We start from the raw sequence: 72,089 nt of genomic DNA, 5'->3' as shown, positions 1-72,089 counted from the left end.
CTTCATGATCAGAACACTTAAGAAAATTGGTATAGAAGGGAAATTTCTTAAACAGACAGAGGCCATCTACAGCAAACCCACAGCCAATATTGTATTGAATGGAATTAAATTGAAATCATTTCCAGTCAGATCAGGAACCAGACAAGGCTCCCCATTGTCTCCACTGCTCTTTAACCTTGTAATGGAAGTTTTCGCCATCACGATTAGGGAAGAAAAGGTGATCAAGGGTATCCATATAGCGTCAGAAGAGATCAAACTTTCGCTCTTCACAGACGATATGATTGTATATCTGGAAAACACTAGGTATTCTACTACAAAATGCTGAGAAGTGATCAAGTAATACAGGAGCGTCTCAGGTTACAAAATCAACATTCATAAATTGGTAGCCTTTATATATACCAACAACAGTCAAGCTAAAAAAACAGTTAACGACTCTATTCCATTCACAGTAGTGCCGAAGAAGATGAAATATTTGGGAGTGTATCTAACAAAGGATGTGAAAGATCTCTATGAAGAGAACTATGAAACTGTAAGAAAAGAAATAGCTAAAAATGTTAACAAATGGAAAAACATATCATGCTCATGGCTCAGAAGAATCAACATTGTTAAAATATCCATACTACCCAAAGCAATATACAATTTTAATGCAATCCCTATTAAAGCTCCACTGTCATACTTTAACGATCTTGAAAAAACAATACTTCGTTTTATATGGAATCAGAAAAAACCTTGAATAGCCAAGTCATTACTCAGAAATAAAAACAAAGCAGGAGGAATCACGCTACCAGACCTGAGACTATACTATAAATTGATAGTGATCAAAACAGCATGGTACTGGCACAAAAGCAGAGAAGTAGATGTCTGGAACAGAATAGAGAACCAAAAGATGAACGCAGCTACTTACTGTTATTTGATCTTTGACAAGCCAATTAAAAACATTCAGTGGGGAAAAGATTCCCTATTTAACAAATGCTGCTGGGTGAACTGGCTGGCAACCTGTAGAAGACTGAAACTGGACCCACACCTTTCACCATTAACTAAGATAGACTCTCACTGGATTAAAGATTTAAACTTAAGACATGAAACTATAAAAATACTACAAGAGAGTGCAGGGAAAACCCTTGAAGAAATTGGTCTGGGCAAGTATTTTATGAGGAGGATTCCCCAGGCAATTGAAGCAGCTTCAAAAATACACTACTGGCACTTGATCAAACTAAAAAGCTTCTGCACAGCCAAGAACACAGTAAGTAAAGCAAGCAAACAGCCCTCAGAATGGGAGAAGATACTTGAAGGTTATGTCTCTGACAAAGGTTTAATAATCAGAATCCACAGAGAACTCAAACATATAAGCAAGAAAAGAACAAGTGATCCCATCGCAGGCTGGGCAAGGGACTTGAAGAGAAACTTCTCTGAAGAACACAGGCATGCAGCCTACAGACATATGAAAAAATGCTCATCATCTTTAATCATCAGAGAAATGCAAATCAAAACTACTTTGAGATCTCATCTAACTCCAGTAAGACTAGCCTATATCCCAAAATCCCAAGACCAGAGATGTTGGTGTGGATGTGGAGAAAAGGGAATACTTCTACACTGCTGGTGGGAATGCAAATTAATACATTCCTTTTGGAAAGAGATATGGAGAACACTTAGAGATCTAAAAATAGATCTGCCATCAATCCCATAATTCCTCTACTAGGCATATACCCAGAAGACCAAAAATCACATCATAATAAAGATATTTGTACCAGAATGTTTATTGCAGCCCTATTCATAATTGCTAAATCATGGAAAAAGCCCACGTGCCCATCGATCCACGAATGGATTAATAAATTGTGGTATATGTACACCATGCAGCCTTAAAGAAAGCTGGGGACGTTACCTCTTTATGCAGCCTTAAAGAAAGATGGCTTTCATTTTTATATGGATGGAGCTGGAACATATTCTTCTTAGTAAAGTATGCCAAGAATGGAAGAAAAAGTATCCAATGTACTCAGCCCTACTGTGAAACTAATTTATGGCTTTCACATGAAAGCTATAACCCAGTTACAACCTAAGAATAGGGAGAAGGGGGAAAGGGAGGGGAGGGAGGAGGGAGGTGGGTAGAGGGAAGGGGATTGGTGGGATTACACCTGCAGTGCATCTTACAAGTGTATATGTGAAACTTAGTAAATGTGGAATGTAAATGTCTTAGCGTAATATCTAAGAAAATGCCAGGAAGGCTATGTTAACCAGTGTGATGAAAATGTGTCAAACGGTCTATGAAACTAGTGTATGGTTCCCCATGATCACATTAATGTACACAGCTATGATTTAATTAAAAAAAAAAAAGAAAGTCTATCAATTTTGAATGCATCATTCTAAGAAGCAAGAACTCTCAGTCATTGGTTAGTTTGAAATTAATATGCAAATTAATTTGCTTCCTACATTCAAGAAATAATTAACTGGAAAATAATAGAATTGCTATTCTATTTTTATAATAATTCCTATTTATAATAGCAAAAATGATAAAATATTTTCATTCAAATATTTTATTCAATTAATTTCACTTGAATTTCATTCATGTAATATTCCCAATGAAGATGTGCAGGACATACATAAAGAAAACTTTAAGCTAATGAGGTTCCTAAAAGAAGATAAAGAAGTGAATTTTCTCTAAACTTGCAATTAATTATCTCTACATTTAGACAGAAATATCATAATCTCAATAAAAATACTAACAGTAAACTTTTTGTTACATGTCAGAATTACATCAAACTTCATCCAAATATGCAGATTGGCAGAGCATCCTGAAAAATAAGAGAAATGAGGAAGCATTAGTCTTATCAGATAGTAAATATATCATGAAACTTAATAAACCACTTTGGAAGTCATTGAAACATAATAGAATATTAAGACACAGGCCTACAGAAGGGAAATTTAATATTTGTTAAAGGTAATAATTCAACCAAGTAGGAAAAAAAAAGACTATTCAAAAGTCATGTTGGGGCAACTGGAAAACTGTTGCAGTGATCTACTGATACATAACAAACTCACCATAAAACTAGGGGCTTAGAACGCCAACATTTTTACAAACATCTGAATGGTAAAAACCCCACCATTTTATTACACCTTGTGATGTTATGGGTCAGGAATTGGAATGAGATCTGTCTTTTCTTTCTTTTTATTTTTTTAATTAAACCATAGCTGTGTACATTAATGCAATCATGGGGCACCATACACTGGTTTTATATACCATTTGAAATATTTTCATCAAACTGGTTAACATAGCCTTCCTGGTATTTTTTTAGTTATTGTGTTAAGACATTTATATTCTACATTTAGTAAGTTGCACATGTACCCTTTTAAGATGCACTGTACGTGTTGTCCCATCAATTACCCTATAAATTAGTTTCATAATAGGGCTAAGTACATTGGATCCTTTTTCTTCCATTCTTGAGATACTTTGCTAAGAAGAATATGTTCAAAAAAAAAAAAAAAAGAAGAAGAAGAAGAAAAAGAATAAGAATATGTTCCAGCTCCATCCATGTAAACATTAAAGAGGTAAAGTCTCCATCTTTCTTTAAGGCTGCATAATATTCCATGGTGTACATGTACCACAATTTATTAATTCATTCGTGGGTCAATGGGCACTTGGGCTTTTTCCATGATTTAGCAATTATGAATTGGGCTGCAATAAACATTCTGGTACAAATATCTTTGTTATAATGTGATTTTTGGTCTTCTGAATATTTACGTAGTAGAGGAATTGTCGGATCGAATGGCAGGTCTTTGGGTCTCTAAGTGTTCTCCAAACATCTTTCCAAAAGGTATGTATTACTTTGCATTCCCACCAGCAATGTAGAAGTGTTCCCTTTTCTCCACATCCACGCCAACATCTCTGGTCTTGGGATTTTGTGATGTGGGCTAATCTTACTGGAGTTAGATGGTATCTCAAAGTAGTTTTGATTTGCATTTCTCTGATGATGAAAGATGATGAGCATTTTTTCGTATGTCTGTAGGCCGCACGCCTGTGTTCTTCAGAGAAGTTTCTCTTCAAGTCCCTTGCCCAGCCTGCGATGGGATCACTTGTTCTTTTCTTGCTTATACGTTTGAGTTCTCTGTGAGTTCTTAAACCTTTGTTGGAGACATAACCTGCAAATATCTTCTCTCATTCTGAGGGCTGTTTGCTTGCTTTACTTACTGTGTTCTTGGCTGTGCAGAAGCTTTTAGTTTGGAGATCTGTCTTTTCAATGTGGCGTTGCTGCCAGCTCGTGTGCCTGGCACAGGGCAGAGAGAGCTGGGGGATTGGGATCTTCTTGGGCCCTGTGACTCTCCAGGTAGCCCTGGGCCTTCCCTGCAACCTCTCCAGCAGAGTGGCCAGTCCTCCAGCACGGTGACTTGGGGCTTTAAGAAACCAAGGCGGACATTGTACTGCTATCAGATGCCAAGCCCTGAAGTGACAAGTCTCACTTCTGCTGTGCTCAAGTTCCAATTAACCTATGTGGAAAGGCAGACGGGGTGCCAAGGGGATTCAGTCAAGACTCCAGGTGATTAACTCCTTATGGACTAAACTAGCCCAGAGCACGGGTCAGTCCAGTTCATCTGAGGATGAACAAAGCTTAGAAAGACCACATGAGATCTACCAAGGTAGCAAGTGTAGTTAGAAAAAAGGTCAAACACTTGATCAGAACCTTCTGTGTTAACCATCTGGGAGAAAAGATGGAGTTAGCAGGAAAATGAGAGGTTGCCATTGAGGTATGAAGAAAATCAAGAGTGTATAATGTCTTAGAAGCTAAATGAGGAAGACGTGGTGGAGGGAGGAGTGAGTGTGACTGTGCCGCATGCTTCTGTAAAGTCCTTATGTGTGGAGTCAGGGGGGCAGAATCCTGGCTGTGGTGCATTATTTAAGAAAGATGAGAGGAGAGGAATTGGAGGAATCCCACATAGAAAACTCCTTTGAGGAATTCTGCTGCTAAAAGTACCAAAGAAATGAGACAGTAGCTGCAGGAAGGATTGGAACAAAAGGGCTGTTTATATGTAATGGGAGAAATAATAGAATGTTTAGGGGCTTAGGGGAATAGTCCAGTAAAAAAAACACGACACCACAGGAGAAGGAATTCACTGGAGCAGTGTCTTTGCCTGTGCGTGAAAGGTCCTGGGATCAATACCTCTGTGGAGGTGTTGGCCTTAGGGAGGTGCTGGATCGTTCCTTGCTAGCGGAGGCCAGAAGGCAGTGTATATGGGCAGGTGCGGCTATGGGGACGTGCTATAGGGAAGCGCTCTTCTGAGCGCTTCAGTCTTCTTAAGGAAGTAGGAAGGAAGGTCAGTATCTGAGGACAAGGCGAGAGAAGGTTTCCTACAGGTGTGAAGAGAAAGAAGGCAGAGAATAGTTGTTCAGGAAAGTAGGAGGGAGAGTGGGCCAGGGAAACGCAGTGAGATTTCCAGGCAGCATTCAGGCCATTTGCGGTCTATGGTCATGGATCTAAAGAGGGACTGGTCAGAGGGCAGCATGCTTTCCTTCAGCCAGACACTGTCAGGCGAGCTGGAGAGTTAGATTCAACAAGGCTGTGTTTTGCTGACTCAGTACAAACCAGGAGAGAGGCAAAAGAATTGTGAGGATGTGAACAGGAATGATAGTGATTGTCACAGATTTTAAGCTGGGAAAGAAAACGAACAAGAAAAAATACTAGAACTGGAAGTCCTGACGAGGTCAAAGGACTACTGAAGTTGAACCTCACAGGGGAAAGGCAAGAGGTGGGGGGTGGGCGCGGGGGGGGGGGTTGAAATGGAGATAAGGAAGGAATGGCAGCAATTGTTCATAAACAGCAAGACTCCAACACAATCAGAGGAGTGAGTGGCTGAGGCAGGGTGGAGGACAAAATCCTCAGGGAAAAGAAATTCCAGGGAACTGAGCGACCAGGCTGTGGGAAGAATCAATTTGCCCAGTATAATGAAACTATGAAGAAGTAAGGCAGGAGGATTGCTAGAGAGAATGACTCTGAGCCAGGAGATGAAGGGCTCTGGTGGCTTTATTTGCTCGGTAGTCTAACCGTGTGAGTACCAAGGCCAAGATCATTGACACATTGGCAAAGACCCAGCCAAACACATTCTGACAAGATATCGTCTCTTCCAGCTATCTTCAGAGGCCTCCCTGCTGATGCTGCAGTGAGAAATAAAGGTTAATTTATGTGTGACTAACCCCTGGCAGTCCTCCCAGAGTGAGAACTGGCTTCCTGCAGGGCGAGACCATTTGGCCAACACTCTGAGAGCACACTGAGGTGGAGAAATGAGACCAAAGGCCGGGGGTCTATGTACTCACACCTGAAATTGCCTTGCACCTGACTCTGCACAGCAGGAAGGATCTCCTAAATGGGAGCCCTGCAAGGGCAGACAGGGCGGCCCAGCCAGGCGGGGACGCCAGAGCTCACCTCGCCAGAGGAGACTCTGGGGCATCCCTGAGCCTACGTGGACTGCAAACTGGGGGTCACTTTCTACTGTCCCAGAAAGCAACAGGCAAAGGAAGAAGCGAGTACTTGCTCCTCTCCCTTCCTCTGTAAGCTCCTCTAAATAAATAAATAGGTTCCGGGGCCAGTGTGTATAGCGTCAGGCAATTCATTCTGTAGGTGCCTCATCAGCAAATGTCATCAAATTCCCTCTTTTCTTCTTCCTACCTTGTATTTCAGAAACAAAAAGAGAAAAAGAAAAAAGGAAAGATTTTTTTTTCCCCTCACCACGCATTCAGGATAATGTATTATAATGACCTTCTTTATAGGGATCTGAAGGACTCCCCTGGGAAGCCCAAAGGAAACTCAAAGTATTAAGGCATTTTGCAGTGACCAGGAATGGGCCGCTGAGGCAGGAAGGCAAGTGTGATGTTCCTCACGCACCCATCATAGTCCCCATGTCATGGGAAGAAGCCAAGCATTCTTTTCTGCTGATTCACCCGAGTCTCATGCACAGCACTCCAGAGAACCACTGCACTTAGGTGGAGTGCAATACTGTCATGTGTCCTTCTGTGATAAAGAACACGTCAATGCATTGTTCAGGGAACTCAAATTTTAATATACAGAACAACAACAATACAAAACATTCTGAATACCTATTTTACCTCCTTGATAGATACAGAGACCCAAATCTGATGGCCTTCTTGTGCCTACTTCGTTGCCACTAGTCACATATTAGCAATCTTGGCTCAGATACTGATGATATTTAGAGCTGAATATGATTCAAATCATAGTTTTTCACTACAAAACTAAGCTATTGTGAGATTACTAACAAAAAAAGAGGTATTATAGTGCAGGACCATACTGCAGGTTTTAATTTCAGGCAGATAGAAATTTGTATTGACTTGCCATCTCTTTGACTTTAAGTAAGTTTTGTAATATCCCAAACCTTAGTTACTTTTCTATAGAATGGAGACAATACTACTAACAATGTCGAAGGTGATTTTTACTATGAAAATTTAATGTTTTGTGCAAAGTATCCAGCACAGAGGCTGGAATGAACTGGTGCCCAATTCATGGTAACTATTGCTGTCAATATAGAAGCAAGAAACACCCAGCTGACTCCAGGCCATGTGCAACTTCTCTGCACTAAAGTAGTAGACCTTTCCACTCACTGCTGCTAGCCATAAAAAAAAAAAAAAAACATTCAGGCAGCTGCTTCCAGGTGGATTTCTGATTGGATGAGTCACTGTTAAAAACTTTGGCTGCCCTGACCGAAACTCTGATAGTTTTGCAAGCTGTTCCAGACGTGGGTCACAGTATTTTTTTTTTTTTAATCATAGCTGTGTACATTGATATAATCATGGGGATTCATTCACTAGCTTCACAGACTGTTTACCAAGTTTCACATATACCCTTGTAAGATGCACCGCTGGTGTAATCCCACCAATCCCCTTCCCTCTACCCACCTTCCCCCTCGTTGCCCTCCCTTTCCCCCTTCCCCCTGTTCTTAGGTTGTAACTGGGTTATAGCTTTCATGTGAAAACCCTAAATTAGTTTCATAGTAGGGCTGAGTACATTGGATACCTTTTCTTCCATTCTTGAGATACTTTACTAAGAAGAATATGTTCCAGCTCCATCCATGTAAACATGAAAGAGGTAAAGTCTCCATCTTTCTTTAAGGCTGCATAATATTCCATGGTGTACATATACCACAACTTATTAATCCATTCCTGGATTGATGGGCACTTGGGCTTCTTCCATGACTTAGCAATTATGAATTGGGCTGCAATAAACATTCTGGTACAAATATCATTGTTATGATGTGATTTTTGGTCTTCTGGGTATATGCCCAATAGAGGAATTACAGGATTGAATGGCGGATCTATTTTTAGATCTCTAAGTGTTCTCCATATCTCTTTCCAAAAGGAATGTATTAATTTGCATTCCCACCAGCAGTGCAAAAGTGTTCCCTTTTCTCCACATCCGTGCCAACATCTTTGGTCTTGGGATTTTGGGATATAGGCTAGTCTCACTGGAGTTAGATGATATCTCAAAGTAGTTTTGATTTGCATTTCTCTGATGATTATACATGATGAGCATTTTTTCATATGTCTGAAGGCAGCGTGCCTGTCTTCCTCAGAGAAGTTTCTCTTCAAATCCCTTGCCCAGCCTGCGATGGGATCCCTTGTTTTATTCTTGCTAATGTGTTTGAGTTCTCTGTGGATTCTGGTTATTAAACCTTTGTCAGAGACATAACCTGCAAATATCTTCTCCCATTCTGAGGGCTGTTTGCTTGCTTTACTTACTGTGTTCTTGGCTGTGCAGAAGCTTTTTAGTTTGATCAGGTTCTAGTAGTGTATTTTTGAAGCTGCTTCAATTGCCTGGGGGGTCGTCCTCATAAAATACTCACTCAGACCGATTACTTCAAGGGTTTTCCCTGCACTCTGCCCTAGTATTTTTACAGTTTTATGTCTTAAGTTTAAATCTTTGATCCAGTGAGAGTCTATCTTAGTTAATGGTGAAAGGTGTGGGTCCAGTTTCAGTCTTCTACAGGTTGCCAGCCAGTTCACCCAGCACCATTTGTTAAATAGGGAATCTTTTCCCCGCTGAAAGTTTTTAATTGGCTTGTCAAAGATTAAATAATGGTAAGTAGCTGGATTCATTTCTTGGTTCTCTATTCTGTTCCAGACATCTACTTCTCTGTTTTTGTGCCAATACCATGCTGTTTTGATCACTATCAATTTGGAGTATAGTCAGAGGTCTGGTAGCGTAATTCCCCCGCTTTGTTTTTATTTCTGAGTAATGTCTTGGCTATTCGAGGTTTTTTTCTGATTCCATATAAAACGAAGTATTGTTTTTTCAAGATCTTTAAAGGATGACAGTGGAGCTTTAATAGGGATTGCGGTGAAATTATATATTGCTTTGGGTAGTATGGATATTTTAACAGTGTTGATTCTTCCCAGCCCTGAGCATGGTATGTTTTTCCATTTGTTAATATTTTCAGCTATTTCTTTTCTTAGAGTTTCATAGTTCTCTTTATAGAGATCTTTCACGTCCTTTGTTAGATAAATTCCCAAATATTTCATCTTCTTTGGCACTATTGTGAATGGGGTAGATTCCTTAACTGTTTTTTCAACTTGACTATTGTTTATATATATAAAGGCTACCGATTTATGAATGTTGATTTTGTAACCTGAGACGCTGCTGTATTCCTTGATCACTTCTAAGAGTTTTGTAGTAGAATCCCTGGTGTTTTCCAGATATACTATCATATCATCTGGGAAGAGCAAAAGTTTGATCTCTTCTGACGCTATATGGATACCCTTGATCACCTTTTCTTCCCTAATTGCAGTGGCTAAAACTTCCATTAAAATGTTAAAAAGCAATGGAGACAATGGGCAGCCTTGTCTGGTTCCTGATCTGAGTGAAAATGATTTCAATTTAACTCCATTCAATATGATATTGGCTGTGGGTTTGCTGTAGATGGTCTCTATCAGTTTAAGAAATGTCCCTTCTATACCAATTTTCTTAAGTGTTCTGATCATGAAGGAATGCTGGATATTATCAAAAGCTTTTTCTGCATCAATTGAGAGAATCATATGGTCTTTGTTTTTTAATTTGTTTATATGCTGGATTACATTTATACATTTACGTATATTGAACCAGCCTTGAGACCCTGGGATAAAACTGACTTGGTCATGATGTATAATTTGTTTGATGTGTTGCTGGATTCTGTTTGTTAGGATCTTCTTGAATTTTTTGCATCTAGATTCATTAGCGATATTGGTCTATAATTTTCTTTTCTTGTTGGGTCTTTTCCTGATTTGGGGATCAGGGTGATGTTTGCTTCACAGAACGTGGTAGGTAGTCTTACTTCTTTTTCTACCTTTTGGAACAGGTTGAGTAATATAGGTACTAATTCCTCTTTAAAAGTTTGGTAGAATTCTGACGTGAAACCATCTGGTCCCGGGCTTTTCTTTTTAGGGAGGTTTTGTATGTTGATGCTATTTCCGAACTTGATATGGGCCTGTTCAACATTTCCACTTGATTCTGGCTAAGTCTTGGAAGGTGACGTGCTTCCAAGTATCGGTCAATTTCCTTCAGATTTTCATATTTCTGAGAATACAGTTTCTTGTAATATTCATTAATGATTTTTTGGATTTCTGAGGAGTCTGTTGTTATTTCTTCTTTGTCGTTTCTGATTGATGAGATTAGAGATTTTACTCTTTTTTTCTTGATTAGGTTGGCCAAAGGTTTATCTATTTTATTGACCTTTTCGAAAAACCAGCTTTTTGATTTATTGATCTGTTGTATTATTCTCTTGTTTTCAATTTCATTTAATTCTGCTCTAATTTTGGTTATTTCTTTTCTTCTACTGCGTTTGGGGTTGGAATGTTCTTCCTTTTCCTGTTGTTTGAGATGTCCCATTAAGTTGTTAACTTCCTCTCTTTCCATTCTCTTGAAGAAGGCTTGCAGTACTATAAATTTCCCTCTTAGAACTGCCTTTGCGGTCCCAGAGGTTCTGATAGTTCGTGTCTTCATTGTTGTTTTGTTCCAAAAAATTGGCGATTTCTTTCTTAATCTCACCTCTGACCCAGCTATCATTCAGCATAAGGTTATTTAACTTCCAGGTTTTTGTCTGAGTATGCAGATTCCTGTTGTTACTTAGCTCAAGTTTTATTCCATGGTGGTCCGAGAAGATGCATGGAATAATTTCTATTCCTTTAAATTTACTGAGTTTAGACTTGTGACCTAAGATGTGATCGATTTTGGAGTAAGTTTCATGGGCTGATGAGAAGTATGTGTATTCAGTTTTGTTGGGATGAAATGTTCTGTAGATGTCTGCTAAATCCAAATGTTGGATGCTTAGGTTTAAATCTAAGATTTCTTTGCTCAGCTTCTTGTTGGAGGATTGATCCAACACTGCCAAAGGAGTGTTGAAATCTCCGACGATTATGGAGCTGGAGGAAATCAAGTTGCTCATGTCTGTTAGAGTTTCTCTTATAAATTGAGGTGCATTCTGGTTGGGTGCATAGATATTAATAATTGAGATCTTCTCATATTGAGTATTACCCTTAACAAATATGAAGTGACCATTCTTGTCCTTCCTTACTTTTGTTGGTTTAAAGCCTATTGTATTGGCAAATAGAATTGCAACACCTGCTTTTTTCTGATTACCATTTACCTGAAATATAGATGACCATCCTTTCACCCTGAGTCTGTATTTGTCTTTTAAGTTAAGATGTGACTCTTGTATGCAACAAATATCTGGCCTGAGTTTTTGTATCCAGTCAACTAACCTATGCCTCTTTAGAGGACAGTTTAAGCCATTCACGTTAATGGAGAATATTGATAAGTCTGGTGAAGTTTTGGGTATCGAGATTTCCAAAGTCCTCTGGGCATTTTTTTTTTCTTTTTTGTGGTTTTTGGCTGCGGCAGGGTTTGAACCCACCACCTCCGGCATTCCAGTGGGCATTTTTAATCCTTTTGCTAGTGTGGAAATTGGAGTTTGATTCGAAGTTTCTGAGTGAGTTTACTTTTGTGGTATAGGATTGGGTTGGTCATTATGGAGGATAGGTCTGAGAATATCCTGAAGAGCTGGTTTGGTTATGGCAAATTTCTTCAACATATGAATGTCATTAAAGTATTTAATTTCTCCATCATAAATGAAACTCAGTGTAGCTGGATACAAGATCCGGGGTTGAAAGTTATTTTGCTTTAGGAGATTAAAAGTTGGTGACCTCCCTCTTCTGGCTTGAAAAGTTTCAGCAGAGAGATCTGCAGTCATTCTAATATTCTTCCCTGTGAAGGTTATGGTTTTCTTTCTCCTGGCAGCTTTGAGGATTTTCTCCTTCATATTAACTTTAGTGAAGTTAATTACGATATGCCTGGGGGATGTCTTATTGGGGTTGAGTCGTGCTGGGGTTCTGAAGCTGTCTGCTGTCTGAATTCCAGAATCTCTAGGCATGTCTGGAAAATTCTCTTTCAGAATTTCATACAGAAGGGCCTCTGTGCCCAGCGAGGCCACTTCATCTATTTCTGGAACTCCAATGAGGTGGATATTCACCTTCTTCGAATTATCCCAGAGGTCTCAGAGAGAATGATCCGTTTTTGCTCTCCATTTCTCTTCCTCTTTGAGAGTTTGGGAGTGTTCAAAGGTTTTATCTTCAATGTCAGAAATCCTTTCTTCTTCTTGCTCCATTCTGTTGCTGAGGGATTCTACTATATTTTTATATCTTTGATGGCTGCAAATTCTTGCTTCAGTGTGTCTAAGTTTTTGGTGGTTTTGTCTTTTAATTTGTTAAATTCTTGAGACAACTTTTGAATTTCTCCTCAAATTCCTAATTCCACTTTGTTAATCTTGTCTGCAATCCAAATTCTGAATTCGATTTCTGACATTTCAGCCAGTTGTTTATGAATAGGATCTTCAGTTACATCTGCCATATCTTTCCTTGGGGGGGGGGTGGTTTGATCTATTCTGGTTATTCATGTTACCAGTGTTTTTCCACTGATTCCGCCCCATGGTTGTTTTACTCCCTTTGATTTTTTTCCCCTGGGGCTTTGTCGAGGGCCTGTACAGTGTTGTGGCCTGAGAAACTGGGGCCCTGTCTGGTGTGGTGGGGCCTAGGGGTTCTGTCTTGTTTTCAGCTGGTTTCTGTTCCACCCTAGTGAAACGGATACTCTGGATTGAAGTCTCAGCTGTGAAGAAATATCAGCAATTAAGTCACCCCACCAGCAAACAATTGGAAAAGAAAAATCAAACCTTCCTACCACCGTGCACCCAGGGCACCACCTGATTTGTCCTCAGGCGATTGGTTCAGTTCAAAAAGTCCAAATCAGTTGTCTCAGTCTGCACCTGTCTCGGGTGAGAGAGTTTAAGAGGTCTCTGGGAACTGGATCACAGGGGTCCGGTGACTACTCTGGTGTGGCTTGCTCCAGTGCTGCGTGGAGTCAGGAGGAGCCACCCAGCCAATAGATCAGTCTGAGAAGGTTGCTGCCTCCTTCCCCACCTTGCACCACTGTCACACCCAGTCACTGATAGCCCTGCAGTTGGCTGACCCAGTTGCCTGTAGTGAATCGGTACTCCAGGAGTTTGCACCTGCCTGAATCACAAGTAAGTCTGCCAGGCCGCTGCGCTCTGCCTCTCTCTAGAAGGAGGAGGTGAGGCCTGACAACCTTGGGTGCTTGATGAAGGTTGGGAGGTTTTCACTCAGGTCCAGTCTCGCCCCTGATTAATGTTACTGACAGAACAGAACAACTCTGCAGTTCCCCTGCGGAAGAGAAGCTGAATTGAGTTCCAAATCAGCTTGTCTTTGCTCTTGTATTGTCTATAGGCTGACGATCCCCTGAGGGCCAGGTGTGTCTTAGGTTTAGTAAAGCGGACCTCTGGGCCAGCCCCACCCTGGGAGTTTCCCCGGTTGCAAGTTGGAGTTGCCTCAGGCAAATCCTATACTCAGAGTCTCTGGTTGCCCACGGAGACGGGGGTGTGGCTTCATAATATTGGGTAGTGAGCCGTATTGCTAGCAAAAGCGGGCTGCTGTTTTATGGCTCAGGCAACTGCTGCTCCGGTGTAGCTCCTTTCCGGCCAACAGTCCTCTCTCTGCTCCCTTACCCCAGAGTTTGCTCCAACCGGCTGCAGCCTAGCACTGTCTACACCCCTCGAGCAATCGCCCAAGAGTCTGGACCCCTGTGGGAGAGGCCTCCAGACCTTGGAGCGAGAGCAGAGGGGAGCACGGAGAGTGCTGGGAGCCTGCGGTTGCGGGCAGAGAACACACACAGCTTTACACAGTTTTATGCCTGGCCGTATTGTCACTAAAAGACGGCTGTTGCACTGTGCCTCAGGGAACTGCCACTCCAGTGCGGTCCCCTCTCCGCTGACTGGGACTGACCTCCATATCTCAGTGTGAGTGAAGGGGAGCACTGGGAGCTCAGAATTCCAGGTAGAGACTATATACAGTTTATGCGCATGGCAGGAGGACGCCATGGCACCCTAGTAGGGGAGGTAGGTCCAGTTTTTAGAGGGTCTCTCCCATGGAGTGTAGTGGGAGAAACTTTGAACTCTGCCCGGTTGTTTGTGGGGCACGCTGAGCCAAGGGGACTCCCGTCCACTTGGTGATGGATTTTGTACCTTTTGTTTGTATCCTTGTGGTTGCAGCTCACCTCAGCGGGGTTGACGTGCGTTCTTCAACCTTCTTAGTGCAGCTCAAATCCACCAGGTTACTTGCTGAATTTTTGTCCTTTAACTCTCCTACTGGACGGGAGCCTCTGTGGAAAGCTGGCTTCAGTCAGCCATCTTGTCTCCTCACCCCACAGTATTTTTAAAAATGTTTTATCTGTCAGTTGGAAAAATGAATGATGGAGATTTTGTGTATGAGTGCCACAGTTTGTTAGCTTCTCTGTTTCTTATTAGTCTATGATCTTCCAGAAGAAAGAGACAACATCAATTGTAACAACTAAACCTCTTGTGTGCACAGAGGTCTTATTAAACTGTAAAAATCTGGCTCGGCGCCTGTGGCTCAAGTGGCTAAGGTGCCAGCCACATACACCTGAGCCGGCGGGTTCGAATCCAGCCTGGGCCTGCTAAAACAATGATGGCTGCAACCAAAATATAGCCGGACTTTGTAGTGGGTGCCTGTAGTCCCAGCTACTTGGGAGGCAGAGGCAGGAGAATCGCTTGAGCCCAGGAGTTAGAGGTTGCTGTGAGCTGTGATGCCACAGCACTCTACCCAGGGGTGACAGCTTGAGGCTCTGTCTCAAAAAAAACAAAAATTAAACTGTAATAATCATTTCCCCAGCCAGTTATCCTAGGACCAAAATAAAGGAGGGGGTTATTGCTATGTTCCCCCCAATGCCAAAAAACTCTAAAGCCTCTGAGGTGGTATCATCACTGCTGGAGAAAAAATCTAACTTCTTCCTTTCCCCACCTTCGTGTCTGCTGGCCTGAGTCATACAGGGGGAGGGGGGGCAGGAAGGGTCTGAGGCCCAACAAGAGAACAGCTGACAGACAGGCCTTCTTCTCAGTTCCTTGGAAAGGTCCAGTTCTTTCCACTGTCAGGGTATTTCCATATTTGTGTTCTCTGCCTATCGTTCTTTTCCCCCATTATTCACTTGCCTCATTATCATTCTTTCAGATCCCAGTTTAAACATCACTTCTTCAAAGAGTCCTTCCCTGACTATGTATGTAAAATAAGTCTTCTCCATTATTTTTTCTTTAAAATCCTCTCTTCTTAATAACCTTTATAATTATGTACATATCTTCTAATTATCTGTTTAATGTCTACCAATCCAGAGGCAAAGTTTTGCTTTCTACTGCGCTGTCAGAATCCAGCACAGTGCCTAGCAATCAGTAGTAGTAACTATAATTATTACTACCTATTATTTTTAATAGTGCTGTAATGACACCATCGTATAGAAATGTTAGTCCTTTCTGAAGTATATATTAGTTTCCTTCTGATGCTGTTTTCTATTTTTTGCGTCCTAATGTTTAGTAAACACAAGTTGTGTGTTCCAGTTCCATGAACACTTTTTTAAACAGTGTCTAGAACAAAAAATATCCACATCTTGAGGCTTCAAAAGCCATTAGAGGAAAACTAATATATTCCTTGAACTTTTAAAACAAAAAACTATGTTGATAACTTGGAATAAACAAATTTGTTCTGTCAAATGATCTGTAACTCAAAAGAGAAAAATGTGTACAGTAGAGAGATTTATCATCTTCAAAATCTGTTTATGTTTCGCATATTCTGGTTTGCATTTTTTAACTTGTATTCTCTAAAACTGTTGAATGCTAGATTAAATGGTAGTTCAAGGCACCTCCACAATACTTCCCACAGAGGTTGTACTAGTCTACAGTCCCACCCAAAGTGCACAAGTGTTCCTTCCTCTCCACAGCCATGCTACACTTGTTATTTTGGGACTTTACCCGAAGGAAAAAAGGACATTTTATCATGAAGATGCTTGTGCTTGAATGTTTACAGCAGCACCATTCACAATTGCAGGGATGTGGAAATAACCCACATGCCCATCAATACATGAGTGGATTAATAAAATGAGATATATATAAATATATATGTGTGTGTATATATATATGCATGTGTGTGTGTATGCGTATGTGTGTAGATATGCGTCTGAGTGTTTATATATATGCGTATGTGTATATATGCATGTGTGTGTGTATATATATACGTGTGTGTGTGTATACACCCCCACCGTGGAGTACACATACTACTCAGCCATAAACAGATGGTGATCTAGAATCTTTTGTAACAACCTGGATGGACCTGTAATCAGATATTTCTAAGTGAAGTATTACAGAAATGGAAAAACAAACACCACTTGTACTCAATACTAAATTGGAACTAATCTATCAACACTTATGTGCATATATGGAAGTCAAACTCAACAGGTATCAAGCAGGTGGTCGGGGAGTGGCGGGGTTAATGCATACCTATCAGGTACAATCTATGAATTCTGGGTTAAGGGCCGGAAATGTAACTTTGACCTGAAATGTACAAAACAAACTGTGTAACCAAACATATGTACCCCTGTATGTATGTAAAATAAGTCTTCTCCATTATACATAAACATAAATAATATTCTGAAATTGAAAACCAAATAAAAATGAAAATAATCAAGGCTCAGCACCCATAGCAGAGTGGTTATGGCACTAGCCACATACACTGAGGGTGGTGGGTTCGAACCCAGCCCAAGCCAGTTAAAACAACTGCAACAACAACAAACTAACGGGGCATTGTGGCAGGCGCCTGTAGTTCCAGGTATCTGGGAGGCTGAGGCAAGAGAATCACTTAAGCCCAAGAGTTTGAGGTTGCTGTGAGCTGTGACACCATGGCACTCTACCCAGGGTGACATAATGACACTCTGTCTCAAAAAAAAAATCATAATAATCAAATGATACATTTTCCCTGACATTCCCTAGGAGAGCTTCACTATTTTTCTCCTACAACTGATCTATTTTTTTCTCAATACAATTCAGCTCCCCTTTCTCCTTAGCATTTTATCCTATCCACTTCATGTGGAGTAGAGGGATGCCTTATCTTTCATAGATAAAAGAAATCTCCATATAAAGAAGGGTTGTTTTGTATTTAGACACTTTGTCTCTCAACATTTCCATGTTCTCTTAGCTTTAGTCTGATTTCTCAACCCCATCTGCCACAATCTCCCCATGTTAGCATGCAGAGAAAAATTTCTGCCACCTCAAACAGTGAGGAGTTAGGAGACCAACAGGCTGTCAATGGGGTGACAGAGGGGATGGTCTTGAGCAGTCACCACGTGTGGAGATAGAGTCCACTTCCAGGCTCATTTCTGCTGTTACTCCAAGGTTTATTCATTCTTCATTCATCAAATGCCTTCTCATGTGTTAGACACTACACTCGGGATCAAGATGCAATTATGAAGAGAAGCTCACTGTGTAGAATAGGGAAATAGGCAATTTACCAAAACTTATAATCCATTATGCCTAGTGCTTTAGGAAAAGTCAACACAGAGCACTGTAGGAATATGCAGGAGCTCCCCGAGCCAACCTTGGGTAGTGGAAGAGTGGAGATGCTACCCCAAAGGCTCCCTGGAGGAAACGATATCTGAGCTAAAAGATGAATAGAAATTGCCCACACAAAGAATAGAAGAATGTACCAAAAAAAAGAAACAGCATGTGCAAACGTTTAGAGCAATGTGTTATTGGAGAATGATAAGTAACTTATGGCCAGGTTCAGGACAGGAAGGGGGTGGGAGATAAACAGAAGTGAGGGGGGAGGGGGCGCTGATGTGCTCTTTATCATTGGGTCCCCCAAAGTAACTCAGGTTAAAAGGAATTGATGACAGACAGTGGAAAGAAAACTTCTTTTCGGAGTTAGGCAACTTGGGTTTGAAACTTAGTAATATTACCAGTTTGCGACCTTAGCTTCTCTCAACCTCAGTTGCTTTAGCTATTAATAAACAAGATATCAGTATCTACCCCAAGGGATTGTCATTAGGGTTAAATACTATAATATGTGCAGTATGAGCACATTCCATGGAACCACAGTAAGCCCCTATAACTGTTATAGAATAAATTGCTATAATCATGAATATTCTCACCAAGTCTCAAGTCACATACTCAGGTGAACACAAGCTCGAGTCTGGGTTCTCTGTAGTTGCCAGAGAGACATTTACCCCCCCTCCCCCGGATCATTAGGATTCTTCTTTTGGTTTCTTTGGTGCTATCTTTTTAATGATAACACATATATTTCACAATCTGGCTCTGTTTACATGCCTAGGAGTTGTTTGAAGTGAATTATTATCTCTTCAGACATATATCTACTTTATTTCCTTCATGCCATAGAATTCTGGAGCTTAAAGAAACTATAGAACTCATCTATAGAATTGAGGAAAAGAGCAAAATGCTGGAATAGAAATGTGCACTAGTAGCCAACCAGTGGGTGCCGACCAGCAGTGGAAAGTCTCCGTAAACCTGCACCACTGTGCTGTGAAATCCTGCACAGAGGCAAAGGGAGTGTGAGGGTGTCTGCGTCCTAACACGGCCAGATCCTCAGGACCTGCCGTACAGTGACAAAGCAGACTGCACAAAGACATTTTGAGAATGATACTGTCATTCTTTGTAGGAAAAATATACACACTCATTTATAAACAATATTATGTGCTTTCTTTGTTTACATGTATAGTGTATAATAAATAGAAAAACTCTGGAAGGAGATTGATACACTGAACAATAAGTGCCTATTTATTGTCACGTACGGTGGGTCAGAGCAGAGAGAGGTGTGATTATTCCACAAAGACATCAGCCTTCTCAGATACATTTTCATTTGTTAGAAGTAATACTCTTACTGTTGGTGTAATTTAAAATTTGTTTTCCGAAAAGAAGCAAAGAAAGAGTAAGGGTTTGGGGGGATGGATAAATGGTTGAAATCCTGACCTTGGCAACTTGTTATCACTGTGATTTTCAAGCCATGGCCCCTCGGTCTCTGTTCCTATAGCAGCACAATGAGGAAACTGCCACCTGTCTCAGAGCCTGTTGCAAAGACTGAAAGTAAAATTCTTTTTTTTTAAATTAAATCATAGCTCTGTACATTAATGTGATCATGGGGCACCATACACTGGTTTCATAGACGATTTGACACATTTTCATCACACTGGTTAACATAGCCTTCCTGGCATTTTCTTAGATATTACGCTAAGACATTTACTTTCCACATTTACTAAGTTTCACATATACCCTTGTAAGATGAACCACAGGTGTAATTCCAACAATCCCCCTCCCTCTGCCGAGCCACCCCTCTCTCTCCCCCCCTTTCTCCCTTGCCCCTATTCTTAGGTTGTAACTGGGTTATAGTTTTCATGTGGAAGCCATAAATTAGTTTCATAGCAGGGCTGAGTACATTGGATACTTTTTCTTCCATTCTTGAGATACTTTACTAAGAAGAATATGTTCCAGCTTCATCCATGTAAACATGAAAGAGGTAAAGTCTCCATCTTTCTTTAAGGCTGCATAATATTCCATGGTGTACATATACCACAATTTATTAATCCATTCCTGGATCGATGGGCACTTGGGCTTTTTCCATGACTTAGCAATTATGAATTGGACTGCAATACACATTCTGGTACAAAATATCTTTCTTATGATGTGATTTTTGGTCTTCTGGGTATATGCCTAGTAGAGGAATTATGGGATTGAATGGCAGATCTATTTTTAGATCTCTAAGTGTTCTCCATACATCTTTCTAAAAGGAATGTATTAATTTGCATTCCCACCAGCAGTGTAGAAGTGTTTCCTTTTCTCCACATCTATGCCAACATCTCTGGTCTTGGGATTTTGGGATATGGGCTAATCTTACTGGAGTTAGATGATACCTCAAAGTAGTTTTGATTTGCATTTCTCTGATGATTAAAGATGATGAGCATTTTTTCATATGTCTGTACGCCGTGAGCCTGTCTTCTTCAGAGAAGTTTCTCTTCAAGTCCCTTGTCCAGCCTGCAATCAGTTGTTCTTTTCTTGCTTATATGTTTGAGTTCTCTGTCGATTCTGATTATTAAACCCTTGTCGGAGACATAACCTGCAAATATTTTCTCCCATTCTGAGGGCTGTTTGCTTGCTTTACTTACTGTATTCTTGGCTGTGTAGAAGCTTTTTAGTTTGATCAGGTCCCAGTAGTGTATTTTTGAAGCTGCTTCAATTGCCTGGGGGTCCGCTTCATAAAATACTCACCCAGACTGATTTCTTCAAGGGTTTTCCCTGCACTCTTTTCTAGCATTTTTATAGTTTCATGTCTTAAGTTTAAATCTTTAATCCAGTGAGAGTCTATCTTAGTTAATGGTGAAAGGTGTGGGTCCAGTTTCAGTCTTCCACAGGTTGCCAGCCAGTTCACCCAGCACCATGTGTTAAATAGGGAATTTTCCCCCACTGAATGTTTTTAATTGGCTTGTCAAAGATTAAATAACAGTAAGTAGCTGGATTCATCTCTTGGTCCTCTATTCTGTTTCAGACATCTACTTCTCAGTTTTTGTGCCAATACCATGCTGTTTTGATCACTATCAAATTGTAGTATAGTCTGAGATCTGGTAGCATGATTCCTCCTCCTTTGTTTTTATTTCTGAGTAATGTCTTGGCTATTTGAGATTTTTTCTGATTCCATATAAAATTAAGTATTGTTTTTTCAAGATCTTTAAAGGATGACAGTGGAGCTTTAATAGGGATTGCATTGAAATTATATATTGCTTTGAGTAGTATGGACATTTTAACAATGTTGATTCTTCCCAGCCATGAGCACGGTATGTTTTTCCATTTGTTAATATTTTCAGCTATTTCTTTTCTTAGAGTTTCATAGTTCTCTTTATACAGATTTCTCACATCCTTTGATAGATCAACTCCCAAATATTTCATCTTCTTTAGCACTACTGTGAATGGGATAGAGTCCTTAACTGTTTTTTCAGCTTATGAATGTTGATTTTGTAACCTGAGACACTACTGCATTCTTTGATCACTTCTAAGAGTTTTGTAGTAGAATCCCTGGTGTTTTCCAGGTATACAATCATATCATCCGCGAAGAGTGAAAGTTTGATCTCTTCTGACCCTATATGGATACCCTTGATCGCCTTTTCTTCCCTAATTGCAGTGGCTAAAACTTCCATTACAATGTTAAAGAGCAGTGGAGACAATGGGCAGCCTTGTCTGGTTCCTGATCTGAGTGAAAATGATTTCAATTTAACTCTATTCAATATGATATTGGCTGTGGGTTTGCTATAGATGGCCTCTATCAGTTTAAGAAATGTCCCTTCTATACCAATTTTCTTAAGTTTTCTGATCATGAAGGAATGCTGGATATTATCAAAAGCTTTTTCTGCATCAATTGAGAGAATCATATGGTCTTTGTTTTTTAATTTGCTTATGTGCTGAATTATACTTATAGATTTATGGATATTGAACCAGCCTTGAGACCCTGGGATAAAACTGACTTGGTCATGATGTATAATTTGTTTGATGTGTTGCTGGATTCTGTTTCTTAGGATCTTGTGGAAAATTTTTGTATCCATATTCATTAGTAATATTAGTCCATAATTTTCTTTTCTTGTTGGGTCTTTTCCTGGTTTGGGGATCAGGGTGATGTTTGCTTCACAGAACGTGTTAGGTAGTCTTCCTTCTTTTTCTATCTTTTGGAACAGGTTGAGTAATATAGGTACTAATTCCTCTTTAAAAGTTTGGTAGAATTCTGACGTGAAACCATCTGGTCCCAGGCTTTTCTTTTTAGGGAGGTTTTGTATGGTTGATGCTATTTCCGAACTTGATATGGGCCTGTTCAACATTTCCACTTGATTCTGGCTAAGTCTTGGAAGGTGACGTGCTTCTAAGTATCGGTCAATTTCCTGCAGATTTTCATATTTCTGAGAATATAGTTTGTTGTAATATTCATTGAGGATTTTTTGAATTTCTGAGGAGTCTGTTGTTATTTCGTCTTTGTTATTTCTGATTGATGAGATTAGAGATTTTACTCTTTTTTTCCTCATTAGGTTGGCCAAAGGTTTATCTATTTTATTGACCTTTTCAAAAAACAAACTTTTTGATTTATTGATCTGTTGTATATTTCCTTTGTTTTCAATTTCATTCAATTCTGCTCTAATTTTGGTTATTTCTTTTCTTCTACTGGGTTTGGGGTTGGAATGTTCTTCCTTTTCTAGTTGCGTGAGATGTCCCATTAAGTTGTTAACTTTCTTTCTTTCTGTTCTCTTGAGGAAGGCTTGCAGTACTATAAATTTCCCTCTTAGAACTGCCTTTGCTGTATCCCAGAGGTTCTGATAATTCCTGTCTTCCTTGTTGTTTTGTTCCAAAAATTTGGCAATTTCCTTTTTAATCTCATCTCTGACCTAGCTATCATTCAGCAAAAGGTTATTTAACTTCCAGGTTTTTGTCTGAGTATGCAGATTCCTCTTGTTACTGAGCTCAAATTTTATTCCATGGTGGTCTGAGAAAATGCCCAGAATAATTTCTATTCCTTTAAATTTACGGAGGTTAGACTTGTGACCTAAGATGGGATCGATTTTGGAGTAAGTTCCATGGGCTGATGAGAAGTATGTGTATTCAGTTTTGTTGGGATGAAATGTTCTGTAGATGTCTGCTAAATCCAAATGTTGGATGGTTAGGTTTAAATCTAAAATTTCTTTGCTCAGCTTCTTATTGGAGGATCGATCCAACACTGCCAAAAGAGTGTTGAAATCTCGGACTATTAGGGAGCTGGAGGAAATCAAGTTGCGCATGTCTGTTAGAGTTTCTCTTATAAATTGAGGTGCATTCTGGTTGGGTGCATAGATATTAATAATTGAAATCTCATCATATTGAGTATTACCCTTAACAAATATGAAGTGACCATTCTTATCCTCCCTTATATTTGTTGGTTTAAAGCCTAGTGTATCTGCAAATAGAATTGCAACACCTGCTTTTTCCTGATTACCATTTGCCTGAAATATGGATGACCGTCCTTTCACCCTGAGTCTTTGTTTGTCTTTTGAGGTAAGATGTGACTCTTTATGCAACAAATATCTGGCCTGAGTTTTTGTATCCAGTCAGTTAACCTATGCCTCTTTTTAGGACAGCTTAAGCCGTTCACATTAATGGAGAAAATTGATAACTCTGGTAAAATTTTGGGTATTGAGTTTTTCAAAAGTCCAGTGAACATTTTTAATCCTTTTGCCAGTGTGGGAGTTGGAATTGATCAAAAGTTTCTGAGTGAGTTTACTTTTGTGGTAGAGGATTGGGTGGGTTATTATGGAGGATAGGTCTGAGAATATCCTGAAGAGTGGTTTCATTATTGCAAATTTCTTCAACATATGAATGTCATTAAAGTATTTAATTTCTCCATCATAAATTAAACTCAGTTTAGCTGGATACAGGATCCGTGGTTGAAAATTATTTTGCTTTAGGATATTAAAAGTCCTTGACCACCCTCTTCTGGCTTGAAAAGTTTCAGCAGAGAGATCTGCAGTCAATCTAATATTCTTCCCTTTGTAGGTAATGGCTTTCTTACATCTGGCTGCTTTGAGAATTTTCTCCTTCATATTAACTTTAATGAAGTTAATAGGATATGCCTGGGGGATGTCTCATTGGGATTGCGTCATGCTGGTGTTCTGAAACTGCTGCCTAAATTTCAGAATCTCTAGGCGTGTCTGGAAAATTCTCTTTCAGAATTTCATGGACAAGGGCCTCTGAGACTTGCAAATCCACTTCATTGCTTTCAGGGATTCCAATGAGGCGGATATTAGCCTTCTTTGAATTATCCCAGAGCACTCTGAGAGAATGATCCGTTTTTGCTCTCCATTTCTCTTCCTCTTTGAGAGTTTGGGAGCATTCAAAGGCTTTGTTTTCAATGTCAGAAATCCTTTCTTCTGCTTGCTCCACTCTGTTACTGAGGGATTCTACTGTATTTTTCAGATCTTTGAGGGCTGCAAATTCTTGCTTCAGTATGTCTAAATCTTTGGTGGTTTTGTCTTTAAATTTGTTAAATTCTTGAGACAAGTTTTGAATTTCTCCTCAAATTCCCAATTCCAACTTTTGAATTGTTGCTCGACATTCTAATTCCAAATTTTCCTCCACTTTATTAATCTTGTTTGCAATCCAAATTCTGAATTCGATTTCTGACATCTCGGCCAGTTGTTTATGAATGGGATCTTCAGTTACATCTGATATATCTTTCCTTGGGGGTTCGGGGGGGTTGATCTATTGTGGTTATTCATGTTACCAGTGTTTTTCCGCTGATTCCGCCCCGTGATTGTTTTACACCCTTTGATTTTTTTCCCCTGGAGCTTTGTCAGGGACCCGTACAGTGCTATGGCCTGAGACACTGGGGCCCTGTTTGGTGTTGGGGGGATAAGTGGTTCTGTCTTGTTTTCAGCTGGTTGCTGTTTGACCCTAGTGAAACAGTTACTCTGGGTTGATGTCTCAGCTGTGGAGAAATACCAGCAATTAAGTCACCCCGCCCACCACAGGCAAAAATTGGAGAAGAAAGATCAAACATTCCTACAACCACACACCCAGGGCACCACCTGAATAGTCCTCAGTCGATTGGCTCAGTTTAAAAGGTCCAAATCAATTGTCTCAGTCAGCACCTGTCTCAGTTGGGAGAGTTTAAGAGGTCTCTGGGAACTGGATCACAGGGGTCTGGTGAGTACTCTGATATGGCTTGCTCCAGTGCTGTGTGGAGTCAGGAGGAGCCACCCGGCAAATAGATCAGTCTGGGAAGGTTAATGCCTCCTTCCCCACCTTGCACATCTCTCACACCCAGTCACTGATAGCCCTGCAGTTGGCTGACCCAGTTGCCTGTAGTGAACAGATATTCCATGGGTTTGAACCTGCCTGAATCACAAGGAAATCTATTTCTGTTCTGCCAGGCCACTGGGCTCTGTCTCTATCTAGCAGGAAGAGGTGATGCCTGACAACCTCAGGCACTTGATGAAGGCTGGGGGGTGTTCACTCAGTTCAAGCCCCATCCCTGATTGATGTTACTGACAGAACAGAACAGAACAACTTTGCGGGATTTTGTTTCTGTTCCTGCTAAATTATCCTGCAGAAGAGAAGCTGTTTTGCGCTCCCAGAGCCTGCCTTTACTCCTGCAGGTTTGTATTCAGTTACCTGTCAGTTCTATCCTGCTGCCTTCCTTTGTCTATAGGCTGACAATCCCCTGAGGGCCAGGTGCGTCTGGGGCTCAGTAAAGCAGTCCTCTGGGTCAGCCCTGCCCTGGGAACTTCTCGGGTCTGCAAGTGGAATGCGTTTCTAGTCCCTGCGCTCCACCCAGCTTGGTACCACCTCAGGCAAACCCTTTACTCATGGGGCCTGTGTTTCCATCCCAGATCTGTTTGTGGTGGTTGCTGGCCTCCTCTGGTTGCCCAGGGAGACGGGGGTGTGGCTTTGGAATATCTGGGAGTGAGCCATATTGTTGCTAAAAGACGGCTGCTGCTCTGTGCCTCAGGGAACTGCTGCTCTGGTGTGGTTCCCTCTCAACCGACTGTCCTCTCCTCGCTCCCATGCCCCAGAGTCAGCACTGACCAGCTGCAGTTTAGGCACTGTCCACACCCCTCGAGAAATCACCCGAGGATCTGGACTCCTGGGGGACAGACCTCCAGACCTCAGAGTGAGAATAGAGGGGAGTGCTGGGAGCTCAGAGTTGCAGGTAGAGAATATATACAGTTTTACCCAGTTTTATGCCTGGCAGGAGAATGCTGTGGCACCCTAGTAGGGGAGGTAGGTTCAGTTTTTAGAGGGTCACTCCCGTGGAGTGTAGTGGGAGGACCATTGAACTCTGCCCATTTGTTTGTGGGGTACTCCAAACCGTTCTCATGGGGAGGGGACTCCCGTCTGCTTGGCGATGGATTTTGTACCTTTTGTTTGTATCCTTGTGGTCACAGCTCGCCTCAGCGGGGTTGAAGTGCATCCCCAACCTTCTCTCTTGGTGCAGCTCAAATCCACCAGATTACTTGCTAAATTTCTGTCCTTTAACTCTCCTTCTGGACAGGAGCCTCTACAAACTCACATCCATGCCAGCCAGGAGTTTTCTCTGCCTCAGCAGATGTGAGCTGAGAGTCCAGGGATGGCGGCAGCAGCAGAAAACAGCCCGAAAGTAAAATTCATTGCACGTTATTCATACTCCATGTGTTACTTGTTTCTTTCCCCTGTGTTCAGTCCAATGGCTTTTTCTTTCCTTTAAAAAAAAAAGCATATAAATATATATTTTACCAATTAGGAAACCTAATACAAAGTGATTAAGTCCCTTCCATAAGGCCACACAGCCGGTTACTGTAAGAGCAAGGACTACAAACCACGTGTCCCATATTACAATAAAGTCGGCCTTGCACTCTACCACAGAGTTGAATTATGATGTGAAATGCAGATGTTTCCAGTAATGGTTCAATGTTCACATTCCATGAGGCATGTTTGTTTGCAAATTTATCATGCTGAGCATCATATTTTGAGCTTGGGTAACTGTTGGACAAACAAAGCCAAGCAGGGTCAGGCGGGGTGCGTTGTGTGGTCCTGTGTGGTCATTCCTGGCAGGAAATCTGGGACATTCAGCAGTGGTGTCAGGAGTCTGACCACAAGAAAAATATTGATACCTGGCGAGAAATGAGTTAACATGAAAGGATGTGGGGGCAGACATGGGCCCCTGACATTCTTTCAGCCACCTAGTATCTGGATCCTCTTCCCAGGTCTGGGTAACTTTTCCCCTGGTGTGAGGCAGAAGTTGCTACTCACCATATTAGTTGAAAAGGACAGAAACTTTCCAGCTGCCCTTGGAGCTAGAGACAGTCAGTTGTCCCAGGCTCTCGCACTCAGGGGCATCTGCCTTACCAGGGTCCACTTTCCTTAGAACTACAGGCGTTATTCTCAGGCCAAGGACTTTTATTCCTAATTTGAACTGAAACTCACTTTGACTGCCAAAGACTCTGTGTGGGCTTGTGGTTGGTGCTATGTTGGTGAGTCCAGAACCCAGGGGACTTTGTTTTGTGAAGTGCTGAATAGGAGCGAGAGGGTCCACCAGCCTCTAGCCAAGGGAGCTGGGCGATGGCATTTTATGTCATTCCATGCAGTTTGATGGGCTTAGCTCAGATGAGGTCACGGCTCAGCTGATTACACCTCCCGCTCCCAGAAAGAAGGCACCTCTAGGAACTGACCACACCCTCTGCTCAGCGTTCTGGGGAGAATTAAAGACTTAGTGGATGTCTTTCTGCTCTCGGCCTGTGCTGTCAGCCTTTCCGGGTGCCACTGCCACTGTTTGTCCAAGGCCCTGGAGACTCTGCTTTCTGGACTAGACCTGAGAGTTTACTTCAGTGCCTCTGCAGAGCTGCAGTCTGGGTTTCTTTAACTTAGTCTTTAAAAGCCACACTGAGCAGTGCCTGTGGCTCAAAGGAGTAGGGCGCTGGCCCCATATGCCAGAGGTGGCAGGTTCAAGCTCAGCCCCAGCCAAAAACTGCAAAAAAAATAAAAATAAAAATAAAATAAAAAAAGCCACACAACCACTTGTAACACCTAAAACTGAGCTGTTTCTTTCCATCCTGCAGAAAAAGACACACAGAGTATGGCTCCAACTCTGTTGAGCCAACACTCAGATCTTAGCCCAACCGGTTTTAATATTGCTTTAATAACTGATGAAGTCATCAGTTCTAAGATGATGCCACATGGGTATGACTTGACCGCTCCCGCCCTCAGGCAGCACCCTGGGCCTCCCACCTCCCACCCTGGGAGATGCTGAGGCTAAAACACACAAGGCCACACACGGAAACTCTGAAGTACAGGCTGTGACCCCCCACGAGGCAAACTATTGATAAAATAAAGCAGATAAGTTCTGGTGACTCAGTTCTTGTTTTCTCCCTCTAGGTGACAACTTCTTGGTGGACGACGCTGTGGGTTGGAGTGGTGGGTCTCAGTTAGCAGCTCTGAACTGGCCCCCAGTCTGTGTCTTGCCCCTTGTCACTCACACTTGGAGTCACTTATCACCTCAGGTTCTGTTTATTAGGGTGACCCAGGCTAAGACAATGCAGCAGAGTTCCATAGACAAATTTATGCCAATTTCACCATCTTGATTGTTTCTCCTTATTGGAGAATCTTCCTGAGTTCTCAGTTATATCTTAAATGTGTGACTTTGGGAGTGTTACTTAATGTCTCTGGGCCTCCATTCTTTTTTTTTTTTTAATTTTTTAATTTTTATTTTTAATTTCAGCTTGCTTGTTCATTCTTCTTCGTTTGAAGTACTCCCTTTTTTTGGGTTCATTTTCTTCTTCCTCTGGCGATGCTCTGTCCCGCTATTTTTGATGTTAGTAGAGACAGGGTCTTACTATGACTCACTGCTGGTCGTACTGGTCTCGAACCTCTGAGCTCAGGCAATCCACCCGCCTTGGCCTCCCACAGCGCTGGGACTATAGGCGTGAGCCACCACACCCTGCCTGGGCCTCCATTCTTGTGTTAACATAACAGAGGGTTAGACGGATTAAAATAACAAAGAGATTGTGAATCACTTAGTGTGGTGCCTGGCATGTAATGAACCCTCAATAACTGAGGGTAATAACTGAGGAGCCCTGGGGAAGAAAGAAAAAGGAAAGGGGCCCATTTACAGACAATTTAAAAAGGTTCACAAAACTATGAGCACGCATGACAATATCGCACAATAAATCCGTGATGTTCCTTTCCGTTATTCATGGGAAAAATGATGAAACTACAACTTCTTCCAGAACAACTTTCGTGGCCATGATGAGTGTGATCCTTCTTAACACAGAGAAGGATCTGAGTAGGTTTACACTGAGTCAGCAACACCACGTCCCAGCTTGGACTTTGACCTTGGCGTCAGTCACTTCCCTCCCAAGGAATTGGCAGAGCCCAGGCTGGTCCAGGGCTCTCACCTGAACCTCTGCCCTTCCCTCCTGAGCCAGGCCTGTGGCTTCGGCAGGACGCGGCCTGCCTCTCACTCCTGGGGCTCCCGCAGGACGTGGCCTGCCTCTCACTCCTGGGACTCCTGCAGTGTGTAGCCTGCCTCTCACCTCTTGCTATCTTTTGACCCAGACTCTCACTTGGGTTGGTTTTGGCTCTTATTTGCTGATGAAGAGATTTATGTAGATTTAATTTTCTTCTGATTCTGGCTGACAGAGGTTTTGGTGTTTGTAATATTGATAGGAAACTAGATCAACTATAGGCTTTTTGGTTTTTGCTGGGTATAGGATTTCACAGTAGTAGGAAGTCAGAGTGATTGTAGGTTACTAAACCTTAGGCTTTGTTTAGCATGTAATTTCTGTGGCCAGTGAGAGTAAGGTCCTAATACTAATTATTTCAGAACTTCACATAGGGAGTAAGCCAGAATGAACATGCACCCTGTCCACTGACCAAATCCCTAGCCATCACCTAATGGATCTTCTCAGAAAACATAATCTTGACCCTTCTGCTAGCCTGTTTCTGTGCTCTGACTCTGGTGTCGTTGTGTTTCTTTGTTAATGTAGCAGGTGCAAAATGTCCCTGATGCTCCACACAATGTGTGGATAACAGAACATTAAAAGCCAAGTTTTAGACTAAGTATGGACCCTGAGTTTGGTTCAATAAGTTAAAATCTCCTTAGGCAATTCAATTTCAGATTTATCAACTCAGGTAAACATTGAACGCCTCAGTGCTCTGTTTGCTCCTCTCCAGGACACTGTCTGGGTGCAGGGGTAGCACAGGTATGCCTCATGTGGCAAAACAGGGTGGTCAAATCCACGCAGGGCTCTGAATCCCCATGGCCTTAGATATACAGCGACTGGAACAATGGCAGGGCCACCCTCTTAGGATGACCGAGAGTGGGGGTTATAAAGGCCTGGCCAATTCAGCAGATTTCAACCCAGAGGTCCCCTTAGGTTAGCTGAGGCTTTTTTGGTTTCCATCACAGTTCAGCTTCTCCCTCTGCCCAGTCCTGCATCTTCCCTCCTTTTCCCACAGGTATCAGTCCCTAATAAATATCTTGCACCCCAGACTCTCAGTATCTACTTCCAGAGAAGCCAACTCACAACACTCACCTGTCCTCCTGGGTTCTGCAGCTATCTCATGCCATCTCTGAGCACTGTTGGGAACTGACTTTGCAGGCTCTTCCCGAAGCCTCTCAGCCTTCCGGTGCGCAAAAGATGTGTGACACCAGCCCCAGAGCTCTTGGTCCCTCATTCCTGCCTGGATACTTGTAAAGACAGTCCCCAGCCCCTGCTCAAAGCCTCCACAGCAGGAGGACAGGACAAGGACCGGCCACTCCTCTCCTTCATCTCCACCTCTCCCTTGCTATTCACAAAACCCCTCCCATCGGGAGCAGCCTGTTGGCTTCTCTTTAACTCCGTTCTCTTCTCCATCCTGGACATAGAGTAAAATTCCACAATCTAATTCACTAAGACAATCTCTTAATAGGATGAAGTTAGGTGTTAAACTTTGGAAATGTTTTTCTTCCTCATAATGGTCTGGCTTTCAAATCTATTATCTTTTCACATTTTCAAAAAGCCTATTTTCACATTTTATGTCCATGTCAAACTATCACATGTGCCTTATATGGACTATTATTTACCCATAATAATTACAAATCAATTTAAAAAAAATCACCATGAATATTAACCCACTGCTGATGTGAATGTTGTGAAATATTTCCTTAGTCTATGAACAGAGCTCATAGTCAGTCTTTTATGGGGTAATTTGAAATACATTTTTTAAAAATTGCAGAAATGTTAAAATTATTTAATGCTTTATCACAATGAAATAAGAAACAGTTTTGGTCCATAACATTAGATAAATACCCGAGCATAACAGCATTGGTGATGCTGCTCTTTACAGCAGTAATCATTGAAGGGAACATAAATGTGCCACAATAAGAGAATGACCAAATAAATCACACACAGAATTGATGGAGTTATGTATAACCAATAAAAATAAAAATTGTGACAACGATGCAGGAACAAAGTATGTTCCTATAATAAAATATTGTGTTATCTAAGAATGGAAAACGAACATCACGTGTACCCAGTACTAGATTGGAACCAGCAGATAAACAGTTCCATGGTCACCTGAGGGAGAAACTCAATGAAACTGAAGCAAGGCAGAGGGAGGGAGGAAAGGGTTGGGTGAATTCCCACGTGATGGTGCATCGCCCAGGTGATGACACACTTCCTGGGTGTGGGACACACGTACAAACTGGACTTTAATCTTACAAATGCAAACTGTGGCATATAAATCTTTGTACCCCATATTAATCTGAAATTTAAAAAGTACTATGTTCATTGTAGTTTTTTTTAAGCCTGTTTTGAATGACAGAAGCCACATACTATTTCTTTCTTTCTGCATTTCTGTATGACAATCTTAACTGTTTCCTCCTATTCTCATGGTTCTGCCTCAAGGACAATTTCTCATTCTGATTTTAGTTGGGGCTATAGCCAGCTTTTGGTAAAATACTTGCTGTGCACTGGTTTCTAATCACCCTACATAGGCCCTTACAAAGGCAGGGTGAGCAAAGGAGCCCCACTTTGTCATTTCCTATGTCCCATCTGTTTTACCCCAGGAAGCAAACTCAACAGCCAGCAGAAAATATGCTATTCTGGATTTTGGTACAGTCCAATAATGTCAGCCTGACCTATGGTTTCATATCTGAAATTTCGGCCTAGATGCCTCAGGTAAATTTGCTTTCTCAGAGTTTTGCTCTCTTTTTCTGCTCCTAAAGGAAAGCAAAGGACCAGGCCTGGTGGCTCAGGCACCTGCAATGCTAACTCTTCAGGAGCGGAGGCAGAAGGCTCATTTAACCTAAGGAGTTCAAGTTGCCAGCCTGGGCACCATAGCAAGACCTCGTCAGTACAAAAACCAAAGATATCATCCAGTCATGATAGCACACATCAATAGTCCCAGCTACTCAGGAGGCTGAGGCAGGAGGATCACTGGAGCTCAAGAGTTTGAGGGTTCAGTGAGCTATGATGAGCCACCACACTCCAGCCTAGGTGATAAGGTGAGATCTTGTCTCAACAATAAGAAAGAAAAATAGTTGGGCGTGCTGGTGTGTACCTGTAGTCCAGCTACTTGGAAGACTGAGGCAGGAGCATCACCAGAGCCCAGGAGTTTGAGGTTGCAGCGGTCACGCCATTGTACTGTAGCCAGAACAACAAGTAAGACCTGTCAAAAGAAAGGACAGAGGGGAAGGGAGGGGGAAGAGGAAGTGAGGGGAAGAGAGAGTATGGAAGGGGGGAGGGGAGGAAAGGGAAGAGAGAGAAGGAGAGGAGAGAGGGAAGGAAGGAAGGGAGGAAGGGGAGTAAAAGAAAGAGAAGAGAAGGGAAGGGAAGGGGAGGGGAGGGGAGGGGAGGGGAGGAGGGGAAGTGAGAGGAGAGGAAGGAAGGGGGAGGGGAAAAAAGAAAGCATCTACAGGGTTGAGGACAGTCATCCAAGCCTGTCTGATCTCTGCTCTGCCGCTGCTGCTGGGCATTGCTCTGCGGCCTGGTGGGCCACTGAGGTGGAGTCACAGACTATAAGGACTGTAAGCAGCACCTATTACTGGAGTCTGTTTTCTACTACTGATTTCTGGGGTGGGAGTCCCTGCTCTTTGTTTTAACCCTCAGCATCTGCTGACCTTGGCCTTTTTCAGGGTCCTTGCTTACTTTTCCCCACGTCCCCAGCTGCCTCTGAGCTCCAGGAAACCAGGAGCACAGCTAAGGCTCACTGACCTGGCCTCTGCCACGAGTGCCCCCAGGCCCTTGCTCCTAAGCCACGTGGATGCAGCAAGCAGCCCCGAACCGGGCTTCTCCCAGAGGCCTGCAGCCTCCTACGTCATGCCCAGGCCAGGGAGACTGACCACTAGCTTTGGTGTTTGAGGGTGTTTCTATCTCTCAGGTTATTTCTAAAAGTACTTCCTTCTTCCTGCTTTTTTGAGGTTCTTCCTGTACAGGGCTCTGCCACCGGGCTTCTATCACATCCTTTGCTGTCATCTCTTCCCCCAACCCCTGCTTCCTCTATGTTGGGTCCTCATTACAACCTAGACAGAAAGCCAGCCCAGGGAGACTTCAGAGGAGTGTCTTCCCCACTCAAAAGAAGAAATTTATACTTCATACATCCAGGCCTAATTCTCTATATACTACTAAAAGTTAAAGAAAATTCAAACATATCATTTTTTCTTAGAAAAGCCTGGCTTTTGAGTTTATCGTCTTACTTCAATCTCAAACAAAAACATACACAATAATCTTCTTGTTCCATTGAGTATCTATCCTTTCCCTGAAGCACCTGAACCACCATTTTTATAGGTGAGAAATTGCCAGGTAACAAGATTTACAATGTATCTGAATATAATTCAAAAGAATGTTATATCTGTCTTATAATACTAAATTGAATAGCTATTTTCTATGCTCTAATGATTGTGCTTTGCTTTTTAAGTCTCATAAATACCCTGTGGGAGAGTATTACCTCAATTTTGAAAGTGATAAATGAGGCCCGTGGTGGCTAAATAACTTGCCTAAGGTCATGTAATTAATAAGGGGTAGATCCAGGAAGCAATTTCAGGTCTGTTTGACTCTAAACCTCTTGCTACAAAACATGACTTTGATCACACAGAACTCTTTTGGTGATTTCACTTTTCTCAACAGTGAGAGACAGCTGGGCTGTGCTTGGGAGCCAGGCTTTGCAGAGGGCCTATGTTTCTCATTTTCATCATCTGTAAAATGGAGCTAATACCACCTACCCTTCACCCAGGGCGGTCATGAGGTCTAAACGAGTTAGTACAGGACAAATATTTGGCACAAGTCTCGGCACTCAAGAGGCTGCAATAAGTGTTAGCTACAGAGGTGATGAAATCTCAGGACAATGCTGCCTCCATCATCAGGCTTAAAGTTTTAAATCAAATGTAAAAAGTTGGTTTGAAAAAAAAATAAGTAAAATGTTGGTTTGAAATTTTTGACATTTATAAGCATATCAGCTGTGTTCTTTTCTTTCCTTTTTTCTCCTTCATCTCTTAGAAATTAGCCTCTATTCAACTGTAGAGAGGAAAACCCTGCTGTGACTGTTGAGGCAGAATTGAAGCTTTGAGTGTATCACTTGTCAGAAATGCCACGGATTGTTTTTAATCTGTTTTTTTTTTTTTGCTCTGGGCTCGAAGAAGCAATTGTTTCAGTGGGACATTTCTGTGCATCGTTGCCATTATATTTTGTTATCGTTATTGTTATTATTAATATTTTGCCTTTGCAGAAAGGTAAGGAAAGTGCCCAGCCTTTGCAGTCAGGCAAAATCCACACCTGGAGCCAGTTCCCAGTTGATCCTCAAAAAGTGACATAATGAAAGGTTTTCATCCTTTGCGTCTACCTCCTTGATACAACTAATGTCAGACTAAATTATATAACATGCTTCAAATGCCTGCATAGTAATTGACAAATTACGAGGGTTCAGCAAAAGTTCTTTCTTTTTCTTACCTCTGCCTCTTACCATCCTTTCCGATCCCCTTTACCTTAGGAAGGTGACTGTAAGGCGGGAGTACGTGGCCTGTGTGACGATTGTGGATATTTTTATTCCCGAGATCTGTCTACTCTACAGGTCATGGGTTAGGTTGATTTGTTGGAGTCTTAACACTCAGAATGTGACCTTCTTTGGAAGCAGGGTTGCTGCAAAGGCCTTTAGTTGAGTTCATACTGCAGAGGGTTAGGCCAACAATCCAGCATGGCCAGGATCCTTATAAAAGGGGGGATCTGGGCACAGACACCACATGGGGAGGACACACTGTGAAGACAGATGCAGAGATTAGGACGATGTTCTACAGTCTGAGGAACTGCAGAGACTGCCAGCCAACCCCCAGCAGTGAGGTGGGAAGCATGGAACAGCTTCTATCACAGCCCTCAGGAGGAATCTCCCTGGCCACAGGCTTGGTTTTGCACTTCCAGTCTTCAGAACGGTGAGACAAAAATTTCTGTTGGTTAAGCCATTTGGTTTGTGGTATTTTGTTATGGTTTGGACTAAACAAAGAAAGTAGAGCCTTCTCTGAAATGGTTAGCTTGAAGATTCTAAATTTTATACTTATATTTGGAGTCATTTTAGAAATTATACTCTGCAATCAAAATCAAAGGAGGTAAAAGGTTTATTCAGAGGAGAAGTTACTAAAAATGAAGAATGTAAATGACATTCAAATCCCTCATGGGATTTTGTAGAACTCTGCCAAAAAAAATCAAATAAAATATTCAAATGGCTTTGATACAATTTTTACCAAGTCCCCATTCAAATAATTAGAAACGATGTGGAACAAAGTGGCAATGGCAATAATGCTAAAATCGAGGGCTGACAACTAAAGTTTCCCCAAATCGAGTATGCCTATGCACCACAAGGAACCATTTTGAGGGGTCTATAAACGTGTTCCTTTCTGAACGAGAGGAAACGGTCGGCTGGAATGAAGCCAAGAAGATCCTCGGCCCCTCACCACCTGTCTCTGCAGCAAACCGCACAGCCGGACTCCAGTTTCTGAAGTGTCCAGATCACGGTTCACTATTCTCGCATCCCTGGTACTAACCATCTATATCTAGAAACTGAATTTCTTGAATGTAACAGGACAGAAACATGGTGAGAGGGACCCGAAATAGTGGTTTGCATGTTTGGAGGTGGGTTTTTCATAAATACCATAGTTTGTGGAAGTTACAGGGCCAGTGACAACCATGCTGGGTCTTTCCTGCTTTGAGGCAAGCTAAGGTGATGTGTGTCCCTTCTGGGTAGAAGCTGGGAAAGCCAGCAGCAACTTGCGTATTCTCTGCTGTCTGCCATGGTGCAAGTGTAACCCCATGTGCCAGGGGCTGCCGCCACTGCCTGTTGTCATAGGATTAAGCCTGAGAACTATACCTGCTAGGGAAGCTTTCCCCAATCCTCACATTGCTTAAATGCTCCCTTTCCCTATAATCCAGCCCGCCACTCAGTTGCCCCGCTTGCTGTGACTCCTGCAGCCTCCTACCTCTTCTCTGCTTTGCCTGAGCTTGCACATTAGGGCGGGTGCTCTGTAGCTTCAAGCAGCTAAGCGAATCTTCCTATTTTGCAATAAATGTGGCAAAGTACTACCATATCTTCTATATAAGTAAATCATGCTTATCAATAAAAAAATGTATGGCATGGGGACAGTGCTTGTGGCTCAAAGGAGTGGGGTGGCGGCCCCATATAATGGAGGTGGTGGGTTTGAACCCTGCCCCGGCCAAAAACTGCAAAAAAATGTATGGCATGAATAAAACTAGTAAGAAAATGTAGGTAGAAAATTCCTAGAACAAATGCAAATAGCTAGGAAGCATATAAAAATGTTTGATTTTAATATACATAGATAGCAAAAAGATAATAAGGTTGCCTGTAAATTTAGAAATATTAAGAAAAGGTATTTTTGGTAATGGGAGGGACCTGAGCATGTAGATTGCCGAGAATAAATGTATCACTGGATGAATGTATACAAGCTTCCCCAAAAGCTTTTTAACAGAAAGTTTTAACCTAGCTGGGTGTGGTGACTCACACTGGTAAGCCCAGCACTTTGGGAGACCTAGCAAAAGGATTGCTTCAGCCCAGGAGTTCAAGACCAGATTGGACAACATAATGAGACCCCCATCTTTACAAAATTATCCTTAAAAATTAGGCAGGGGTGCTAGTGTGCATCCGTAGTCCCAGCTAAACTGACGCTGAGGTGGGGGGATTACTTGAGTCTGGGAGTTCGGGGTTACAGGGGAGCTATGGTCATCTCACAGCACTCTAGCCTGGGTGACAAAGCAAGATCCTGTCTCAAAAAATAAATTTTTAAAAATAGTTTAAACCCTGGGCGGTGCCTGGGGCTCAACAGAGTAGGGCCCGGGCCCAAATGCCGGAGGTGGCGGATTCAAACCCAGCCCGGGCCAAAAACTGCAAAAAAAAAAAAAAGTAGTTTAAACACTTGGTTTCAGTAACTCTGCTTCTAGGGATTAATACTAAAACATAGCCAAAGATACATACAAAGATTTATGAACAAAGTGTTCACCACAGTATTATTTATAATAGTTTAAAAAATTCTTTAAAACCTGGAAATCATAAAATAAAGAGTTAATAAATTATATCTATAAGGTAGAACATCCTATAACCAGTCATAAATGATATATGGAAAGAATTTCTGGATTAAAAAACTCTCATTTGGGGCATAGACAAGATGGCTGACTGAAGCCAGCTTTCAACAGAGGCTCCTGTCCAGGAGAAGAGTTAAAGGACAGAAATTTAGCAAGTAACCTGGTGGATTTGAGCTGCATCAAGAGAGAAGGTTGAAGAATGCACATCAACCCTCTGAGGCGAGCTGCAAACCCAAGGATACAAACAAAAGGTACAAAATCCATCACCAAGCAGATGGGAGTCCCCTCCTCCATGAGAACAGCTCGGAGTGCCCCACAAACAAACAAGTAGAGTTCAAAGTTCCTCCCACTACACTCCATGGGAGACACCCTCTAAAAACTGGACCTACCTCGCCTACTAGGGTACCACGGCATTCTCCTGCCAGGCATAAAACTACATAAAACTGTACATATTCTCTACCTGCAACTCTGAGCTCCCAGCACTCTCCTCCACTCTCACTCTGAGGTCTGGAGGCCTGTCCCCCAGGAGTCCAGATTCTTGGGTGATTTCTCAAGGGGTGTGGACAGGGCCTAAACTGCAGCTGGTCAGTGCTGACTCTACGGCACAGGAGTGAGGAGAGGACAGTGGGCTGAGAGGGAACCATACCGGAGCAATGCTGCACCGAGGTGCAGAGCAGCAGCCATCTTTTGGCAACAATAGGGCTCACTCCGGGATATTCCAAAGCCACACCCTCTGTCTCCCTGGGCAACCAGAGGAGGCCGGGCATCTACTCAGGTGGCAATCACTGTGGAACAGATCTGGGACAGAAACACAGGCCCCATGAGTAAAGGGTTTGCCTGAGGCGGTATCAGCCTGAGTGGAGTGCAGGGACTAGAAATGCACATGCAGAGCCGGGAAGTTCCCAGGGAAGGGCTGACCCAGAGGACCGCTTTACTGAGCCTAAGATGCACCCGGCCCTCGGGGATCTTCAGCCTATAGACAAAGGAAGACAGGTGGCTAGAACTGACAACTAACTGAATACAAACCTGCAAGAGCAAAGACAGGGCCTGAGGCACAGGCTCTGGGAACTCAAAACAGCTTCTCTTCTGCAGGGTAATTTAGCAGGGACAGAAAGAAATTCCTGCAAAGTTCTTCTGTTCTGTTTTGTCATTAACATCAATCAGAGGCAGGGCTGGGACTGAGTGAACACCCCCAGCCTCCATCAGCGCCCAAAGTTGTCAGGCCTCACCTCCCCCTGCTAGATAGAGGCAGAGTGCAATATCCTGGCTGAGCAGAAATAAATTTCCTTGTGATTCAGGCAGGTACAAAACCCTGGAGTATCTGTTCACTACAGGCAACTGGGTAAGCCAACTGCAGGGTTATCAGTGACTGGGTGTGACAGAGGTGCAAGGTGGGGAAGGAGGCATCAACCTTCCCAGACTGATCTATTTGCTGGGTGGGTCCTCCTGACTCCATGGAGCACCGGAGCAAGCCATATCTGAGGAGTCACCAGACCCCTGCGATCCAGTTGCCAGAGATCTTTTAAACTCTCCCACCCGAGACAGGTGCTGACTGAGACAATTGATTTGGATTTTTTGAACTGAGCCAGTCACCCGAGGACTATTCAGGTGGTACCCTGGTTGTGTGGTTGTAGGAATGTTTCATTTTCCTTTTCTAATTGTTGCCTTTGGGGGGCAGGGTGACTTAATTGCTGGTGTTTCTCCATAGCTGAGACTTCAACCCAGAGTAACTGTTTCACTAGGGTCAGACAGAGACCAGCTGAAAACAAGACAAAACCACTTAGCCCCACCACACCAAACAGGTCCCCAGTTTCTCAGGCCATAGCACTGTACGGGTCCTCGACAAAGCTCAAAGGTAAAAATAAAACATTATAATAAAATCATGGGGCAGAATCAGCAGAAAAATGCTGGTAACATGAATAACCAGAACAGATCAAACCCCCCAAGGAAAGATATGGCAGATGTAACTGAAGATCCCATTCATAAACAGCTGGCCGAGATGTCAGAAATCGAATTCAGAATTTGGATTGCAAACAAGATTAATAGAATGGAGGAAAAGTTGGAATTAGAAATTCAAAGAGCAATTCAAAAGTTGTCTCGAGTATTCAACGAATTTAAAGACAAAACCACCAAAGATTTTGACGCACTGAAGCAAGAATTTGCAGCCCTCAAAGATCTGAAAAATACAGTAGAATCCCTCAGTAACAGAGTGGAGCAAGCAGAAGAAAGGATTTCTGACATTGAAGACAAAGCCTTTGAACGCTCCCAAACTCTCAGCGAGGAAGAGAAATGCAGAGCAAAAATGGATCATTCTCTCAGAGAGCTCTGGAATAATTCGAAGAAGGCTAATATCCACCTCATTGGAATCCCTGAGTGTGATGAAGTGGCCTCGCAAGGCACAGAGGCCCTTCTCCATGAAATTATGAAAGAGAATTTTCCACATATGCAAAGAGATTCTGAAATTCAGGTAGCAGACATTTTCAGAACCCCAGCACGACTCAATCCCAATAAGACATCTCCCAGGCATATCGTAATTAACTTCACGAAAGTTAATATGAAGGAGAAAATTCTGAAAGCAGCCAGACGTAAGAAATCCATTACCTACAAAGGGAAGAATATTAGAATGACTGCAGATCTCTCTGCTGAAACTTTTCAAGCCAGAAGAGGGTGGACATCGACTTTTAATATCCTAAAGCAAAATAACTTTCAACCCCGGATCCTGTATCCAGCTACACTGAGTTTCATTTATGATGGAGAAATTAAATATTTTAATGACATTCATATGTTGAAGAAATTTGCCATGACCAAACCAGCTCTTCAGGATATTCTCAGACCTATCCTTCATAATGACCAGCCCAATCCCCTACCACAAAAGTAAACTCACTCAGAAACTTTTAATCAAACTACAACTTCCACAGGGGTGAAAGGATTTAAAATGTCCACTGGACTTTCGAAAAACTCAATACCCAAAATTTTACCAGACACATCAATATTCTCCATTAATGTGAACGGCTTAAACTGTCCTCTAAAGAGGCACAGTTTAGCTGACTGGATAAAAAAAAAAAAAACTCAGGCCAGATATTTGCTGCATACAAGACTCACATCTTACCTTAAAAGATAAATATAGACTCAGGGTGAAAGGATGGCCGTCCATATTTCAGGCAAATGGTAATCAGGAAAAAGCAGGTATTGCAATTCTATTTGAAGACACAATAGGCTTTAAACCAAAAAAAGTAAGGAAGGATAAGAATGGTCACTTCATATTTGTTAAGGGTAATACTCAATATGATGATATTTCAATTATTAATATTTATGTACCCAACCAGAATGCACCTCAATTTACAGGAGAAACTCTAACAGACATGAGCAACTTGATTTCCTCCAGCTCCATAATAGTCAGAGATTTCAACACTCCTTTGGCAGTGTTGAATCGATCCTCCAATAAGAAGCTGAGCAAGGAAATTTTAGATTTAAACCTAACCATCCAACATTTGGATTTAGCAGACATCTACAGAACATTTCATCCCAACAAAATTGAATACACATACTTCTCATCAGCTCACGAAACATACTCCAAAATCAATCACATCTTAGGTCACAAGTCTAACCTCAGTAAATTTAAAGGAATAGAAATTATTCCTTGCATCTTCTCGGACCACCATGGAATAAAAGTTGAACTCAGTAACAACAGGAATCTGCATACTCAGACAAAAACATGGAAGTTAAATAACCTTATGTTGAATGATAGCTGGGTCAGAGATGAGATTAACAAGGAAATTGCCAAATTTTTAGAACAAAATAACAATGAAGACACAAATTATCAGAACCTCTGGGATACTGCAAATGCAGTCCTAAGAGGGAAATTTATAGCACTGCAAGCCTTCCTCAAGAGAATGGACAGACAGGAAGTTAACAACTTAATGGGACATCTCAAGCAACTGGAAAAGAAAGAACATTCCAACCTTGAATAGCCAAGACATTACTCAGAAATAAAAACAAAGCAGGAGGAATCACGCTACCAGACCTCAGACTACACTATAAATCGATAGTGATCAAAACAGCATGGTACTGGCACAAAAACAGAGAAGTAGATGTCTGGAACAGAATAGAGAACCAAGAGATGAATCCAGCTACTTACCATTATTTGATCTTTGACAAGCCAATTAAAAACATTCAGTGGGGAAAAGATTCCCTATTTAACAAATGGTGCTGGGTGAACTGGCTGGTGACCTGTAGAAGACTGAAACTGACCCACACCTTTCACCATTAACTAAGATGGACTCTCACTGGATTAAAGATTTAAACTTAAGACATGAAACTATAAAAGTACTAGAAGAGAGTGCAGGGAAAACCCTTGAAGAAATCTGTCTGGGTGAGTATTTTATGAGGAGGACCCCCCCACCCCCGGGCAATTGAAGCAGTATCAAAAATACACTACTGGGACCTGATGAAACTAAAAAGCTTCTACACAGCCAAGAACACAGTAAGTAAAGCAAGCAAACAGCCCTCAGAATGGGAGAGATATTTGTGGGTTATGTCTCCAACAATGGTTTAATAACCAGAATCCACAGAGAACTGAAATATATAAGCAAGAAAAGAACAAGTGATCCCATCTCAGGCTGGACAAGGGACTTGAAGAGAAACTTCTCTGAAGAACACAGGCGCGTGGCCTACAGACATATGAAAAAATGCTCATCATCTTTAATCATCAGAGAAATGCAAATCAAAACTACTTTGAGATATCATCTAACTCCAGTAAGATTAGCCTAGATCACAAAATCCCAAGACCAGAGATGTTGGCATGGATGTGGAGAAAAGGGAACACTTCTACACTGCTGGTGGGAATGCAAATTAATACATTCCTTTTGCAAAGATGTTTGGAGAACACTTAGAGATCTAAAAATAGATCTGCCATTCAATCCTATAATTCCTCAACTAGGTATATACCCAGAAGACCAAAACTCACATTATAACAAAGATATTTGCACCAGAATGTTTATTGCAGTCCAATTCATAATTGCTAAATTATGGAAAAAGCCCAAGTGCCCATTGATCCACGAATGGATTAATAAATTGTGGTATATATACACCATGGAATATTATGCAGCCTTAAAGAAAGATGGAGAATTTACCTCTTTCATGTTTATATGGATGGAGCTGGAACATATTCTTCTTAGTAAAGTATTTCAAGAATGGAAGAAAAAGTATCCAATGTACTCAGCCCTACTATGAAACTAATTTGGGGCTTTCACATGAAAGCTATAACCCAGTTACAACCTAAGAATAAGGGGAAGGGTGAAAGGGAGGGGAGGGAGAGGGAGGTGGGCAGAGGGAGGGTGATTGGTGGGATTACACCTGCGGTGCATCTTACCAGGGTATATGAGAAACTTAGTAAATGTAGAATGTAAATGTGTTAACACAATAACTAAGAAAACGCCAGGAAGGCTATGTTAACCAGTATGATGAAAATGTGTCAAACGGTCTATAAAACCAGAGTATGGTTCCCCATGATCACATTAATGTACACAGCTATGATTTAATAATAAAAATAAAATAAAATAAAATAAAAATTATCCCCTAAAAATAAAAAATAAAAAAATAAAATAAATAAAAAACTCTCATTTTATTTTACTTTGAAATAATTTTTAGAAAAGTAACAATAGTACCAGAACACTCATAAACATTTCACCCAGATTAATAAATTTGAACATTTTGTCTTTATTATTCTGTGTATGTGTAAACATATCTTTTCCCACCCAACCATCTGAGAGTAAGTTGTGTTTATCACACCTCTTCACCCCGTCAGGTTCAGTGTGTCTGTCCTAAGGACACTTATGGAACTCAGGAACTTTGACATTGGTGCAGCGCTTTCATCTACAGTCCATGTTGCCATCTTGTCAATTGTCCCAATAATGCCATTTATACCAGTTTTCCCCCCCAGTCTAGGATCCAGTCCAGAATCACATATGGCTTTTAGCTGCCCTGTCTCTCTAGACTTTTTTAATCTGGAAGAGTTCTTTGGTTGTTCTTTGTGTTGAATGAATGATCCCCAGTTTGTGATTATCCAGTGTTTCCTCATGATTAGATTGTGCCTTTGTGGCTCTGCAGTCACATTAGTGATGGTGCATTTCTTCTCAGGAAACTGTTCCTTATTGCCAACATTAATTTTGATTATTTGGTTAGAGTTAGCCGTTTCTCTACCATATTTACTTTTTTCCCTATAGAATTAATAAGTAATTTATCAGGAAATTCTTTGACATGTTGTCAATATCCTGTTTGTCACCAAACCTTTCCCCCTAGATTTAGGGCCTATTAATGAGGGTTGCCTGAGGCACATTTTACTCTTAAGGCTGTAAATCGTGATTTTCCAATTCTCACTCTCTCTCTATCTGTTTCTCTCTGTCTCTCTCATCGGTTTGGACTCACAAATTCTCACTGTTGGAATAGGCTTAATCTATTAGAGTCCTTGTTTATTTTGATGCTTAACATGACTCCCTTGTCTTTTTTGAAATACCCCTATCAATTCTTTTTAGTATTTTCTTAATTTACAGCAGTATGTTCCAGGTTCTTCTTATACTGTCTCTGTTCCAACCCAGGAATCCACCACTTCTCCAGGGAGCCCCAGCTCCTTTTGGAAGTAAGGGAGTTTAGAATCAAGATATGGGTGCTCACTATGTTCATTGCTATTGGAATAGTGGTGCTTCCAGCCCTTTCAGCAAGCAGAAATATGTTAGAGGTTTTATGCTTTGTATGTGTTGGGAATCCTCCCTCTGATGTACATATTTTAGAAACCATAATTTTATAGTAAAATCTCCTGTCTCAATTTAACCCCACAGTGTTGTTCTTTGCCTTTTTTCAATCCATACTTGTATCTTCCTCCTTCCACGGCTAAAGCTTAGGGTTTCATCATCAACCCATTTTATTTACTCATTTGTTCAAGCCTACAACATGTAAAAGTTTGAGATTTTCTACACCTACATGATGATGAAAAGTAAACGTAGAAGAATTTAATATTAGCAGGTTTTTTTTCCTTTCATTTGTACTAGTTTGCTAATGCTGCATAACAAATTATTTTATACTTATTAGTTTAAAATATCCATTTATTATCTTGCAGTTCTTTAGGTTGTAAGTCTGAGCACAGAGCATCTGGGTTCTTTGCTCATGGTCTCACAAGTTTGAAATCAAGATATCGCCCATGCTGTTGGCTAAATTCAGTTCCATGCAGTGGTAGGAACAACCAAGGTCTACTTTCTTACTGGTTGTTAAGGAGGGGGTTGTTTTCAGCTCCCCTAGAAGCCACATGATGTTCTTAGCCACAACATTAGAGTTTGCTCTGTCAAGGTCAGCAGGAGAATCCTTCCTAGTCTGCCCTGATGACGTCTTACGCAACATAATTATCATAACATAATGATGGTAACAAGTATTCCATCACCTGGCTCATATAACATAACCGCACAAAGGGGCAACTATCCATCATATTTATGGGTTCCCATAAAACTTAAGGGGAGGTAATTTTACAGGGTTTATACATGAGGAGGTGAGAATCTTGAGAACTTTTGTGGCTTGAATGTATCCTCCAAAACTCATGTTGAAACTTAACCCCAAGGTGTTAGGAGGTGGGGCTGAGTGAGAAGTTTTTTGGATCTTAAGGGCTCCACCCTTGTGAATGGACAGTGTCATCTTTAAGGGATGTGTTAGCTATCGAGGAGTAGGCAGCTACCAGGGAGCCCAGCTCCTGTGCTTGTCCCTTCTGCATATGCTTGCTTCACTTCCTCCTTCCACTCTCCCTCCAGCACAAGCCAGGCCCTTGACATTGGACTTTCTGGCCTCCAGAACCATGGGCTAAATAAAGATCTGCTCATTACAGATTACCCAGTCTGTGGTATTCCATCACAGCAACAAAAAAAAGATTAAGACAGAAAATTAGTACCCAGAAATGAGGTTGTCACTATAATAGATACGTAAAATCGTGGAAGCAACTTCAGGAATGGGTAATGATAGGGGCTGGAAGAGTTTGGAGGAACCAGCTAGAAGGAGCCTGTGTTGCCATACCTGGAGCACTAAGGATGGTTCTGATGAGGGCTAAGCAGAGAAGGCTAGGGACAGACTGGAGCCTCTTAGCGTTACTTCAGTGGTCATGATCAAATATTGATGGAAATATAGACAGCAAGGACCATTTTGGCAGGGTCTCAGATGGATATGGGGAACAAGGTGTTGAAAATTGGAGTAAAAGCTATTCTGGTTATAAAGCAGTAAATAATTTGGCTGAATTGTGTCCATGTGAGGGCTTTATGGAAGGTAGAATTTACCATGTGCAGGAGAAAGGATGCCCTTTGAATAAGCAGTGCTGGGAAAATTGGATAGCAACATGCAGAAGAAGGAAACTGGATCCCCATCTTTCCACATATACAAAAATTAACTCAAGATTGATTAAAGACTTAAATGTAAGGCCTGACACCATTAAAAAATTCTAGAAGAAAACATTGGAAAAACTCTTCTGGACATTGACCCAGGCAACAAATTTATGATTAAGACCTCCAAATCAAATAAACCAGTAGCAAGAATAAATAAATGGGACTTAATTAAGCTAAAATGTTTCTGCACAGCAAAGGAAATGATCAACAGACTAAATAGACAACTTACGGAATAGGAGAAAGTATTCACAAACCGTACACCTAACAAAGAACTGGTACTCAGAATCTACGAAGAACTCAAACAAAATCAGCAAGATAAAAAGAAACAATCCCATTAAAAATGTGAATATATTTTTTCAAAAGAAGACATACAAATAAATGGCCAAAACACATATGAAGAAATGTTCAACATCACCAATCATCATGGAAATACAAAGTAAAACCATAATACATATGAAAAAATGCTCATCATCTTTAATCATCAGAGAAATGCAAATCAAAACTACTTTGAGATATCATCTAACTCCAGTGAGACTAGCCTATATCACAAAATCCCAAGACCAGAGATGTTGGCGTGGATGCGGAGAAAAGGGAGCACTTCTGCACTGCTGGTGGGAATGCAAATTAATACATTCCTTTTGGAAAGATATATGGAGAACACTCAGAGATCTAAAAATAGATCTGCCATTCAATCCTGTAATCCCTCTGCTGGGCATATACCCAGAAGACCAAAAATCACAACATAACAAAGATATTTGTACCAGAATGTTTATTGCAGCCCAATTCATAATTGCTAAGTCATGGAAAAAGCCCAAGTGCCCATCAATCCACGAATGGATTAATAAATTGTGGTATATGTATACCATGGAATACTATGCAGCCTTAAAGAATGATGGAGACTTTACCTCTTTCATGTTTACATGGATGGAGCTGGAACATATTCTTCTTAGTAAAGTATCCCAAGAATGGAAGAAAAAGTACCCAATGTACACAGCCCTACTATGAAACTAATTTGAGACTCTCACATGAAAGCTATAACCCAGCTACAACTTAACAATAGGGGGAAGTGGGAAGGGGGGGTGGGTAGAGGGAGGGGGATCGGTGGGATCATACCTGTGGTGCATCTTACAGGGGTATTTGCGAAACTTGGTAAATGTAGAATGTAAATGTTTTGGCACAGTAACTGAGATAACGCCAGAAAGGCTATGTTAACCACTGTGATAAAAATGTGTCAAATGGTTTATGAAGCGAGTGTATGATGCCCCATGATCATATCAATGTATACAGTTATGATTTAATAAAAAAAAAAAAACAAAGTAAAACCATAATGAGCTGCCACCTTACTCCTGTCATAATGGTCACTATTAAAAAGTGAAAAAACAATAGATATTGGTATAAATGTGGGGAAAGGGACTGCTTAAACACTGTGGAAATGTAAACTAGTATGTCTATGGAAACAGGATGGAGATTCCTCAAAGAACTAAAAGCAGACCTACCATTCAATCTAGCAATTCAACTACTGGGTATCTGCACAAAGGAAAGTAAGTCATTCTATCAAAACACATCTGCACCCAAATGTTTACTGTAGCACAGTTCACAACTGCAAAGAAAAGAATCAACCTAAGTGCCCAACAACTGATGAGTGGATAAACAAAATGTGGGGGGTGGGTGTGTAAATATACATATATATTTATGATATATATATATGATAGGCAGTGCTGATATATATATCATAAACAGTGGAGTACTACTCATCCATTAAAAGGAATGAAATAATGTCTTCTGCAGCAACTGGAATGGATCTGGAGACCATTAACCTAAGTGTTCTCATTTTATAAGTAGGAGCTAAATAATTAGTACAGTTGTCATAAAGTGATGCAATTGGAAACTAAGAAGACGGGAGTGTGGGAAGGGGAGGAGGGATTAATAAAAAATTACCTAGAGGTATAAAGTATACTATTCTGGTGACAGGTACACTAAACGCCCTGACTTCAGCATTATACCAGGTCTAACAATTAAGCTCACAAACTCACTACCATGCACTTATGTTGGCAGCACTCAGTAAGGCATATGACCTTGGTTTATCAGTGTCTCACAGTTGTGTTTGGTGTTGACATGTGGCAAGGTCTTGCTGAGAGGGCTTCAGTGTGTGGTTTTGCGTGCTGTCACAAGAATGTCAGAGCTTGAATTAGAGCAATGAACAATCATTAAATTTCTTGTTAAACTTGACAAGAGTGGAAGTGAAATCAGGAACATGTTGGTCCAAGTCTATAGGGCTAATGCCATGAAGAAAATGGCAGCGTACAAATGGATTACATGTTTTTCTGAGGGGAGAAACAGTTAGGAAAATCTTAACTGAAAATCTTGGCCAACAGTTCATGGCTCTTTCACCATGATAATGCACCAGCTCACACAACACAATCTGTGAGGGAGTGCTTAGCTGGTAAACACATAACTGTATTGAACACCCTCCTTACTCAACTGATCTGGTCCCAGTGACTCTTTTCTTTACCTAAACATAAAGGAAATATTAAAAGGAAGACATTTTGATGACATTCAGCACATCATGGGTAATGCGACAACAGCTCAATGGCATTCCAGAAAGTTCCAAAATCACTTTGAAAGGTGGACTAGGACTGGGGTCAGAGCATGGCTTTCCAGGGGGAGTGCTTCAAAGGTGACTGCAGTGACAATCAGCAGAAGGTGTGCAGCACTTTGTCTAGGGTGAGTTCATGAACTTAATTGTCAGACTTTCGTATAATTCATCCATGTAACGAAAAACACATGTACCCCTTTAACCCATTGAAATAAAAAAAGAGTGAAAATTAGGACATCTAATGGCATAGCTAAGCAGCAAAGTGTTCAGATTGTTGTGTGGCTATTTTTAACTGCTTATAGTAAGATACTAGAGGAGAGAAATTATTTAAAGACAGAATTTATAATTAAAAGGAAAGTAAAGCAGAATGATTTAGAAAATTTGCAGCCTGATCATGTGAAAAACAAAAAAGTGTTTAAGAACATAGCCAAAACCTCCTTAACCAAAAGATTAGCAAGGACAGAGGGAAGCCAGAGGTTATTCATCAGGACCAGAAAGAAAGACTCCGAAGGCATTTCAGAGATCTGTGAGGCTACCCTGCCCATCATCAGACCTCTAGGAGGGCAGGGTAGTTGTGGGAGACAGAGCCAGGGGCACTTCACAGGCTCACTGCCCATGGCCACCTGGGTCTCTGCTCCCTGCATTCCAGTGCAGCATTCCTTGGCATGTCAGCAGTGGCTCAACCTCACCCCACCTCTGGAAGGTGCAAGTGACAAATCCTGGTGGATCCAAGCAGTGAACTCTGCAGACATGCAGAAGGCAAGAGCTGTGGGGCCCTGGCTTCCTCCACCTAGATTTACAAGGGTGTTGGTGACAGCATGGGAGCCCAGGCAGAGATCATCACAGGGGTGAGGCTACCTCAGAGAGCCTCTTCCAGGGCCATGCCAAGTGCAAGGTCTGAGCTGGAGCTGTCACAAAGAGCTCTCACTGAGGGAGAAGACAAGATGGCTGACTGAAGCCAACTTTCCACAGAGGCTCCCGTCCAGTAGGAGAGTTAAAGGACAAAAATTCAGCAAGTAACCTGGTGGATTTGAGCTGCACTAAGAGAGAAGGTTGAAGAACACACATCAACCCCGCCGAGGCGAGCTGTGACCACAAGGATACAAACAAAAGGTACAAAATCCATCACCAAGTGGATGAGAGTCCCCCTTCCCCAAGAGAACGGCTCACAGTGCCCACAAACAATCGGGCAGAGTTCAAAGGTCCTCCCACCACACTCCGTGGGAGAGACCCTCTAAAAACTGGACCTACCTCCACTACTAGGCATTCTCCTGCCAGGCATAAAACTGTATAAACTGTATATAGTCTGTACCTGGAATTCTGAGCTCCCAGCACTCCCCTTCACTCACACTGAGGTCTGGAGGCCAGTCCCGGTCGGCGGAGAGTGGATCGCACCAGAGTGACAGGTCCCTGAGGCACAGTACGACATCTGTCTTTTGGTGACAATACGGCCAGGCATAAAACTGTGTAAAGCTGTGTGTTCTCTGCCCGCAACCGCAGGATCCCAGCGCTCCCCGCGCTCCCCTCTGCTCTCGCTCCAAGGACCTCTCCCACAGGGGTCCAGACTCTTGGGTGATTGCTCGAGGGGTGTAGACAGTGCTGGGCTGCAGCCGGTCGGTGCAGACTCTGGGGTATGGGAGTGGAGAGAGGACTGTTGGCCGGAAGGGAGCTACACTGGAGCAGCGGTTGCCTGAGCCATAAAACAGCAGCCCTCTTTTGCTACCAATACGGCTCACTACCCAATATTCTGAAGTCACACCCCCTGTCTCCCTGGGCAACCAGAGACTCTGAGTATAGGATTTGCTTGAGGCAACTCCAACTTGCAAACCAGGGAAACTCCCAGGGTGGGGCTGACCCAGAGGTCCGCTTTACTAAACCTAAGACACACCTGGTCCTCAGGGGATCGTCAGCCTATAGACAATACAAGAGCAAAGACAATCTGATTTGGAACTCAATTCAGCTTCTCTTTTGCAGGGGAACCGCAGAGTTGTTCTGTTCTGTTCTGTCAGTAACATTAATCAGGGGCAAGACTAGACCTGAGTGAAAACCCCCCAACCTTTAACAAGCGCCCAAGGTTGTCAGGCCTCTCCTCCTCCTGCTAGAGAGAGGCAGAGCACAGCGGCCTGGCAGACTTCCTTGTGATTCAGGCAGGTGCAAACTCCTGAAGTATCGATTCACTACAGGCAACTGGGTCAGCCAACTGAAGGGCTATCAGAGACTGGGTGTGAAAGTGGTGTAAGGTGGGGAAGGAGGCAGCAACCTTCCCAGACTGATCTATTGGCTGGGTGGCTCCTCCTGACTCCATGCAGCACTGGAGCAAGCCACACCAGAGTAGTCACCAGACCCCTGTGATCCAGTTCCCAGAGACCTCTTAAACTCTCTCACCCGAGACAGGTGCAGACTGAGACAATTGATTTAGACTTTTTGAACGGAACCAATCGGCTGAGGACAAATCAGGTGATGCCCTGGGTGCATGGTGGTAGGAAGGTTTGATTTTTCTTTTCCAATTGTTTGCCAGTGGGGGGTGGGGTGACTTAATTGCTGATATTTCTCCACAGCTGAGACTTCAATCCAAAGTATCTGTTTCACTACGGTGGAACAGAAACCAGCTGAAAACAAGACAGAACCACTTAGCCCCACCACAAAAGACAGGGCCCCAGTTTCTCAGGCCACAACACTGTACAGGCCCTCGACAAAGCCCCAGGGGGAAAAAAATCAAAGGGAGTAAAGCAACCATGGGGCGGAATCAGTGGAAAAACTCTGGTAACATGAATAAGCAGAATAGATCAACCCCCTCCCAAGGAAAGATATGGCAGATGTAATTGAAGATCCTATTCGTAAACAACTGGCTGAAATGTCAGATATCGAATTCAGAATTTGGATTGCAGACAAGATTAACAAAGTAGAATTAGGAATTTAAGGAGAAATTCAAAAGTTGGCTCAAGAATTTAACGAATTTAAAGACAAAACCACCAAAGACTTAGAAACACTGAAGCAAGAATTTGCAGCCATCAAGGATATAAAAAATACAGTAGAATCCCTCAGCAACAGAATGGAGCAAGCAGAAGAAAGGATTTCTGACATTGAAGATAAAGCCTTTGAATGCTCCCAAACTCTCAAAGAGGAAGAGAAATGGAGAGCAAAAACGAATCATTCTCTCTGAGAGCTCTGGGATAATTCGAAGAAGGTGAATATCCGAATCATTGGAGTTCCAGAAACAGATGAAGTGACCTCGCTGGGCACAGAGGCCCTTCTGCATGAAATTATGAAAGAGAATTTTCCAGACATGCCTAGAGACTCTGAAATTCAGATAGCGGACAGCTTCAGAACCCCAGCACGACTCAACCCCAATAAGACATCCCCCAGGCATATCATAATTAACTTCACTAAAGTTAATATGAAGGAGAAAATCCTCAAAGCTGCCAGGAGAAAGAAAACCATTAACTTCACAGGGAAGAATATTAGAATGACTGCAGATCTCTCTGCTGAAGCTTTTCAAGCCAGAAGAGGGTGGTCACTGACATTTAATCTCCTAAAGCAAAATAACTTTCAAACCCGGATCTTGTATCCAGCTAAAATGAGTTTCATTTATGATGGAGAAATTAAATACTTTAATGACATTCATATGTTGAAGAAATTTGCCATAACCAAACCAGCTCTTCAGGATATTCTCAGACCTATCCTCCATAATGACCAACCCAATCCTATACCACAAAAGTAAACTCACTCAGAAACTGCGGATCAAACTCCAATTTCTACACCGGCAAAAGGATTAAAAATGCCCACTGGACTTTTGAAAAACTCGATACCCAAAACTTCACCAGACTTATAAATATTCTCCATTAATATGAATGGCTTAAACTGTCCTCTAAAGAGGCATAGGTTAGCTGACTGGATACAAAAACTCAGGCCAGATATCTGTTGCATACAAGAGTCATTAAGAGTTAACTTAAAAGACAAATATAGACTCAGGATGAAAGGATGGTCATCCATATTTCAGGCAAATAGTAATCAGAAAAAAGCAGGTGTTGTGATTTTATTTGCCAATACAATAGCCTTTATACCAACAAAAGTAAGGAAGGACAAGAATGGTCACTTCATATTTGTTAAGGGTAATACTCAATATGATGAGATCTCAATTATTAATATCTATGCACCCAACCAGAATGCACCTCAATTTATAAGAGAAACTCTAACAGACATGAGTAACTTGATTTCCTCCAGCTCCATAATAGTTGGAGATTTCAACACTCCTTTGGCAGTGTTGGATCCATCCTCCAACAAGAAGCTGAGCAAAGAAAACTTAGATTTAAACCTAACCATCCAAAATTTGGATTTAACAGACATCTACAGAACATTTCATCCCAACAAAAATGAATACACATTCTTCTCATCAGCCCATGGAACTTACTCCAAAATTGATCACATCATAGGTCACAAGTCTAACCTCATTAAATTTAAAGTAATAGAAATTATTGCATGCATCTTCTCGGACCACCATGGAATAAAACTTGAGCTGAGTAACAACAGGAATCTGCATACTCATACAAAAACATGGAAGTTAAATAACCTTATGCTGAATGATAGCTGGGCCAGAGATGAGATTAAGAAAGAAATTGCCAATTTTTTGGAACAAAATAACAACAGAACCTCTGGGACACCGCAAAGGCAGTTCTAAGAGGGAAATTTATAGCACTGCAAGCCTTCCTCAAGAGAACGGAAAGAGGAGGTGGAGCAAGATGGCAGCCGAGTAACAGCTTCCTTGCATCTGGGCACCGTGAGTCTGGGGATATAGGACTCTAGGCATCTCTGGCTGGTGGGATCTGCCTATCATCACCCCTGAGAGGATACAGGGAGTCAGCGAGAGACTTCTGGACCCCAAGAGGACTAAAACAGTGGAAAACCGGCAAGTGGTCGCATGTGTTCAATCCGTCTAAACCCGCCCGCACCTGTAAGTTCAGTAACAGCGAGACTGCAAACCAGAAAGGCCTTACCTGTGAACTGTTTTGGTGTCTTTGGGACTTGGCACTCAGCTGAACTGCCTTGGGGAGAGCCTGAGCGGGAGTGCGGAGAACTTTGGCCTTTGTCTATGGCCCCAGTCTGAGCCGCTGAGCCAGAAGGAGCTAATAGTGTTTGGCTCTGGGTCACAGGCAGACATTGTGAGCGATCTGCCCCGGCAAGCTCCGCCCTCAGGGTCGCAGAGCTGGAATTGGGTGGGAGCTGGTATCCCAGAGACCAAGTAGCCTAAGGGCGGGGTCTGAGCCGCTTTGCAGCCCTAACCCTCGGGGGCAGAGGGAGACCAGTTTTGACACACAGGGTAAGTGGATAGCCACTTCAGCAGTGATTCCAGTGACAAGCACTTCCCTGAGAAAGCTTCTGCTCAGTAAGTGAACAAGTTCAAACTGCCTTTTAAGTGGGCTGAAGAGAGAATTAGGGTGTCTACATGCTGGGGTTTGAGAAACTAGCAGCCTCCAGTCGTATCAGAACTGTGATTAACATCTCATACCCCAGAAGACCATGTGTTGCCCAGACAATATTCAATAACATATACATACTGCTTTGCTTTTTTTTGTTTGTTTTTTTTTTTTGGTTTGGTTGTTTTTTTTGTTTATTTTGATGTTGTGGATTGTTGTTTTGTTTTTTAAGTTCAATCTTTTCCATACAGATCCTTTTTCTTTCTCAATTTCTCTAGTTTAATTATAATTTGCCATTGCTGTCTATTTCAATAATTAGAACTTCATTTTTGTTAGTGTTTCTACCGCTATTATTTGGTTTTTCCAGCCAATTTTATCCCATAAAGTTTTCTGTTTGCTTGTTTTGGTTTGATTTATAGCATTTTTGTCTTTCCTCTCTACTTGGTGGAGTTGGGGTACTGTGTCTGATTAGGTTAGCAAAGAGCTGCTGACCTCAAGGGAACCACCCCACCGGGCACCCCCAGAAGGTGGGTTTTTTTTTAAGGTTGTATCAAAGTACCCTACTGTACACCTATATTGCTCTGTCTCCCTCTTTCTGTGCCTCTCTTCTTTTTGTCAATATTCCTTTTACCCACCCCCTCTCCTTTCTCTATTTTTCTTTTTTTTTTCTTATCACTCGGTCCTCCTTTCTTTCATCCCTTTTCTGCTCTTAAACCTTCTCACCCTTCTGGTCCTGTAACCCTTACTCCACAGGCACGAGACCTTAAAGAGCAAGAGAAAGAGAAAGGAAAATTAGGGCAAGGAAACAGATAAAAGAAATCACCCATGAGGAAGAATCAGCAGAAAACTCCAGGCAACATGAAGAACCAGTCCAGAACAACCCTGCCAAGGGACCATGAGGTAGCTACTGCAGAGGATTCCACATATACAGAAATGTTAGGAATGACAGAAAGGGATTTTAGAATACACATGTTGAAAACAATGAAAGAAATGATGGAAACAATGAAGGAAACTGCTAATAAAGTGGAAAATAACCAAAAGGAAATCCAAAAACAGAATCAAATAAGAGATGAACGATATGAAGAATATAAAAAGAATATAGCAGAGCTGAGGGAAATGAAACAGTCAATCAGGGAACTTAAAGAAGCAATGGAAAGTATCAGCAACAGGTTAGACCATGCAGAAGAAAGAATTTCAGAGGTAGAAGACAAAGTTCTTGAGATAACTCAGATAGTAAAAGAGGCAGAAAAGAAGAGAGAGAAAGCAGAACGTTCACTGTCAGAATTATGGGACTTTATGAAGCGTTCCAACATACGAGTTATAGGAATTCCAGAAGGGGAAGAAGAATGCCCCAGAGGAATGGAAGCCATACTAGAGAATATTATAAAAGAAAATTTCCCAAATATCACCAAAGATTCTGACACACTGCTTTCAGAGGGCTATCGGACCCCAGGTCGCCTCAACTCTAACCGAGCTTCTCCAAGACACATTGTGATGAACCTGTCCAAAGTCAAGACCAAAGAAAAGATTCTGCAAGCTGCCAGGAGTAAGCGCCAGTTGACCTACAGGGGCAAATCCATCAGAGTGACCGCAGACTTCTCTAATGAAACTTTCCAAGCAAGAAGACAATGGTCATCTACCTTTAATCTACTTAAACAGAACAATTTCCAGCCCAGAATTCTGTACCCTGCTAAGCTAAGCTTCAAAATTGACAGAGAAATCAAATCATTTACGGATATACAAACATTGAGGAAATTCACCACAACAAGACCAGCTCTACAGGAAATACTTCAACCTGTTCTGCACTCTGACCACCACAATGGATCAGCAGCAAAGTAAGAACTCAGAAATTAAAGGACAGAACCAAACCTCCACACTGATGCAAAAGATAAAACTAAGCAATGGATTCTCACAAAATAAGACGAATAGAATAATACCACACTTATCAATTATCTCAATAAATGTTAATGGCTTGAATTCCCCACTGAAGAGACATAGATTGGTTGACTGGATTAAAAAACACAAGCCATCCATTTGCTGTCTGCAAGAAACACACCTGGCTTCAAAAGACAAATTAAGGCCCCGAGTCAAGGGTTGGAAGACAATTTTTCAGGCAAATGGAATTCAGAAGTAAAGAGGAGTTGCAATCTTATTTTCAGATACATGTGGATTTAAAGCAACTAGAGTCAAAAAAGACAAAGATGGTCACTTTATATTGGTCAAGGGAAAACTACAACAAGAAGACATTTCAATTCTAAATATCTATTCACCCAATTTAAATGCTCCCAGATTCTGGAAACAGACCTTACTCAGTCTGAGCAATATGATATCTGATAATACCATAATAACAGGGGACCTTAACACACCTCTTACAGAGCTGGACAGATCCTCTAAACAGAAATTAAACAAGGATATAAGAGACATAAATGAGACCCTAGAACAACTGTGCTTGATAGACGCATATAGAACACTCCATCCCAAAGGTAAAGAAGATACATTCTTCTCATCACCCCATGGAACATTCTCCAAAATTGATCATATCCTGGGACACAAAACAAATATCAACAGAATCAAAAGAATTGAAATTTTACCTTGTATCTTCTCAGACCATAAGGCACTAAAGGTGGAACTCAACTCTAACAATAATGCTCCACCCCTCCCAAAGGCATGGAAACTAAACAATCTTCTGTTGAATAACAGATGGGTGAAGGAAGAAATAAAACAGGAAATCATTAACTTCCTTGAGCATAACAACAATGAAGACACAAGCTACCAAAACCTGTGGGATACTGCAAAAGCAGTTTTGAGAGGAAAATTCATCGCTTTAGATGCCTACATTCGAAAAACAGAAAGAGAACACATCAACAATCTCACAACAGATCTTATGGAATTGGAAAAAGAACAATCTAAGCCTAAACTCAGTAGAAGAAAAGAAATATCCAAAGTCAAATCAGAGATCAATGAAATTGAAAACAAAAGAATCATTCAGAAAATTAATGAAACAAGGAGTTGGTTTTTTGAAAAAATAAATAAAATAGATAAACCATTGGCCAGCCTAACGATGAATAGAAAAGTAAAATCTCTAGTAACCTCAATCAGAAATGATAATGGGGAAATAACAACTGATCCCACAGAGATACAAGAGATCATCTCTGAATACTACCAGAAACTCTATGCCCAGAAATTTGACAATGTGAAAGAAATGGATCAATATTTGGAGTCACACCCTCTCCCTAGACTCAGCCAGGAGGAAATAGAGCTCCTGAACAGACCAATTTCAAGCACTGAGATCAAAGACACAATAAAAAACCTTCCAACCAAAAAATGCCCTGGTCCAGATGGCTTCACTCCAGAATTCTATCAAACCTTCAAGGAAGAGCTTATTCCTGTACTGCAGAAATTATTCCAAAAAATTGAGGAAGAAGGAATCTTCTCCAACACATTCTATGAAGCAAACATCACCCTGATACCAAAACCAGGAAAAGACTCAAACAAAAAGAAGAATTTCAGACCAATCTCACTCATGAATATAGATGCAAAAATTCTCAACAAAATCCTAGCCAATAGATTACAGCTTATCATCAAAAAAGTCATTCATCATGATCAAGTAGGCTTCATCCCAGGGATGCAAGGCTGGTTTAACATATGCAAGTCTATAAACGTTATCCACCATATTAACAGAGGCAAAAATAAAGATCACATGATCCTCTCAATAGATGCAGAAAAAGCATTTGATAAAATCCAGCATCCTTTTCTAATTAGAAGACTGAAGAGTATAGGCATAGGTGGCACATTTCTAAAACTGATTGAAGCTATCTATGACAAACCCACAGCCAATATTTTACTGAATGGAGTAAAACTGAAAGCTTTTCCTCTTAGAACTGGAACCAGACAAGGTTGTCCTCTGTCACCTTTACTATTCAACGTAGTGCTGGAAGTTCTAGCCAATACAATTAGGCAAGACAAGGAAATAAAGGGAATCCAAATGGGAGCAGAGGAGGTCAAACTCTCCCTCTTTGCTGACGACATGATCTTATACTTAGAGAACCCCAAAGACTCAACCACAAGACTCCTAGAAGTCATCGAAAAATACAGTAATGTTTCAGGATATAAAATCAATGTCCACAAGTCAGTAGCCTTTGTATACACCAATAACAGTCAAGATGAGAAGCTAATTAAGGACACAACTCCCTTCACCATAGTCCCAAAGAAAATGAAATACCTAGGAATATACCTAACGAAGGAGGTGAAGGACCTCTATAAAGAAAACTATGAAATCCTCAGAAAGGAAATAGCAGAGGATATTAACAAATGGAAGAACATACCATGCTCATGGATGGGAAGAATCAACATTGTTAAAATGTCTCAACAAAAGTCTAAACTTCCTAAAACAATCTACCTATTCAATGCCATTCCTATCAAAATACCAACATCGTACTTTCAAGATTTGGAGAAAATGATTCTGCGTTTTGTATGGAACCGGAAAAAAACCCGTATAGCTAAGGCAGTTCTCTGTAACAAAAATAAAGCTGGGGGCATCAGCATACCAGATTTTAGTCTGTACTACAAAACCATAGTGCTCAAGACAGCATGGTAGTGGCACAAAAACAGAGACATAGACACTTGGAGTCGAATTGAAAACCAAGAAATGAAACTAACATTTTACAACCACCTAATCTTTGATAAACCAAACAAGAACATACCTTAGGGGAAAGACTCCCTATTCAATAAATGGTGTTGGGAGAACTGGATGTCTACATGTAAAAGACTGAAACTGGACCCACACCTTTCCCCACTCACAAAAATTGATTCAAGATGGATAAAGGACTTAAACTTAAGGCATGAAACAATAAAAATCCTCAAAGAAAGCATAGGAAAAACACGGGAAGATATTGGCCTGGGGAAAGACTTCATGAAGAAGACTGCCATGGCAATTGCAACAACAACAAAAATAAACAAATGGGACTTCATTAAACTGAAAAGCTTCTGTACAGCTAAGGAGACAATAACCAAAGCAAAGAGACAACCTACACAATGGGAAAGGATTTTGCATATTTTCAATCAGACAAAAGCTTGATAACTAGGATCTATAGAGAACTCAAATTAATCCACATGAAAAAAGCCAAAAATCCCATATATCAATGGGCAAGAGACATGAGTAGAACTTTCTCTAAAGACGACAGATGAATGGCTAAAAAACACATGAAAAAATGTTTATCATCTCTATATATTAGAGAAATGCAAATCAAAACAATCCTGAGATATCATCTAACCCCAGTGAGAATGGCCCACATCACAAAATCTCAAAACTGCAGGTGCTGGCGTGGATGTGGCGAGAAGGGAACACTTTTACACTGCTGGTGGGACTGCAAACTAGTACAACCTTTCTGGAAGGAAGTATGGAGAAACCTCAAAGCACTCAAGCTAGACCTCCCATTTGATCCTGCAATCCCATTACTGGGCATCTACCCAGAAGGGAAAAAATCCTTTTATCATAAGGACACTTGTACTAGACTGTTTATTGCAGCTCAATTTACAATCGCCAAAATGTGGAAACAGCCTAAATGCCCACCAACCTAGGAATAGATTAACAAGCTGTGGTATATGTATACCATGGAATACTATTCAGCCATTAAAAAAATGGAGACTTTACATCCTTCGTATTAACCTGGATGGACGTGGAAGACATTATTCTTAGTAAAGCATCACAAGAATGGAGAAGCATGAATCCTATGTACTCAACTTTGATATGAGGACAATTAATGACAAGGTTATGGGGGGGGAAGCAGAAAGAGGGACAGAGGAAGGGGGGTGGGGCCTTGGTGTGTGTCACACTTTATGGGGGCAAGACATGATTGCAAGAGGGACTTTACCTAACAATTGCAATCAGTGTAACCTGGCTTATTGTACCCTCAATGAATCCCCAACAATAAAAAAAAAAGAGAGAGAACGGAAAGAGAGGAAGTTAACAACTTAATGGGACATCTCAAGCAACTGGAAAAGGAAGAACATTCCAACCCCAAACCCAGTAGAAGAAAAGATATAACCAAAATTAGAGCAGAATTAAATGAAATTGAAAACAAAAGAATAATACAACAGATCAATAAATGAAAAAGCTGGTTTTTCGAAAAGGTCAAGCAAATAGGTAAACCTTTGGCCAACCTAATCAGGAAAAAAAAAAGTAAAATCTCTAATCTCATCAATCAGAAACAACAAAGATGAAATAAAAACAGACTCCGCAGAAGTCAAAAAAACCTTAATGAACGTTACAAGAAACTTTATTCTCAGAAATATGAAAATCTGAAGGAAATTGTCCAATACTTGGAAGCACGTCACCTTCCAAGACTTAGCCAGAATCAAGTGGAAATGTAGAACAGGCCCATATCGAGTTCAGAAATAGCATCAACCATATAAAACCTCCCTAAAAAGAAAAGCCCGGGACCAGATGGTTTCATGTCAGAATTCTACCAAACTTTTAAAGAGGAATTAGTACCTATATTACCTGTTCCAAAAGGTAGAAAAAGAAGGAAGACTACCTAACACATTCTATGAAGCAAACATCACCGTGATCCCCAAACCAGGAAAAGACCCAACAAGAAAAGAAAATTGATAGACCAATATCACTAATGAATATAGATGCAAAAATATTCAACAAGATCCTAACAAACAGAATCCAGGAACACATCAAACAACTTATACATCATGACCAAGTCGGTTTTATCCCAGGGTCTCAAGGCTTGTTCAATATACGTAAATCTATAAGTGTAATCCAGCACATAAACAAATTAAAAAACAAAGACCACATGATTCTCTCAATCGATGCAGAAAAACCTTTTGATAATATCCAGCATCCCTTCATGATCAGAACACTTAAGATAATCGGTATAGAAGGGACATTTCTTAAACTGACAGAGACCATCTACAGCAAACCCACAGTCAATATCTTACTGAATGGAGTTAAATTGGAATCATTTTCCCTCAGATCAGGAACCAGACAAGGCTGCCCATTGTCTTCATTGCTTTTTAACATTGTAATAGAAGTTTTAGCCACCGCAATTAGGGAAGAAAAGGCGAGCAAGGGTATCCATATAGGGTCAGAAGAGATCAAACTTTCGCTCTTCGCAGATATAGGATAGTATATCTGGAAAATACTAGGGACTCTACTACAAAACTCTTAGAAGTGATCAAGGAATACAGCAGCGTCTCAGGTTACAAAATCAACATTCATAAATCGGTAGCCTTTGTATATACCAACAATAGTCAAGTTGAAAAAACAGTTAAGGACTCTATCCCATTCACAGTAGTGCCAAAGAAGATGAAATATCTGGGAGTTTATCTAACAAAGGACGTGAAAGATCTCTATAAAGAGAACTATGAAACTCAAGAAAAGAAATAGCTGAAAATCTTAACAAATGGAAAAACATAACATGCTCATGGCTGGGAAGAATCAACATTGTTAAAATGTCTATACTATCCAAAGCAATATATAATTTCAATGCAATCCCTATTAAAGCTCCACTGTTTAACAATCTTGAAAAAACAATACTTCATTGTATATGGAATCAGAAAAAACCTCGAATAGCCAAGACATTACTCAGAAATAAAAACAAAGCAGGAGGAATTACGCTACCAGACCTCAGATTATACTACAAATCAATAGTGATCAAAACAGCATGGTATTGGAACAAAAACAGAGAAGTAGACGTCTGGAACAGAATAGAGAACCAAGAGATGAATCCAGCTACTTACCGTTATTTAGTCTTTGACAAGCCAATTAAAAACATTCAATGGGGAAAAGATTCCCTATTTAACAAATGGTGCTGGGTGAACTGGCTGGCAACCTGTAGAAGACTGAAACTGGACCCACACCTTTCACCATTAACTAAGATAGACTCTCACTGGATTAAAGATTTAAACTTAAGACATGAAACTATAAAAATACTAGAGGAGAGTGCAGGGAAAACCCTTGAAGAAATTGGTCTGGGCGAGTATTTTATGAGGAGTGACCTGGCCCGCGGGTCAGTCGACAGGGATACCTGGAGGAGGTTGTGAGAATGAAAAAGGGGCAAGGGGCATGAAGAATTGAGACAAGACAGGAGTCTGATCAAGTCTTGTTTATTGCAAAGTTCTTCCAGGGTATATAAAGGGTAGGTGAAGGAGGAAGTTTACGTCACCAGGTATCCAAGCAACCTGGCCTTGGTGGAGATAAGTTCCAAACGACAAGGTTCCAAGTTTTGCTCACATGATTTATGAGAAGAGGCTCGGCATTTGAAGGGAAATAGAAACTTAGGCCTAGCATTTGCAGGGAAATAGAAACTTAAGTCTGTTAGTACCAGAAATAGCACTTGGCCTACAAAATAGATGCTGTGGTGTCAGCCTTCCACAGGTCCCCCTTTTTTATAATATTTTTAAATGTATATGTTACCTTTAAAGTTTTGCCAGCTCTCCACCAAGAGGGCAGGGTGACTGTGTCTGTCTTAGGTTGGGACCGCCTTACCATCTCAGCTGATCCTCCTTACCCATCATGGGATACACGGTAGCTATCTGACCGGGCTCCTGTCTTAGGTTGGTAGGATAAGCAAAGTCTGAGATGAGGGTCCTCGTTACCCGTCCTTGACTAGCCAGTCCCCTAAGTAGTTATGGTTATGCGTTCATCTTCCATAGCAAGTCTGTGATAATGAACCTGGAGGGGCTGCATTTTCATAGCATCAATTTGTTGTTTTATAAAGGCCATGACTTTATTAAAAAGAAAAGGTCCTAGCGACAGTAATATTAGTAAGCCAAGGAGGGACCCTAAAAATGGAAGGAGATAAGACAGAAAGCCATCTAGCCCGCTCCAAAATGGGTTGTCCATAATTTTTCTTTGTCTTTCCTCTAGATTATCTTGTAATTTCTTTATTTTGTCTCGAACAATTCCTGATTTATTTGCATAAAAGCAGCATTTTTCCTGTAATGCTAAGCAGATGCCTCCTTGGTTAGCCGTTAGAAGATCTAAACCTCTTCTATTCTGTAGTACTACTTCAGCTAAGGAATCTAATTGATCTTGAAGATCTTTAACTGTGCCTGATAGGGCTTGTAGATCTTCTGCCATAAGTTGAGCTAGTTCAGTATATTTATGTACAGCAATGCCCATACTGGCGGTACCAGTGGCCATGCCAGCAGTGATTCCCAGAGTGGCCAAGAGTGGGAGAAATTGGATAGCCCTTCTAAAACAGCCAGATATATAATCAAAGGATGGCATAGGTAAAGATTCATTTCCATTGACTATATCTATATCGGGTAGTAAAAGGGTGATAGTACATAATCCTGTCCAATTAGTGGGCAGAATGGTATATGCCAAGTTATTGCCACAAACAAATACCATATCATTGGGAGCACATGGGGAATAAGTAATATTGATGATGTCAGTGCAATTGGTCAAAGAGAGTATGCCAATATCAATAGCATAACTGTCGTCTCTATAAGAGGAGACAATACAGGGTGCTTCAGAAAAGACAGGTTGTACTGGTAAAGGAATGATGGGCATGCAGTTATTAGATAATAATTCAATGGAATTAACATTGATAGCAATAGGCATAGATAGTCCTAAATGAAGGCATAACCAGCAATTTTGAGCCAAAGAAGGGTTGGATTGATTAAGTAACCTATGTGTGATGTCTAGCATTTTCAGGGTTTGGGGATCTAGATTCACATCCTTATTTTTGGGTAAAGCTATTGGATGGTAGTTAAATTTAGGAGACATGTGGTTTACAATGTTTTCCAGTTGCTTTTGGACTATATTCTGTCTCACCTGATCTTGGGGTCCACCTCCATCAGAGATGTGCACAGGTGGAGTCTTATTCTAGCAAACTGTTTTTCCTACTGTATCGGGACAGCCAGACTGGGCATATTTATTTGAGGTCCCCCAGACCTGAGGGACTGTGTCCCACTCGCCTCCAAATGTCCCCGAAAAATGTCTGGTCAAGATTGCTGTAAAATAGGTATTATTATCTGTACCAGTGCATAGTTGAACCTGCTCATAACAGGTATTATGTACAGATGGATGGAATTCTATACAAGGGCATGGTCCAGGCTTGTTATTAGAGGTGGGGATAATTTTAGCCTTTTTGCTACAGACCCATGCCTGTGCTCCATGAATATTTTGTCTCATTACTAAGTATGCTGTTTTATGACCACAATCTACATTTAGAAGAGGGGTTATCTCACCATTCCAAGTGCCACCACGGCACTCACAAGAGTACCAGTTAATTTTTCTAAGAGTGCCCGAGCCTCACGGGGATTACTGAAACCACCTTCATTTTTTCGTATCAGGAGAGAGATTCCCAGCAGTAGCCATATCCAGGTTCTCATAGTTACCTGCAAAGAAAAGGAAAGAAAGCCTTCTCAGGGGGCCTCTTGCTCCCTGGATTTAGAAGTGATGATGTTATCTACTTGTTTGACCAGTCGTTCAGGTAACCATCGTGCTGCTTCCATCTTCTGTGAATATATGCATATGGCACCTCTACCCCAAATTAAAACCGGATCGGGGCTGTGCCATTTATTATCTAATGGGCAGTGGCAAAATCCCGTTTAGTATCTGGGTGCCAGAAGCGGTCTGCTGCAGACCGGCCGTCTTGTTCCAGTGTGAAAAAATTTAAAATGAGTAATGAATGGGATAAGAGATTTCTTGGGGACTCCTTAACAGGGTACCATTCCCCCTTCTTTATTTTTTCTAAAGTGTTTTTAAGAGATAAGTGGGCACGTTCTACTATGCCCTGCCCTTGTGGGTTAAATGGTATACCAGAGACATGTTTGATACCAAGGTGTTTACAGAAAGTGTTAAATGCATGTCCTGTATATCCTGGACCATTATCAGTTTTAATTTGTTTAGGGGTGCCTAGTACAGCCATGGTGGCTAGTACATGGGCAATGACATGTTTGCCGGCCTCCCCTGACTGGCCAGTGTCATAAATAAATCCACCGAAGGTATCTATGGTTACATGAACATACTTGAGTTTTTCAAATTCAGGTAGGTGAGTAACATCCATTTGCCAGATGGCATTGGGTATGAGACCTCGAGGATTTAGTCTTAGATGGGGAGTAGGGAGTAGAATTACACAAGAAGGGCATTGCTTTACCATGTGGCAGGCTTGTTCCCGGGTAATTTGAAACATGAGTCTAAGGGTGTGAGCGTTTAGATGATGTAATTGGTGAGCAGCGGAGGCTAATGCAATCCGATCAGGCTCTGTGGTGGTTTGGGCAGTATAGACTAAGTGAGTGGCTTCGTCCGCTTTGCGGTTACCATCAGTTAGGGGGCCAGGTAAATTGGAATGAGCTCTAAGATGTCCAATGAAAAAGGGGAGGGTCCTTTGGTGTATAAAATTTTGGAGTTGCAAGAAAAAGGTAGCAGTTTCTGATACATGTTTGATTTGCGCTGTTGTCTCTAATAAGGGAACTGAATGAGCTAAATAAGCACTATCAGTATAAATATTCAAAGCTCGATTGGGAAATGCGGAGAAAACTGCGATAACTGCTTGAAGTTCTACAATTTGTGCAGAATTTGATTTTACCTGAAATTGCACAGTCTCTGTATTAAAGGTGTAAGCTGCATGACCAGAAGAGGAGCCATCTGTGAAAACTAATAAGGCATTGGGCAATGGGGAATTGGAGGTTCTTGTGGGAAATACAAAGTCATGTGTACTAATAAATTGTAATAATTTATTGGGTGGATAATGATTGTCAAGTTTACCTGAATAAGAAGCACAAGCAATAGGCCAATGTTCTGTAGTTTGAAATAACCAATTAATTTGTGCCTGAGAATAAGGCTGTATAATGATATCTGGTTCTTTAAAGTATTTTTTACTATTTTCCCTTCCCATAATGATGATATCCACAACAGCCTGATAATAGGGATAAATAATTTTCGTGGGAGAAGCAGGTAAGTGGATCCACATTATGGGGGCAGTTTGCCAAAATACTGCTGTGGGTGTAAGAGAAGTTTTACAAATGATGTAACTCAGGGGCTGAGTGTAATCTATGGTTGTAACAAATTGTGAATGAATAGCTTGTTGTACTAATACTAAAGCCTGACGGCCTTCTTCTGTTAATGTTCTAGGATAATTGGGGTTGCTATCACCTTGTAAAATAGCAAATAAAGGTTTTAAATCCCCTGTGGTTAGTTTTAAGTAAGGTCTAAGCCAGTTTATATCCCCTAAGAGCTTTTGAAAATCATTTAGTGTTTTTAATTTGTCTAATCTGAGGGCAGCTTGAGTATTAGTAATTCTGGGTCCAGTTAGGTGGAAAACAAGATAAAGGTAGGGATCTTTTAGCTGAACTTTTTCCAGGGCTATTTGAAGTCCCTGGTTTGTGAGGGAGGATGATAAATCACTGTAACATAGTAAAACCTGCTGAGCATTCTGTCCAGCAATAAGAATATCATCCATATAATGAATGATGTACATGGAGTTCCAGCGAAGCCTAGTTTCCTGAATAGCTGCGGCAACAAATTTTTGGCATAAGGTGGGGCTGTTGGCCATGCCCTGTGGTAAAACTTTCCATTGGAATCTTTTCATAGGTTCCTTGAAGTTAATAGAGGGGAGACTGAATGCAAATCTTTTTTGATCTAATGGATGGAGTGGTATAGTGAAAAAACAGTCTTTAAGATCAATGATAATTTTATAGTAACCAAGAGGGATGGCCACAGGAGTAGGTAAACCTGGTTGCAACACCCTCATGAGGACCATACTGGAGTTTACAGCTCTTAAATCTTGTAATAGTCTCCATCGCCCTGATTTCTTTTTTATGACAAAGATTGGAGTGTTCTATGGGGAGTTGCTTTCCTCTATATGCCCAGCTTTTAGTTGTTCCTGCACTAACTGCTGAGCGGCTTCTAATTTTTCTTTTGAGAGGGGCCATTGATCGACCCATACAGGCTCGTCACTTTTCCAAGTGATTTTATCTGCATGGCCTGCAGGAATGTCAATAGCCCTTAAGATAAATTTCCTAGCCCTTTTTTGTCGGTTTTTCCGGTAATTTATAGAGGGCTGGGAATGCCTGATTCCTCTTTGTTTGATTCCTCATCACTCTCTAGTGAGATAAGATCTTCTTGCTCATTAAGCTGACAGCTAGGAGGAGTGCCTCCAGCAGCCCTAAAATCCTGGGACAGATCTTGGAATTTAATATCCTTTTCTTTGTGGTGATGTAACAGTTCTTCTCCCTTTTTTATGACATCCGCAACTGCGGGACAAACACTACAATAGCTAATAATATCATTAATGAGATTCCAGTACGAGAAAGCAGTGACTGGTATTTTTTCAGGTCCAAATACCTGATAAAAATCATTTAAAGCATCACCTACTCTTTTCCATCTTTTCTCATCTATGGTCCCTTCTTGAGGAAACCAAGGACAGACTTCTTTTAAGAAGTCAAAAAATTGAAATAGCTGTTTAATTTTGACCTTTACTCCTCACTTCCTGAGTGCATCTCTTAACTGTTCCACAAATAACTCATGCTGACTGACTTCTTGCCCCATGATCACTACTACTCACCGAGATCCTCATTCCAGCGCAGCAGGCTACTGCGTGGCTAGGTCTCGATGTTTCTCTGAGCTGGCCAGCTGCCTCCAGTAGCTTCTTCACCTTTTCCCTCGTATCCAGGTCCCTGGTCGGGCGCCACGTGACCCGGCCCGCGGGTCAGTCGACAGGGATACCTGGAGGAGGGGGTGAGAATGAAAAAGGGGCAAGGGGCCCGAAGAATGGAGACAAGACAGGAGTCTGATCAAGTCTCGTTTATTGCAAAGTTCTTCCAGGGTATATAAGGGTAGGTGAAGGAGGAAGTTTACGTCACCAGGTATCCAAGCAACCTGGTCTTGGTGGAGATAAGTTCCAAATGACAAGCTTCCAAGTTTCGCTCACGTGATTTACGAGAAGAGGCTTGGCGTTTGCAGGGAAATAGAAACTTAGGCCTAGCATTTGCAGGGAAATAGAAACTTAAGTCTGTTAGTACCGGAAATAGCACTTGGCCTACAAAATAGATGGTGTGGTGTCAGCCTTCCACAGAGGAGGACCCCCAAGGCAATTGAAACAGCTTCAAAAATACACTATTGGGACTTGATCAAACTAAAAAGCTTCTGCACAGCCAAGAACACAGTAAGTAAAGCAACAGCCCTCAGAATGGGAGAAGATATTTGCAGGTTATGTCTCTGACAAAGGTTAAATAACCAAAATCCACAGAGAACTCAAACACATTAGCAAGAATAGAACAAGGGATCCCATCACAGGCTGGGCAAGGGATTTGAAGAGAAACTTCTCTGAAGAAGTCAGGTGCGCGGCCTTCAGACATATAAAAAAATGCTCATCATCTTTAATCATCAGAGAAATGCAAATCAAAACTACTTTGAGATACCATGTAACTCCAGTGAGACTAGCCTATATCACAAAATCCCAAGACCAGAGATGTTTGTGCGGATGTGGAGAAAAGGGAACACTTTTGCACTGCTGGTGAGAATGCAAATTAATACATTCCTTTTGAAAAGAGAGATGGAGAACACTTAGAGATCTAAAAATAGATCTGCCATTCAATCCTGTAATCCCTCTACTGGGCATATACCTGGAAGACCAAAAATCACATCATAACAATGATATTTGTACCAGAATGTTTATTGCAGCCCAATTCATAATTGCTAAGTCATGGAAGAAGCCCAAGTGCCCATCGATCCACGAATGGATTAAAAAATTGTGGTATATGTACACCATGGAATATTATGCAGCCTTAAAGAAAGATGGAGACTTTACCTCTTTCATGTTTACATGAATGGAGCTGGAACATATTCTTCTTAGTAAAGTATCTCAAGAATGGAAGAAAAGGTATCCAATGTACTCAGCCCTACTATGAAACTAATTTAGGGTTTTCACATGAAAGCTATAACCCAGTTACAACCTAAGAACAGAGGGAAGGGGGAAAGGGAGGGGAGGGAGGGGGGAGGGGGGTAGAGGGAAGGGAATTGATGCGATTACACCAGCGGTGCATCTTACAAGGGTATATGTGAAACTTGGTAAATGGTCTGTGAAGTTAGTGAATGATGCCCCATGATCATATCAATGTACACAGCTATGATTTAATAAAAAATAAATAAATAAGAGCTCTCAGTAGGGCAACTGCCTAGTGGTTGTCACAGGAGTGGAACTGTCACTGAGACCCCAAAACAATAGAGTTGCTAGCATAGGAGAGCTGCGGGCAAAAGACTGCAGCCAGGAGAGAGTCTGGGGGACAAGCAGCAAAGCCAGGGCTGCCTGAGTTCATGGATGTGGGCCCCGGTGTCAAGGAGACTGTTCTGGAGCTTTAAAGCTTCCTGCTGTTTCACTGATGGTTTTGAGCCTGTTCCTCCATTCTTCTTGCCCTTTTCTCCCTTTTGGAGATTCTATGCCTGTCTTATTTTAGAAGAAGTTTATTTTGATTTCCCAGGCTCACTGCAGGAGAAAACTTTTCCTCAAGGTGACTCATGCCTTACGTCTCATTCGTATCTGACTTTGATGCAACTCTAGACTTTGGACCTTTAATTTGATGCTGGAATGAGTTAAGACTCTGGGGGATATTGGGATGGAATGAATATGTTTTGTATGTAAGAGGCTGTGAATTTGGGGCATACTATGGTTTTAATGTGTATGCAGCAGTGTTGGCAGGTGGGGCTGAGTGGGAGGTATTGTAGTCTGGTTATGTTATTCATTTGAAATACAGTGGATTCATTTGTCTGTGTTTGCATTCAATTTTAGACAGTTTCCCCTATCTTTGTTAATTTATTTTTTAAAATATGTAGAACATGAGCATGTTTTCCAGAGTCAAACTATGCAAAGCCATATACACAAAGAAGTGTTCCTTTCTCCTCAATCGCATCCACCGCTCTTCCTCTGCCCCGATAGGCAGCCACTTTTATTTAGCTTCTGTTATTTTTGCAAAATTAATTTAAGGGCTGGTGCCTGTGACTCAAAGGAGTAGGGCTCCAGCCCTATATACCGGAGGTGGTGGGTCCAAACCCAACCCCTGCCAAAAACTGCAAAAATAAAATTAATTTTTAAAAATGAATGAAAGGTATTTTCTTATTTCCTTTTATTTCTGACAAAAGAAGGCAGCGTGCTGCAGATAAATCCTAGGCATTCATCTTCATGGAGCAGTGTTCTTCTTTTTAAAACCCATAGCTATAAGATTCCACATTGTACATCTGTATCAGAGTTTCTCCAGCTGTTCTCTAAGTTTGTGCATTTAGGGGGTTTTAATATTTTTTATTACAAATTTTACCTTTAAAAGAAGTTTCAGTTATGCGAAGAAATACACCCAGTAATGACAATTCAAAAAAATTAAATTGTATATTTAATAAGATCTCCAAATACATACACAGAAAACATTAAAAGGAAATGTACCAAAATATTATGAATATTTATGTCTGGTTAAACATGTTATGGGGAAATTTAAAATGTTTTCTTCCACTTATGTTTCATATTTTCTATAATGAAGATGTATTACTTTATAATCAGAAGAAAACAGCACATGTTCTTTAATCTAAAAAGATTAAGACTTGGCTCTACTTTTATTTTTTGTATTTTCAGACAACAAAAAAATTAAAGTAGAGCCAAGGATGCATATTCAGTTGAATTATTAAAAAAAAAGCCTCACATAAATTGGATTTAATTTTGAACAAAGTACCTTACTTAAACATTAATTTTTAATTCAACTTGTTAATATGTTGTTTAGGATATTGCATCCTCATTTATAAAGACATTTGTTTGTAATTTCCCCTTTATAATAATATATTTTCTCCAATTTTAATCTCAGGTGTATCCAGATGAGGTAGAATGATTTTGAAGTATTTCTTCTTTTTATATTGTCTATAAGATTTGGCATGATCTGTTTTTTGAAATTATCTCTTACTTTTATTTAGAAACATTAGTTGTCTATTTTTTGAGACTTTGGGAAAAAAATAATAAGAAGAAGTTAACTGATGACTCCATACTGAACTTCAGAGTCAAAGCATTCTATGATAGACATATTCTTAACCTGACAATGTGAATGTTACTTTCTTTGCATTATTATTTTGATTGCTTAATATTTCAATGCAACAATCATCTGATTTCTTTTCTGAATGTATTTATTGTCGTTCTTTACGAGGTTTTTGTTTCTAGTCCTTATCTTAAACATTGTTAGTGTTATTACATTTTAAGCCTTTTTAACTCTGTGAAGGCAAAAGTGGAAACCTAATAAACACATGTCTATGTAACAACAACAAAAAAGCAGGATCAGTGTGTACCTGTGCCTCTTCTCTTTGAGCATCCTCGGATTTCTCTCTCCTATCTTCTTACTTCCCGCGCCTTACACAGCAATAAAATACGTGCAGAAAATGAGCAAGCCTTCCAGAGCATATTATTTTATTACTGCAAAAGATACTTAGGATTAATTCTTTCATAAAACACCACTACAGGTTATGACAAGAACTGGAAGAGACCACAACGCTGACGTGCAATGTAAAAACATCCTTCTTCCCCTGAGCCGACGATCTCGAAACAGGCAACGGGCTCCCGTTACAAGGCTTTCTCTGTGTTATCCTGCAGGGTGTTAAATCCCAGGTCCCTCTGTTTCAGCAGCTCAGAGGTCAGAGGAGAGTTATTGCTTCCTTTATTTTATGGCCCTAGTGAGTCCCCAGTATATGCAGCTGAAAAATCAATACCAGATGGCCCAGCAGGAGACAGGCTAATGGTTCCGTGTTGCCAGAGGAAAGCTGTGGGTGCTCAAGATCGTCATATCCCGCGGTTTTTAATGACATTTGTTCAGAGTTCCCAGTGTGCTGATGCCTGTTTTACATTCATTATTATCTCATGCATCACCACCACAGTCCTGCAAGGTAGGCACAATTATTATGTCGTATATATTATTCATGTTGCCGGTGCAGGACACGGTGCCCTGAATCAAACAGCATGGAGGTGGCAGAATCAGAATTTGAACCCATTCCTTTTAGGCTTTGACATCAGTGCCTGAAAGTCTATTTTGATGCCACTGGGTAAAGAATCAGTACCGAGAACAATAGCTTAAAACATCTCAATATGTCATTAAATCTAGTATACATCCCAACTAAAAGTCTCCTCTGAGGATGTTCTCTAGTAGCCTTTCCTTGAAATTCTACCAAAAAGTGGTTTGAATATGATATCTCATTTCT

The sequence above is a fragment of the Nycticebus coucang genome, chromosome 3 (assembly GCF_027406575.1).
Source record: "Nycticebus coucang isolate mNycCou1 chromosome 3, mNycCou1.pri, whole genome shotgun sequence".
Taxonomy (NCBI): Eukaryota; Metazoa; Chordata; class Mammalia; order Primates; family Lorisidae; genus Nycticebus; species Nycticebus coucang.
The sequence above is the reverse complement of the archived record's forward strand: the minus strand, read 5'-3'. Positions refer to the sequence as shown.